Source organism: Gobio gobio (assembly GCF_949357685.1).
Source record: "Gobio gobio genome assembly, chromosome: 23".
NCBI lineage: Eukaryota > Metazoa > Chordata > Actinopteri > Cypriniformes > Gobionidae > Gobio > Gobio gobio.
The window spans coordinates 30913124-30984802 of record NC_137119.1 but is presented as its reverse complement, the minus strand read 5'-3'; the positions used below and the strand labels follow the sequence as shown (position 1 = coordinate 30984802).

Below are 71679 nucleotides of genomic sequence, written 5' to 3'. Positions count from 1 at the left end.
AAGTTATACAGGTTTGGAACAACATACTGTAGGTGATTAAATAATGACAGAATTTTCATTAAACTCTAACCACTTTTTGTTCTGTATATTATATATATAATATAATATAAATAAGAATTTGACAGTTATGGAGAATCTGAGTATGAGAATATTGTGAAATGGAAAAACTTGACCCATCCCATCGACTAGCAAAACCCCCCAACAAACCTCTTAGGTGAAGCAACAGTAGGATGTCAGCTCTTCCTTCCTATTTTGCTTTATTTAAATGGACAATGGGTCAACGTTACAAGATAAAATATATTTGAATCACTAAATTAAAAAAAACACACACTATTGATACACTGGAATATTTAAAATAACAAGCTTTTTTCAGCATACATCGAATTTATATCAATTAAATGACTGACCGCGAGGTTAGAAATTAAATATCATCAAACGGTTCATCAAATGGAGATCCCCAACTACATTTACATATATTAATTTAGCAGATGACATGTACACCTACCACAACAAATGAGTTCACTCCCAAATTAACCTACAAGGAAAGTCAGATATGGTGATGAAACCATCAATGATGAAATCATCTACAAAAATAAACGGACAGGATGTAGCCCATGCAGTTTAAGTTCCGTTTTATTGACTATTTAAGGCAAACTAGTTAGAGTCTTGAATATATTCTCTCAGACACAAGAAGTGAGAGCTGAAGATCGACTGTGACGATGGAGACACAAAGGATCCTCATGAGGAGTTTGGCTGTTGTGTTTTTTGCATCTGTGATCTGGACTATAACAGGTAAAGTGCTTTGAAATGTTTGTATATTATACTATCTGATGAAATGATGCAGAATATTGAGGTTTACTTTGTTCTTCACTCTCAGCAGATGCTGAACAAAAGGTGGGAACATGCTGTACTGCCGTCTCCACAGCAGAGCTGACTGAACCAATCATCAGTGTCAGGAGACAATACAAAAATCCTCCATGTGTGATGGCCATCATGTAAGAATCACAGTTTCTCTCTAAGGAAAATATGCACAATTGCAGATTGTTTATTTCAGTGTTTTCAAATGTTCACTCTCTTTGACAGCATTGAGACTGAACGAGGAGCGTTCTGCTGTGATCCTAGCAATCGACAGGTGCAGATGAAAGTTATGCAGTTTCTGTAAGTTAAACCCAAAAAGTAAAGCGCAACAAAATTTGTAACATAAAAGCTTACAAAGAGTTCACATTGTTACATATTTATAGCAATCTTGTATTGACATTATTTATTTATTTATTTATTTACAGTAGATCTCTAAGAAACCTGACTTCCACGCCACCAACAACATCATCTATTAGTGATGTCACTCATGTGGGAGGATCTACCCAATCAACTGACAGCTCATGAATCATGAACGTCTAAAATAACTCATAGTGAGAACACATCTTAAAGTAGTTATGTGTTTTTTAAAGATTTCACTATTGTATTTCTAAAATATTTAAAGTGACAGTTAGTAAATTAGGTGTGTTTACTTTGAATATTTAAAATATATGTTGTCAAATTAAATACATATGATGTAGTTTGACGGTGACAGTTGTTAATTTATTACATTTATTTAGAAACTGAATTATAGTGAAACTGTTTTAGAACAAATCTGTTTAAATAAAATATTAGCTTATATATTATATTTCACATTGAAATATATTTCACTCAGTGTACTGGTAATGGTCTTGTGTCATTAACTCATGTGTCATGAAGGATGATGCAATTTCAGACTGATTTGTGTAAGAATTTTTGTCAGTCGATTATGCAAAATGAACAAGTGCAATCTGAAACTACAAATAAACTATGATCAGCAACTCCTGGTTTTGCATGTGGTTGATGTTTCTGAAAGTGTGCAAGAGGTCCTCTGTCAGGAATGAAGACACTTTTTTCTTTTTAGCATATTTTTTAGCATATTGTCTTTCCTTCGCAGTCGCACTTCCTTGTGCTTCTTATGTAAATTTCATCCATAATCAAATGTTAATTTTCATGAATAAGTTGATACGTCCTGTGACCTTGAGTATTGACAATGTTAATTTAAGTCATTCAGGTTAAACTTCACAGCCTGATTAAGTAAGTAAATAAATGCGAATGGGTTAATAATGGAACAACTTTGATTTTTGAATTGTTTTTACTATTCTTTTATATTTTATTTTATAACTGCATTTTCATGGGTTTAAATAAAAAGATTTTTGTTATAAGAGACAAAAAAAGCTACTTTACTGTGCACCAAAACCCATTATTTCCTGGTAAAAAAAAAGAAAGTCAAAAGTCAACAAATTTGTGACACCTAAATCTAACATCATTGACAAGCCAAATGTGGCTCTGAGTAACAAAAACCCAAAACAGTTCACCCCTCACACACATTACCATATCCGTTAAAAACTTAGGCAGGGTATCGGTTGGAATATGATATGTGACCCTGGACCACAAAACCAGTCATAGTCGCACGGGTATATTTGTGGAAAAACCAACAATACATTGCATGGATCAAAATTATCCATTTTTCTTTTATGCCAAAAATCATTAGGATATTAAGTAAAGATTATGTTCCATGAAGATATTTTGTAAATTTCCTACCGTAAATATATTTTAAAAATGCATTATTATTAGAAATATGCATTGCTAAGGACATAATTTGGACAACTTTAAAGGCGATTTTCTCAATATTTAGATTTTCAAATAGTTGTATCTCGGCCAAATGTTGTCCTATCACAACAAACCATACATCAATGGAAAGCTTATTTATTCAGATTTCATATTTTGTATACATATCAATTAAAAAAAATGTACCCTTATGACTGGTTTTGTGGTCCAGGGTCACATTAGAACTAGAAGCATTGACACAACACACTCATGGGCATCAATCACGTCACGGAATACTTGCCAGCTAAGCAATAAATAATCATTACCTTATGAACGATCCATTTTAAAATACACATATTTTATATATCACAACATCGATGTCTGTCCAAAAAACTACAGATACATAGTCATTATAATCTACATAATATTGAAAGCATAATAGTTGGACGTTCAGGCGCTTTTATGTCCCAGGGGTTGATTTTTATTCACTCTAACAGACATTAGAACTCATATAAAACACAATACATAATGTGAGAAGTGGTGGAAATGGGCTTGTGGTTGAAATGTTTCTGAGAAAAAATTTTCCACAGAATCAAAAGCTGCTCATAGTTGAAGAAACACCCAGTTATAGATGATGTATTTCTTGATAAAATATCAATATATATCAATATATAGCTAAATGACACACTAATCAGAAACTCAACACAGCAGCTTCGAGTTGTATGGTTTCAGTTGCAGAAAATTAAACTTCTAAACCTTAAAGGTACCTTCTAAGGGGGGATATTGGTTTCTCATAAATTATGCTGACGGGTAAAACTGACTGTATTGTGGGTGAGAGGTGTGAATGTTTGTGAGGGTAAATGATCACAATGCAAAAATGTGGTGGTAAGTTTGTGACGCATTACTTCCATCTGACTGCTACCGTACAAGTCTTAAAAGACCTCCTCATAATAACGCACCCAGACAATCAACTGCAACTAACTGACCAAAACCTTTGATCTGGACACCAAGAGCTATGACCTGGACTGCAAGATTCATCACCGTCACTGTTCTGATCCTCATTGGATGCTGCACTGGTGCACTGGGCAACTGTGAGTAACTAAACATGCAGCACACAGTCAATGATACTGTTTCTTCATTTGCTGCCGATTATGAGAAACCTTAGGAAGAACCCTAAATTTGCAGGATATAATACTGCTATGATCATGAATTCAACTTGTCACATGGGGTCTGCAGGCCACTCTTACTGGTTAGAGATGCAAAGGAAGTCAATATCCTGTCTCGCAAAAATACTATATAAAAGGACTTGAGTCTAGATAGCACCTTCAAAACAGAATCTAGCCTGCAGACATTTTCCTCAACTTTTCTGAATATTTTATGCAAACATGCACCTCTGCTGGAAATTAGCTCTGATGATGATGGTTCTTGTGTGTGTTACTGGGCAGCAAGGCAACTGTAAGTTTGGGGATTTTTTTTATCATTGGATTTGTATTTTTATAATAGCCTTTTGAACTGATTATTATGGATCTGACTATTTTTATTAACTTTTTATTTTACATTTATACTCACATTATTGCATTTTTGATCGCATTTATGATCAATTTAACTCACACCAACCTGCTTTCGTAATCCAAAGGTATAGTCCACCCAAAAATTACGATTCTGTCATCATTTACTCATCCTCATGTGGTTGACTTGCTTTCTTCTGTGGAAGATAAAAGAAGACATTTTGAAGAAAGTTAGACGCTAAACAGCTTCTGTTCCCATTGACTTCCATTGTGTGGAAAAAAATACAATGGAAGTCAATGTGAAACAAAAATGTTTGGTTATTAACATTTTTCAAAATATCGTATTAAATGCATACAGGTTTGGAACAACATCAGGGTGAGTTTTGGGTGGACTGTCTCTTTAATTATAGTGAATCTATTACTGTAGATTGTGTTTAGCTGTAGCGGGGTTTTGTTTTCTTTGATGGAGCCCTTATCAAGATCAAGATCGTCTTGTTTTCACACATACTGTACAGAATGCATTGTGCACATATGATAGAGATTTCAGTCTCTGTCTCTCTTTCAGATCGTCGGCCCACTAGAGTTGGAGTGACCTGCTGTAAGGAGGTGTCGAAGGGAAGAATCCCTCTTGATGTTAAACTGATTGGATACAGGCATCAGAATGCTCTGAGTCCGTGTGTGGATGCTGTGATGTAAGCTCTCTCACACAGTGCAGTTTCACAGAGGTTTATATGCCTGAAATTGAGTTCATTTCAGTGATACTGTATATCTGTCCTGCAGATTCTACACAGAGAAGGACAAGTACTGTGCTGATCCAACAGCACGTTGGATTCCAATCAGAAAGAAAGGTACGACCCTATATTAATATGACATCTTAATATGATGCTTATGCATTGATAAGAAAAACTCATCTCATCTCATGTTTTCTCCAGGTCTGAAGGAGATAGAGAACTGAGTCAATGGAGGCCTGAAGATGCCGCAAATCTATCTATTCTATCTATATATCAATCCATCTTTCTATAAAAAGAGAATATATATTATGTAAGTTTATTTAAGCAATAAAGCACCATTAAATACCCTTTTAGCTTATGTTAATGTTTCATTTAACAATGTTTCACTTAATTGCTTTGCTTTATCTTCTTTAAAATTAAAATGCACTTTTGAAAAAAAAATGAAACTGTGTTTACTTTCACACAAACATCCAGCCTTTGCTCTGTAACAGTTTGGAGTGTAATTATTGAAAAGCTGAATCATTAAAGAAATAGTTCACCCAAGTTATGTCATTATTTACTCATCCTTGTGTCATTACAAATCAGTATTACTTTCTCTCTTCTGTGGGATACTATAATGATACTTTTGCTTTTGAGTACTTTAAAATGATTGAAATATTTAGTCCCCAATGACTGTAATTGAATGGAAAAAGGAGATCAGCATACAGATATTTTGACAGTTTTAAGAGAATTTTCGTTTTAGGGTGAAATATTTATCTTCCTACTATTGTTACAGTAAGAGAATGTGTGCCATCTAGTGGAGAACAGCAACTAATGCACAGAGTAGGTCATGCAATTTCCAGAACTGGTTATGGTCTAGGGAGGTTGACCTCCCACCCCTCACTGTGAAGTTAATTAGGTTTGTCTGGAAAACAAAGAGTTTGATTTTGTTATTAGTTTCTTATTATGTCTTGGAAAGTTTTTCATCAATAAGTGCAGATGGTTTAAATCTAAACCCAACTTTGGATTTAACCCAACCAGTGGATGAATGAAGTTAAACTCTTGTACATATCTTTAAAATGTGTTAAAAACCAGAAAGCCCTCAAATTGATTTCTATTTTTGATGCATATAAATTAATCTAAAAAGCCCATTTTGATTTAAATGTGTAGGTTTTATGTTTTTTTTTTAATTGTTTGTTTATTTTATTGTGATTTTTCCTTTTTGTTACTGGCTATGCTCAACCGAAGGCTGAACAAATGTTGTTATTCAGAGATTTTATTTTGTACCTTGTTTGTTTGTTTGTATGTGGAAGCATAATTAAAAAAAAAAAAAAAAAACGACAAAAGCAGAAATAAACATTAAAGTAACAAATTTGCATAGTGTAGGCCTAGGTATACACACATCCCCAATCTGGACGTTCAAAAATTGGGAAGTTATATTATATTAATGTAATATGGGCTGCAAATAGGCCTAAAAGCGTTATTAATGACAGCTCCTGGGGCGTAAATCACGGGGGGGACGAGGGGGAACAGGACCCCCCCAATCTGAGGGCTGCCCCCCCCCCACCCCCCAACCCCCCCCAAAAAAACCATGCTGAGTATTGTCAATAATATAATGATATATACTTTAAATAAATGTGTAAGTAGTAAAACAATACAAAAGCAAACGGGACAAAAAATGTGTTTAAGTTTAGAAACATTTTGAGTCCCCCCTCCCCCCTTGCCCCACAGTGGTTTGATCCACCGCGCACCTAACCTAATCTCTTTAGACAGCAGTTGTGAAACTCCAGTAAGCTGTCAATGCTATTTTATTCACTTTAAACATCAGATGAATTGACTCTTTTCTCTTTAATACAGATTAGGCAAAACACTGTTAATACCACTTGCCCACCGCGGCACCGCCCCGGGCCACCGTCGTTTTCATTTTTATAGTAATAAAATAATTTTGTTTAGTTAGAGAACAGACACAACAATTAAAAACTGAACGTGTCTGCTCAATACAGCACGAGCCGAACGAGAGTCAGATTTCATTCATCACTAGAGCAAACAGCTGACAGACAAGATGATCGCGGAAGATTTGGTTTCAAAGCGAAATGTAAAAGTGCCTATTTAAGAGAGTGTGTCATTGTACTGTTTTCTTGCTGTGTTTTTCATTAAGAATAATAGACTAATGAACCCATAATTCAAGCAATCCACCCTCGAATTGGCGCTAATTCTAAACCTAAAGTAGGCTATATGCGCACGTACGGCGCTCTGTCAGATCTGTGTTGGGTTTTGCTCAATATGATAAGTGGCAGATCAGAGGGCTTGCTGCAGTTGAATATGTAAAGATCTGAATATCATAGTATAAAATACTATGTGGAGGATGCAAGATAATTTTATATAATATGACTGTGTGGTGAACCTACTCATATTTAAACAACTATTGCTTTGTGTTGTTGGTCAGATAAAATGACAGAGAAAAGAAAAACGGACATTAGATAATTTTTCAGTGCACCAAAACGCCAAATAAGCACAAATTGTTTTATATATATATATATATATATTTTTTTTTTGTGGTACACATATCGTTACAAGTACGATTTTGGCTGTATTATTTGTGTCCCCTTCAAAAATTGCTCTTGAGAAATTTCATGTTTATCGTCCCCCTTACTGTTAGATGAAATGTACGCCCCTGGACAGCTCCTCAAACATTTTTTACTGTCCTTTAAATTGCCTACTTTAGCAGTCATGTGACATCTTTAATAGGCCTATTGTCAGTGTCATTAAAAAACGTAATAACATTATAAGCTACTTTTAGTGTTTTCGTGTACTGTCAGTACTTTGGTAGCTACTCTTTGTGGTGAGAACATTTATTTACCTCGTTCACAAGACGCTGCACGACCAGGGGCCCATTTCAATAAGGAGGTTCAACCAACTCTGAGTCTAAACTTGAACTCTAAGTTTACTTACCCTGAGATGGTTTCTGAACAGCTGAATTTAGTTGGTTCAATCAACTCAGTAGACTGACTCTGAGCACATGCACCCCAACTATGAAAAGCCACGATCAATAGAGCTCCGAGATTATGATTCACCATGGCAACAGCACCCAACAAAAATACGTTTGCATACTTCCGGGTCCATACATAAGTTTAATTCTTGATTAGTTTAATTAAGTTTAATTTTCATGGTATCCAAAAGGCTAAAAAAGAATGTGGCAGCAGCTAAAAATGAAAAATAAAAACATAATTCAATCAGGTAAAGCTTTAAGCATAAAAGGTTCAGGGGTGTAGGTTTAATGACTTTACAAACATTTTTTAATAAAAATATTTAGACATATTTGACTTATTAAATAAATATAATTCCGTGTCCAATGTGAAGCAGCTTTTCCCATATAGACCCTTTTCACAGACTGTGATGACGCTTTTTAATGATCATCAATATCGTAACGTTTTTCTGCAAAGTTTTTTGTATTTTCATTTTTTTTAATGTTTGTACATTTATAACACTAATACTTTGTATTATATTACTTTTGCATCAAATACAAAAACAAGTGACTCATGCTGTGAGGGTGTTTCTAGTACAGCGTCTATGGGAGTGATGATAAAAATGAACATCTTTCTCTCTTTTCACTACCATTATCAATCTCACTCTATTTTTTCCCTCTTTTTGAAAGCTATTTGAGCAAATGGGGACACAAAAAAATATATTTAATGTATACTCTCATTCACCGCTATAAAAGTTAACCCAAATATGACGACTTCCGCTCTGAGAAACCCGGATATGTGAAAAGGGTCTATGCTCTTTTCACAGAATAAAACGTTCTCTGATCCCACCTGTTACATTTATTAGTTAGGGTAATGACATTAAACAGTTTACTTCTACTCAGGCCAGCAAACACCAGCACCGCTGACAGATGAAGAGGAGATGGCGGAAGAATATTAAATCCAACAGGAAAAAGAATAAAGTATTTGTAGGTGTTCGATAGTCGTACTGGAAGGGTTGGACTGTATTAGGTGATGGCTTAAATCTAGCTTCCTCAGTGGGGTGTTGGTAAGAACACACAGGATTCGATCAGTTCCAAGCAAACAAGGTTTAATTGTTGGCAGTCTTTATATGTACATAACACAGCAGTACACAGGTTTGTATGAATAGATGCACGGGTGTGTGTGTGTGTGTGGTCTACAAAGAGAAAGGAATAAAGATATATATATTAACAATATGTCCTGAGTATTATTACTCAAACATTTTCTCAGTACATTGTTTCCAACATAAATCTCTCAAGTAATTAAATTATCAAGTTATCAGAACAAATAAAGGAATCAATATCCGAGCAATGAAATTCTAAACCAATACTGCCACTTAGTGGTCAGAAACGGTAAAACGCTCAAAACCGAAACTAAATATGACGTGATTTAACTGAAAGCACGTAATTAGAAACATCGCGTTCATTAAATGGAAATAGCAACTGCCTCAGCTGTTAAAGTTATAATCACTATAATCACTGTTTGTATCACACAAGCATACAAACCAAACACTGGAGGCAATATATATAATACGAATTGCAAGTTATTATTAGACACAATAAAGCACGTTCACGTGCAATCGACAGCACGCGATAAACGGCTTTAACACTGGTAAATACTCATTACTCAATATCAGGATGACTTTGTATCAAGACTTTACAAACTCCTTAATCAGCATCTAGCATTAACTTGGTAAACAGTCAACTTACATTTACTTATTGACGCACACTCTGCACACACAGTCCCGCCGTACATTCTGCTCTCTTATGATGACTGACTGAAAAGCAGAGCATGCGCACTGAACTCGGCCTTTCTAACACAGCCGCCCCCAAATTTGGTTGCAAATTTGCTCCATTGAAAGGCCGACATCATATGGTCTACCATCAGTCACTAGTGTGGGTGTCATCCCCCTCATCTCGGATCTCTGGCATGACAATCAGGCGAGCGATGGGCCTTCTGTAGACTTTGTCCTTTATCTGTACCTCGGCCGTTCGTACTCGATTATCAGCGCCAGGGAAGACATTTACTACTCTCCCGATCTGCCAGAATGAACGGGGTAACTGGGGGTCAACAAGCATTACAACTGTCCCAGTTTTGATGTCTGCTGATGGATTCTGCCACTTTCCTCTGAGCTGCATTTCAGGCAAGTAGTACTTTATAAAGGAAGTCCAGAATCTGTCGGACAATACTTGTGAATGCCTCCATCGTCGTCTTCCCAGGAGCTCAGACACTGGATATACGACTTGGGGCAGGGAACCATCTGGCCGCCCCATCAGAAGGCAGTTTGGGGTGATTGGATCAACATCAGCTATGTCCGCTGAAACATACCCAAGTGGTTTGGAGTTCAGAATGGCCTCTATTTCGATGAGGACAGTACGAAGCACTTCCTCAGTGACCGTTTCGGAGCCCAGGGTGGAATAAAGAGCAGACTTAACTGAACGAATCTCTCGTTCCCACACTCCTGCAGCTGGAGGATTGAAATGGAAGCTAATCTGTTGCTTCGCTAGCTGCCGTTGTAGATCAGCACTGAGCTGACTGAAGGCTTCTTTAAGCTCTGTTTCACCCCCTCTGAAGTTGGTGCCTTGGTCAGAGTATAACTCTGCAGGTTTCCCACGGCGACCAATAAATCGTCGTAGTGCCATGAGGAAGGCATCACTGTCTATGGACGTCAGTACCTCTAGATGCACGGCCCGGGTGGTCAGGCACTTAAATAAAAGTCCCCATCGTTTCTCCGTCCGACGTCCCACTTTAACCAAAAGGGGCCCAAAGCAGTCCATCCCGGTCGAATGGAAAGCAGGCTTGAACAGCCGAAGTCGTGGTGGTGGGAGATCAACCATTTTCTGAGAAGCTGGCTTCGACCTCCATTTGCAGCATTCGAGACATGTCCTTTGGTGCTTTCTCACTGCCTCTCTCCCTCTCAGTATCCACACATTTCGGCGAAGCTCCGCAAACACCCGCTCTGGTCCTGGATGGCAAAGGCGAGCATCATAATCCTTTATGAGTAACCAAGTGTTAGGGTGACCGGGATCCAGTACAATAGGGTGTACTGTGCTTGGGTCTAGTCCTTCCACCCGCCTCAATCGTCCACCAACACGTATTAGATCACTAGTTCTGTCAAACTCAGGGGAGAGACAAAGTAAGCGGCTGCTGGAACGAACAGGCTTTCCGCTCTTCAACAGATGGTAGTCTTCAGGAAAACTGTCTAACTGGACCTGTCTCAGTACAATCAGCTCTGCCTTGTGGTAAGCACTTGCTGGAGGGGAACCACTCGTTTCTGCCGCCCCATGCAGCTCCAGTGCTACTGTTTCGACCAAGTTTCTCCAGGTACTAAACTTACTACCATCTGCTGGCGGTGGTGTTGAGTTAATTATACCGCAGAACGCACTTCGCTTTAATTCTGTTGTGTCATCAGGCCCTAGGCTGTGCATAATTGGTAGTGTTGGCCAGGTGTTCTGTGGTTGGAGGAGGAATTTCGGTCCTTGAGTCCACCGATTGGGTTCAACGAGGTCCTTCAGGCTCTTCCCACGGGTAAGATCATCCGCAGGGTTCCTGGCAGAGTCAACGTAATGCCAAGCTTTAAGGTCAGTTAATTCTTGAATCTCTGCCACTCTAGTACCCACGAACACCTTGAAGCGACAAGATTCAGAATGTAACCAGTGGAGGACAGTTGTTGAATCTGTCCAGAAAGTGATCTTCTGGATCTTTAAAGTGAGCTCCTTTTCCGCCAACTTGGCCAACTGTGCTCCTGTAAGAGCTGCACACAGCTCAAGTCTAGGAATTGAACACTGCTTACGTGGGGCGACACGTGATCTGGCCAAGAGGAAGGAAAGGTGCATCTTCCCACAATGGTCTTCTGAGCGAAGGTAAGCGACTGCCCCGTAAGCTTTCTCAGAAGCATCGGTGAAGATATGGATTTCTTGAATGACCTCTGGGTTGTCCATGCTGGATGGAGTGTAGCACCTAGGGAGTACTACAAGAGGTAAGTACTGAAGCTCAGCTTCCCAGACCTTCCATGCCTGCTGAAGATCCTCTGGGAGGTTTGGATCATCCCAATTCCTGTTCCTAGCCCAGAGCTGTTGAACAATCACCTTGGCTCGAGTGGTGAAAGGAAGAATGACACCAAGAGGGTCGTACTGGCTTGCTAACACACGATATATGTTCCGCATCGTCAGAGCACTGTAGGTGACAGGTCTGTGCTTGAATCCTAGATGGTCTGGTTCACAATGCCAATTCAGACCCAAGGTGGACTCACGGGGTTCTCCTTTATCATGTGAGAGCCACAACTCAAGCTTAGCAGATCTGGCTTCGGGTGGCAAGTGACTGACGACTTCCTGCACATTACTGGCCCATTGACGGATGTCAAACCCTCCAGATGCAAGCAGTTTACGAAGTTTATCCAATAGCTGTCGTGCCTCTTGAGCTGATGGAAAGCTCTGCAGACAGTTATCCACATAGAAGCATCGGTCAACGGAATGTCTCACATCTTCATCGGCTGTGCTGTGCAATGAGACGTGTCTCTGGAGGGCGAAGGAGGCACAGCAGGGGCTGCATGTGGTCCCAAATGGCAGCACCTGCCATTCATAGATGTCTGGGGGATCGTCTCGTCTCATCCCACGCCAGAGAAAGCGCAGGAGGGGCTTGTCCTCAGGTAGGAGTAGGACTTGGTGGAACATTCCACGTATATCACCGCTGATAGCCACACAGTGCTCCCTGAATCGAAGTAGAACACCCAGCAAAGAAGGGCTTAAGGCTGGACCAGGCATCAAGGATTCGTTAAGGTTCAGCCCCATATATTGGAAAGAGCAATTGAACACCAAACGATCCTTGCTATTGTGGCTGACTAAATGGTGAGGTATATACCAGGTCTCCCCCGTTATAGTACTGGCACCAGCTGAGAGTTTGGTAACTGCGCCATTCAGTACAAGCTTCTCAATCTCTGCATTGTACACAGCTGCTTTCTCTGGATTTTTGGTTAGTCGTCGTTCCATACCTCGGAGACTTGGGACCACCGCCTCTTTGGGAGCACAAAAGAGCGGGGAACCCTTTCTGCGCAACAAGGGTGTCGCGTAGCGTAAAATTCCATTCACCTTCACACGAGTCGTCTTGGTCTCTAAGAGGTTAATGGCATCCTGATCCTCCCTGGACCTTGTCACCTCTTTCTCACAGCGAAAAGGCAGAACATCAAGTTGCCAAAGCCTTTCAACATCTCTTTTGAGCTCCAACTCAGCAGGGGTAAGAGACAGGAAAAGGCACTGTTGTGGCTGCAATTGCGTCTCCAGCATCTTGGCTGGTCCCTGCAGCGTCCATCCAAGCCTTGTCTTTATGGCCGCCGGACCACCAGGTGGACCAATTCGGACAGGTGCGATCGGTGTGATCAGGTGGGTATTGTCAGCTCCTATGAGAAGTAAAGGACTCACTTTTTCAAAGGCCTGAAGGGGAAGGTCTTTAAGGTGCTTGTATTTCTCCAGCAAACTCATGGGATACGAGTAATCGGCCAGACCAAGGCGCTTTGCAGTGAATGCAGCATTAATCTTGAAGGTCTTTTGTGATTCAGTCGCAGGAGATATGTGAAAGGTGACTGAAGTACCACTGATGGTCTGCACATCTTGGCGTATGGTCCTCAAGGCTATGTTTTCAGCCTGGCCTTGTATGCCAAGCTCATGAGCGGCAGCTGGAAGTAGAATAGTTCGCTCCGACCCATCATCCATGACAGCATAGGTGTCGAGAGTCCTGCCTCCATAGCGTAGCAAGACCCTAATGACCTTGAGGAGAACACGTCTGCAGTCAGTGGGTCTATCCAAGTACAGTGTTTCAGTGGTTGAACTAACCAGGCAGGAACCTTCTCTGGTACTCTTTGTGTTAACCTCGTGTAGGATTTGTAGGTGCTTTCCTTTGCAGATGCTACAAGGCTTCCTGAGTGTGCACTGGGCTGCTTGGTGTGCACGTCCACAGCGCCAGCAACGTCGATTGCTTTGGATCCAGTCTATCATCTGCTGCTTATCAAAGGACTTAAAGGTGGTACACTGACTGAGATAATGATCATCTTTATCACAGTATGGACAAAAGGCTCTAGGTAGGGTTTTCTCCACTGAACCTGGCTTAACTTGAGCCGGTGCTGAGGGTACCTTCGTGACAATGTCATCTGCTCCATGAAGGATGGTAGCTGAACGAGAAGTAGGTTTAGTTTCTCGTCGACGTTCTGGTCTCTGGTTCTTGTAACTGATCTGTGCCTCACTGCTTTGACACCAGGCCTCATACTGTAGCCACTCTGAAAATTCACGAAGGTTATACACAGACCCAGGATGGTGATACATCTGTCTTCGAAATCCTGATCTCATTTCAGCAGGTAACTTACTCAACAGTCTTTCTACATGTGACCCACATCGAAGTTCGGCTTCGCCTTCATCTCCTAGAGTCTCCAACATACCAACGAGAGCCCTTATCTGCAGAGCAAATTCGTCAAACGCCTCAATATCTCCTCGTCGTATATCTGAGGAATCCATCACTCTGGCAATCTTCTTGAGTGCCAACTTGTGTGGCTGACCAAACCTTTCGTTCAGAGCAGCCATGGTATCAGAGTATGGGAATGGTGAATTGAGGTAGGAATCTGCCACCAGACGAGCTTCATCTAGCTTCAGATGATCTAGCAGGATTTGGTACCGGAACAGTTCCGTAGCATCTGGTGGTAAGAGGTTCTCAAGGGCTATCTTTAACCGAGTAAACTCGCTGGGGTCTTTAGTGCAGAAGTTGGGTATGGTTGGCACTGGACCTCGGTAGGTGGTTTCTCGCCCTGCAGGATTCACATTAGAGAAATGAGGAGCTCTATGGCCTGACTTTGGCACAGTGGGTTGCTGAAACTGATGATACACTTGATTAGGATAAGCCAAATTCTCTCCAGGGAGCTCAGGCAATGTTCTTGAATGCCAGTGAGGGATCGGAGTCTCTGCATAGAGGCCCGGTACTGGCTGAGCTGTTCTCTGATAAGGAGAGCGATTGGATTTATCAAGATGCCAGGGAGAGAACTTATGGTGAACACGTTCACCCATCATTGCTGGCTCAATGTGTGATTTAGTAGGAGCAGCGGCCAAGATCTGATCTTTCATAATCTGAAGTTCACCCATCATTGTTCCCAAAATGTCTAATATGTTAGTGTCGCTTCGGCGCTCAACTGTTCTCTCCTGCACTGGGTTGGGCAGATGGTAATAGCCAGTCCCCTGATTCAAACTGAGTGTAGAGCCACCTGCAGTAGTAGGAAAAGGTTGGTGTGGCCTTAGAGAGGGAGCTGTTGTGTAAACTGATTGGCGTCGCTGACCATAGGTAGGAGCGGGCAAAGATGGAGACAACATCGATTCGGGATGGTAGGGTGCAGTTCCACAATGCGGGAATAGCCCATCCTTTGCTGGGAAAGATGTCTGTGGCAATGGCGTAGACTGGTATTCTTCCCATGGACGATGATATGGAGAAGACTGAGGATGGTGACCTGACTGCACTGGGGCGTAGATGGCGCTAGGTTGTTGCAGTTTAATGTTCTCCATATCTTGGGAAGAAGGATCCCTCTCAGCAACCACGGACCATTCATCCACTGTGTCCCATGGACCCTGACTTATGGGACTCGAAACTCTGGTAGAAGGTGAAGGGATGTTCTCTGCAGTATCTCCAAACCATTGTGTATGCTGTGTTATGTGAGGTGATACTGGCTGGCTGACTGCTCGATGACGCACAGTTGTAAGGTCAAAGTCTCTAAGGTAGGCAGGAGGATGAATTTGACGTCTAGGTCTTACAATCTGTGCAGATGCTTCTTCAGGTTGCATATTGATTCTGATCAATTATTTGTCCACGAGAAATGCCAGATCCGGCTCGAAGGACCTTTGTTCGATAGTCGTACTGGAAGGGTTGGACTGTATTAGGTGATGGCTTAAATCTAGCTTCCTCAGTGGGGTGTTGGTAAGAACACACAGGATTCGATCAGTTCCAAGCAAACAAGGTTTAATTGTTGGCAGTCTTTATATGTACATAACACAGCAGTACACAGGTTTGTATGAATAGATGCACGGGTGTGTGTGTGTGTGTGGTCTACAAAGAGAAAGGAATAAAGATATATATATTAACAATATGTCCTGAGTATTATTACTCAAACATTTTCTCAGTACATTGTTTCCAACATAAATCTCTCAAGTAATTAAATTATCAAGTTATCAGAACAAATAAAGGAATCAATATCCGAGCAATGAAATTCTAAACCAATACTGCCACTTAGTGGTCAGAAACGGTAAAACGCTCAAAACCGAAACTAAATATGACGTGATTTAACTGAAAGCACGTAATTAGAAACATCGCGTTCATTAAATGGAAATAGCAACTGCCTCAGCTGTTAAAGTTATAATCACTATAATCACTGTTTGTATCACACAAGCATACAAACCAAACACTGGAGGCAATATATATAATACGAATTGCAAGTTATTATTAGACACAATAAAGCACGTTCACGTGCAATCGACAGCACGCGATAAACGGCTTTAACACTGGTAAATACTCATTACTCAATATCAGGATGACTTTGTATCAAGACTTTACAAACTCCTTAATCAGCATCTAGCATTAACTTGGTAAACAGTCAACTTACATTTACTTATTGACGCACACTCTGCACACACAGTCCCGCCGTACATTCTGCTCTCTTATGATGACTGACTGAAAAGCAGAGCATGCGCACTGAACTCGGCCTTTCTAACAGTAGGAAATAAATATGACCATAAAAATTGTAAATAAATATATTTAACAGCTGTTGTTATGGCATATATCTCGTACTACCATCTGGCAGCATCCTTCCATCCCACACAATAATCAGTTTTCAGAAAGTGTGATGATGGGAATATGAGTGTCATCAATGCATCCAAACACTGGAAATCCTAAAGGAAATTCTAATTATCAGGTTACTTCTAGGTTTATCAAGTGAACGTCAGGATCCTGTATAAAAGGACATGCCATTTGTGTCACTTTGACAGTGTCCTCATGATGAAAATATGAGCAATGAATGAATGTTCCTGCACTGCAAAAAATGCTATTCTTGTATTTTTGTCAAGTGGCAGATAATTTAATTTGTTTTAAGTAAACTTCGCTTACTTTAGATTTACATTTTATTTTTTATTTTTTTTATATTTGCACTTGAAATACGACAAAAATACTCAGTAAGAAAAGCATTTGTGCAGTTTGAATGAATGAATAAAGTATTTAAACACTGCTGGTGCGTTAAAAAGGGGAGGAGACCGAAAGAAACTGATTCTATCCTTGGCAATCAATCTGGACAGACAAGGAATTATCAGTCAAGTTTTACTGGGCTCGGTTTCATTAACATGCATCCTTATACTGACACTTCCTTAAGGAAAAACACTCTCAAGTGTATACAGTATAGGCATGAGAACATAGATTGCATGTCCCAAGAGTATGAGGACCCATGCATGGAGAAACAACATACAATATTTGGGAATATCCAAGTAAGCATGCAATATAGTGAAATAAAGTATAAATAAATGAACTAAGACATGTAATATAGCCTAAATATACATTAAATAATACAGTAGGCTATATAGATATATACAAGTAGAACTCCTTGCAGAAAATTAATAAAATCATCCAAAAATGTAGGCACTAGTGAAACATCTAATGTTTAAATTATATACCAATTCTTTAAAGTCCCCATGAAATCAAAATGTAAAAAATGTTTGCTTTTTGTATAAATATGTTAGCCTTACGATTATCTTTAAGCTAGTGCGCTCCAAATCAATGACAAAATTCCCATTTACAAGTGTTATGTTCTCTTACTATCATAACATGAAAACACCCCAAGTGTTAAACCACGTTCAATAACACAGCCGACATTCAGGAATACATTACTTCTGAATTTATTTTAAAGAACACAACAACTATTAATTAGTGGCAGTGCCACCTGCAGGCACAATAGGGGAAAAGCAGTATTACATATATAACAAGAAGATATAACCATTAAAAACTTACAGTCTCTCACTTCTACCAGTATGGATCAATGATTTTGATGACATCACTCTGCACTTCAGCTTTTCATCAGATTTTCTGTCCAATCAAATGCTCTCTAGAATCTAAAGAGACCCGTCCACTACATTATAGATGCTGAAGCTGCAGTTAAAATCAGTAACTTGTTCACACATTTACTATTTTCTACATGGTGAATGGCACATAGTGCACTATATAGGGGATAGGGAACAATTCAGTGTAAATATGATTTCCATTGGGGCGAATGAAGCCTGGTTTCATCTTCGTGTCATGCAAACTGCCACAGCGCACACACAGTCTGCTCCGGTCCAGAGACACGATAGCACAGAGCGGATCATATGTGTGAGTCGGCGCATACCAGAAAACGTATAATTAGACTCATTTGAATTCTGCACAGAATGCTATATTCTAAAATTATATATGAAGGAGATTAGGAGGAGAAACATTTAGAGCAGGGGTTCTCAACTATATATCATGGATGTCGGAACCATTGTGGGTGGGACAAGACCCACCCTCTTTTTAAGACCAATGATATTGGACCCACTCACTTTTACCATCTCTAATTCAGCACATATATCTGTTCACCTACCAATAACCGATAAACACTTCACAGCATGTTCTGCTGTGGCCCGTAGCGCAGATACAACAGCACATTTCTCCCACTAGTGGTTCATTGTGGTAAAGTGCTAAAGTAAGTGTGGTTATAAATCACCATCATGACTGAAAGCAATGAAGGATGATTTACGATACCATATGGGCTATCACAAAGAAAACAATATCCGAGCTAAGAGATAAAGACAACAGGTGATGCCAAGATTAGATTTTTAAAGTTGCAGAATATTTCCTTTATAAAGCATTGACTAAACTTGTTTTAACATTCTATGTGAAAATTCAAAAACAATCTAATGTGTATCTGAGCACAAAATATGTATCCCTTATTTAAAAAATATTACTCAGTGGTGTATAAATAACTTCAGCCATTGTCCAATCATCTGTCCAAAAAGAGAATTTGATAGGCCTACATGGAAAATGCAAGCTTTTAATAAAAAGGCTGATGTATGAGAGATTCTGACCTGAACACTATTGTGAGTCCAGTCCTGGTGCCAGTCATTGGTTCTTGAACAACCTTTAAATAAGAACACAATTATACAGAAACATATTACTGGATATAACCACTTTTTGTTCTGTGAATATCCAGTTCATTTTATTATATATTTTAATATATTAATTTAGCTTTTATATATTATATGACCTTTCACTAGTGGATTTGTTAAATTATGTCAATAAAGGATGACAGTGTCTTGCATTTCAGAAGAATTTAACAGCTATCGAGAATCTGAGTATGAGAATATTGTGAAATGGAAAAACTTGACCCACACCATCCCACCAACTAGCAAAACTCCCCAACAAACCTCTTAGGCAAGCTAACAGAACACCAGCTCTTGCTTCCTTTTTTGCTTCATTTAAATGGACAACTGGTCAATGTTACAAGATAATATCTATTTGAATCACAGAATAAAAATTTGTTTTTGATACACCAACTTGTCAGCAACCCTTATGAAAAAGAAGTTTATTCGTGTTGTATTCTCTAAACTAAAAAATAAGAAATTATACTTTCAGTCTACTTTTTATATACACTCAGAATTCAGATTCTCAGAAATATACTTCTCAGAAATATACTTAAAATTGCACAATTATACTTGACTTATACTGACAATTAAAAGTAAAAAACTTTATACTGAAAAGTATACTTGGCTTATTGTGTTTAATCTTTTGATTGAGTAGCCTATTAAATATACCTTTTTTACATAGTTTTACATAGTCTTGTGAAAATATTGATTCAAATATTGATAGAAAACAGATATGTTCCTAATTCTGCGCATCTGAATTTTTGTGTAGGCTAGTCCTGTAACAGTACACATCAGTGGTGTGTCTTTGTCTGATATTGATCGTGTATCAATATCAGACAAAGACACACGGCAAACATGAGGGCTTAAATGAGACTAATGACAAGACCAGTGACACCTGTGAACAGTGATCAAACAATGAACCAATGACAGAACAAGATCACATGAGGGCATGGGAGTCACATGACAAGACCAGTAAACAAGACAGTGAACATGTTCACTGTTATATTTCTGAGTGTCATGATAAACTGAAAACATGAAACATGAACATGAACATGAACATGAACATGAACATGAACATGAACCAACACCAAAACACCCTGTGACAGATCCCCCCCTCTATGGGCGGCCCCAGATGCCCAAACATAACCAAAACACCAAAACACCCCCGTGGTCTTGGGGGAGGGATGGTGAGCCAGGCCCGTGCAGGAGCACCGGAAGCAGACCCAGGCGCAACAAGGACCGGCATGGGAGCGTGGGCAGACCTGGACCCTGTGGCGTGGGCGGACCTGGACCCTGTGGCATGGGCGAACCTGGACCCTGAGGCGTTGGCGGACCTGGACCCTGAGGCGTGGGTGGACCTGGACCCTGAGGCGTGGGCGGACCTGGACCCTGTGGCGTTGGCGGACCTGGACCCTGAGGCGTTGGCGGACCTGGACCCTGAGGCGTTGGCGGACCTGGACCCTGAGGCGTTGGCGGACCTGGACCCTGAGGCGTTGACGGACCTGGACCCTGAGGCGTTGGCGGACCTGGACCCTGAGGCGTTGGCGGACCTGGACCCTGAGGCGTTGACGGACCTGGACCCTGAGGCGTGGGCGGACCTGGACCCTGAGGCTTGTGGGCTGGGCTCCCGGGCTTGTGGGCTGGAGCAGGCTTGTGGGCTGGAGCAGGCTCGTGGGCTGGAGCATGGACGTGGGCTGAAACCTGGACGTGGGCTGAAGCCTGGACGTGGGCTGGTGCCTGGACGTGGGCTGGAGCCTGGACGTGGGCTGGTGCCTGGACGTGGGCTGGAGCCTGGACGTGGGCTGGAGCCTCTAAATCCCTAAAGAGGAACATCATTAAACTTCACCTGGCAGCACAGTCCACAAAATTCCTCTACATAGTCCTCAATGGTCCGATTCCTCTGGCATATACGAAGCGGAGCAACTTCTGGGTTCATGGTTGAAGGTCTGCTATTCTGTAACAGAGTCCACATCAGTGGTTACACGATCAATATCAGACAAAGACACACGGCAAACATGAGGGCTTAAATACACAGAGACGAATGACAAGACAAGTGACACCTGTGAACAGTGATCAAACAATGAACCAATGACAGAACAAGACACAAGATCACATGAGGGCATGGGAGTCACATGACAAGACAGTGAACATGGCACTCAGGGTGCGTCTCAATCAGCTCCCTAGTTCAGTAGTCAGGGCACTGATCAGGGAGTCAGCCCATTGACTTATGTTGATCAGTGCCCTGACTACTAAACCAGGAGCTGATTGAGACACATGCCTAGAAACATAGCAGTGAACATGATAGACTGAAAACATGAAACATGAACATGAACCAACACCAAAACACCCTGTGACAAGTCCACTGGTAGTGTACATTGGAATTTACTTAAAATGTACTGTACTCTTTCACTGACTGAATTTTCCATCTATCCATGTTTTCACTGTTATACGGTGGGGGGGCGCTATGACACATCTTCTAGTACAGAATCTCCAGATCAAAACACAGGTGAAGAAGAAGCTGAAACAAGTGATAGAAGATTGCTCATGCAAATGTAAAATAATGCGATCATCAAACATTAAACAGCATGTAAATCAAAACTGCCCTAATGTTACCAAATGAAATGTCGAACCCATAAAGAGGAAATGACTGTGAAGCTTTGGGGGTGTTGATGGACACAATCTACTCCACCTGTGTTTTGATCATCGTTCTGAATCTGATCCGGACAAAGTCTGTGACAAAATTTTTTGATTTTCTCAATTTTTGTTTAAAATGTTGCCTTTCTTTATGAAACCTACCCACATTCAAGTGTTGATAAAAAGGATGTATGAAGTTAGTTAAAGTACTGTTAAAGGTATATTTCAAGTATAAAAATATCTACATTTGAACATAGTAGTATGCTGAAAGTGAAAAAATAATATGTAAATAGTAAATAAGTATAATGTTATGTTCACTTGAAAACTTACAAGTATACTGGAGGTAAAAAACTATTAAACTAGTAGTTTACTGAGAGTACACTTCAAATGTACTTTCATAAACTAAAAAATTTACTACTTGTATTAAAATAGTAAACTACTAGTATACTTATAAGTTCACTTGTAGTACAGATGCAGTAAAAATGAGAAACCTAGTTGTGCACTTAAAGTTTACTACTGTTACACTTATAGTATACTTAAATGTATACTTTTATATACTAAAAGTGGGCCAATTTAGTCCCAGCCCGCAGTATTGAAATAGTACAAGTTTACCACTATTACACATTGATATTAGTAAACTACATAAAATATACTTAAAAATATACTTGAACATGACTTAAGGATACTTCATAAAATGAACTTGAAGTATCATTATTTTTTGGAAGGGAAATTAAGTATAATCAAATTGTTCATCTAACGGAGATCCCCCATGTACATTTACATATATTAATTTAGCAGATGACTTTTACACCTACCATGATGAAAGGGAAACTAAACTGCTCGAAAGTCAGATATATTGAAGACCAACGATGAAATCATCTACAAAAATAAATGTGTCCGCAAATAGACAGGATGTAGCCCATGCAGTTTAAGTTCCACTGTATTGACTATTTAAGGGGAACTAGCAAGAGTCTTGAATATATTCTCTCAGACAGAAGAAGTGAGAGCTGAAGATCGACTGTGACGATGGAGACACAAAGGATCCTCATGAGGAGTTTGGCTGTTGTGTTTTTTGCATCTGTGATCTGGACTATAACAGGTAAAGTGCTTTGAAATGTTTGTATAATATTCTATCTGATGGAATGATGCAGAATATTGAGGTTTACTTTGTTCTTCAGTCTCAGCAGATGCTTATCAGAAGGTGAACACATGCTGTACTGCCGTCTCCACAGCAGAGCTGAATGATACTATCATCAGTGTCAGGAGACAATACAAAAATCCTCCATGTGTGATGGCCGTCATGTAAGAATCTCAGTTTCTCTCTAAGGAAAATATGCACAATTGCAGATTGTTTATTTCAGTGTTTTCAAATGTTCACTCTCTTTGACAGCATTGAGACTGAACGAGGAGAGTTCTGCTGTGATCCTAGCAATCCACGGGTGCAGAAGAAAGTTAAACAGTTTGTGTAAGTTAAACCCAATAATTAAAGCACAACAAAAAAATAAACAACATAGAAATCTTATAAAGTATTCACATTGTTAAATATTTATAGCAATCTTGTATTAACAATTTTATGTTTTGTTTTGTTTTACAGCAGATCTCTAATAAACAAACGCCTGACTTCCACACCAACAACATCATCTATTAGTGATGTCACTCATGTGGAAGGATCTGCCCAATCAGCTGACAGCTCATGAATCATGAATGTCTAAAAGTAACTCATAGTGAGAACACATAGTAGTAGTTCATTATTTTTATATTTTAAGAAATTTCACTGTTGTATTTTGAAAATATTTCAAGTGACGGTTAATAGATTATGCATATTTATGTTTAAAAATGATGTTGTTGAATACATATGATGTAGTGCAATTTGACAGTGACAGTTCTCAATTTATTCAAACAAAATTCTAGTGAAACTGTTTTAGAACAAATGTGTTATAAATAAATGTTTAGCTTATATATTATATTTCACATTGAAATATATTTCACTCAGTGTACTGGTAATAGACTTGTGTCATTAACTCCTGTGTCAAGAAGGATGACGCAAGTCTGAGTGAATTTCAGACTGATTTGTACGAGTGCAATCTGAAACTACAAATAAACTATGATCAGAAACTACTGGTTTTGCGTGTGGTTGATGTTTATGAATGTGTGCAAGAGGTCCTCTGTCAGGAACGAAGACACCTTTTCTCCTTGGCATCTTTATTTACTCAGGGGAACCTCCGTAGGGTCAGCAGTGTCAGCAGTTAATATTGCTCCCACTGCTCGCAAGCACGTTCAGGTCGCACCGTCGCAGGTAGCAGTTTAACATCGCTTTCAAATAACCACAATTCTTTTTACACCAGATTCGTGACAGATAATAGCAATCAAGTGGGAACAATCATTTCCATTTTAAAACCTGGTGACTCTGCTCTCACCATAAGTATAGAGGAGGTTGTGTGAGCTCTCAAGAAGACCAAAGTTAAACCTGGACCAGGGCCGGATACTGTCTGAGGCCAAGCCTTAAAACTTTGTGAGGAGCAGTTAGCAGGTGTGTTTCAGACACTGTTTCAGAACTCCCTGGCCAGCTGTGGAAACATTCCACCGTTATTCCGATACCAAAAAAAAAGAGTTTCATCAATGCCTTAAACGACCTGAGGCCCATTGCTCTCACCACTCTTTTAATGAAGGCAATGGAGAGGATTATTAAAAACTACATCACTAAAGTAACTGATTTGCAGTTGGACCCACTTCAGTTGCCTATCGCACAGGCAGAGGGGTGGATGATGCAAAAGTGTTTATCACAGATATTGTCCATAAGCATCTTGAGTCTCCTAATACCACAGCTAGATTTTTGTTCGCCGATTTTTCTTTGGCATTCATTACTCTACAGCCACATATTCTTGCTGAGAAACTTATCAGTCGTTTTCATTTGGAGGACCAGCTGATTTTTTGGATAGCTGACTTTCTGACCAATAGGTCTCAGAGAGTGCTGGTCAACAACATCTTTTCTGAACTCCTTTATACTTCAACTGTCTCTCCACAGGGCTGTGTCCTTTCCCCGCTGCTCTTCATTCTGTGTACTGATGATTGTAGGTGCACCCAATCTAATATTAGTCTAATTAAGTTTGCAAAATGACACCGTCTTACTGTCTCTGCTATCAGGCCCTCAACAGCCTCATGGCCCAGCTCTTCAGGAATTTGAGGAGTGGTGTGACAACTCTCGTTTGGAACTTAACGTAAATAAAACGAAAGAGATGGTTGTAACCTTTTCTAATAAGCAGAGGCAGATGGCTAGGCAGTCACCACTGTTATTCACGGGAAGCCTATAGAGATTGTCGAAGAATACAAGTACCTGGGAACAATTTTTGACAAAAAAAATCATTTCTAATACAGAGGAGATATTGAGGAAATGCCAAAAGCGGCAGTATATTTTAAAGGATTAGTTCACTTCAAAATGAAAATTTCCTGATATTTTACTCACCCCATCTCATCCAAGATGTTCATGTCTTTCTTTCTTCAGTCGAAAAGAAATGACGTTTTTGGATTTTTGGAAATGAGGATTTTTTGTTGAAGGTCCAAATGTTGAAGGTCCAAATCAATGCAGTTTCAAAGGGCTTCAGAGGCTCTGCACGGTCCTAAACGAGGAATAGGGTATTATCAACAATGGAAGTCAATGTGAAACGAAACTGTTTGGTTATTAACATTTTTCCAAATATTTTGTTTTTTGTTCAGCTGAAGAAAAAAAATGCACACAGGTTTGGAACAACATCAGGGTGAGCCAAGGATGACATCATTTTCATGGTGGGGTTGATTATCTCTTTACTGATGGTGAATCCTAGCCTGACGTCGTCATACTCAATTCTAGTCAGAATTTGAGTCTGATACTAGGCTTGTTTGAGATGAGTGAAATCTGCGCAGAACCGATCACCGGTGATGCATTCCGGTTAGAAAAGTGTCCGAGGGCGGTCCGCCTTGCTCTGATGTCATGCTGACGTATGTCAAAAGACTCTCGCGAGCGAAAGGCGGATGTGTCGGATTCTGCAGCCGCGCGCATTTGCTCTCCACCGACTGCGCGGAGCAAAAGCATGATGGGAAACGACTTGCTGACAACACAGCTTAATGCTTATTGGTTTAAACAACCGCGATGTATGGTTCTTTTTCAAAATGTTTGATTTTAAAACTCTGATATCATGTTTTTATGTGTGAATATTCCCAAACTCTCTAACAAAGGCGATCTCTCTGTGGGTTATGTGATTGTTGTCATATTTATAAAAATATATATATATACAAACATGTATGTAGGCCTAATTGAAGTAAAAATGATTGATAAACACGTCTTTCGAATGGAAATAAATAACAAAAACTTTGGGTGTCTTGTTCATAATATTTATTTTCATATAAAAGTAACAGAACTTAAATTACATCCAGTTTATCAGCAACAAAGCGCACGAGTGTGAATCCTGCGATATCCGCCTTTGATCTCGCTGGTGTCTGATCCACTACGAGAAGAGAGAACTGTCCGGCTTGCCTGCACTTTTTTCACTCCTCCCCTCACTGCAGCCGCCTAGTCTCGGCTGAATTTCAGGCGAGGCGAGGCGCATCTCAAACAAGCCTACTGCTCCGTTGGGCAGTGATTATGGGGCGTGTTTCAACCGAGCCAGGAAAGACCTCAATTGGATAGACCTACAACCAATCAGAGCAATGGAGCGACGCATAACGTTAGTTGTCAAATGTCAACAGAACTCAACTGCACTGTGTTGCCAAGTCCGCGGGTTAAAGCGACCCCAATTATGTGATATAGAGACCCAGGAATGCGAATTTTAGCAGGCAGCCCTGCCAAAATACCACATATTTTACCCCCCCCCCCCCCCCCCCATGCAATTTTTTCCCGGAGAACACCCCTGGAAAGCTATTGGGCTTGTTTTTGGCTAATTTTGAGTAATGTTAGCGATTGGGCGGGTTTTGTTGTAAAAACTTGGCACCCCATCTGCACGCACGCTGGAATAAGTAGCCTAATGTTAGAAGAAAAAGATGAGTGTAAACGATCTTTGCCGGTGTTGTAAAAAAAGAATTTAAGGATACGCAGAGTACTTACCAACACGATCATCCTTTCTGAGAGAAATAGTAAAGGTGAATGCATATACGAACAAGTTCTCCATTTAGGATTAGAACGAATTCAACACAAGCGCCTTTGATGGCGTGGATGATTGCGTTACTGTTTATCATCTGTCCATCATCGTCTAAAGCCCGCCCTGACAATTTCATTGGTCCGAACAGTTTCTGTTCGGGCATAATTACTTCTCTACGGATCAAGTCCAGACCGAACTGCCCGAGTTAAAATGTTGTGGGCGGGGCTAAGTTCGGCTGGCATCCAGGCTAGGTGAATCCATTACTGTAGATTGGGTTTAGCATGGTTTTGTTTTCTTTGATGGAGCCCTTATCAAGATCAAGATCGTCTTGTTTTCACACATACTGTATACAGTATGCATTGTGCAAGTGAGATTTCCGTCTCTGTCTCTTTTTCAGATTGTCGGCCCACTAGAGTTGGAGTGACCTGCTGTAAGGAGGTGTCGAAGGAAAGAATCCCTCCTGATGTTAAACTGATTGGATACAGGAATCAGAATGCTCTGAGTCCGTGTGTGGATGCTGTAATGTAAGCTCTCTCTCTACACAGTGCAGTTTCACAGAGGTTTATATGCCTGATATTGAGTTCATTTCAGTGATACTGTATATCTGTCCAGCAGATTCTACACAGAGAAGGACAAATACTGCTCTGATCCAACAGCACGTTGGATTCAATTTAGACTGAAAGGTACAACCCTATATTAATATGACATCTTAATATGATGTGTAGCTAATTATTCAAGTTCACACAGAACTTTATTATTCGTGCACACGCTGCGGCTTCTCTCTCTCCCGACAGAATGGTGTTTTCGTGTTTTCTATCTTGTGAGTCAGTGTTTTTGTACGTCCTCGTCGCGTCTATCTTTTCTAAAATGTGCATACAGCCGTGAGTTTCTGCTCAACATCGGCAGAGCCACATCTTTAGAGATAAACCTCACGCACGCTGAAGCTTGGGCTGCACTGACCGGTCAGCCTTCAACATCACCGACCCCCAGTACTGCATCTGGCCCACAGCGGAGGCACCATACGTGGCGCGGGATTAAGCAGAAGGGGGTAAGCGTGAGGGTCTCCGGGCTAGACTAGCCAGCTATCCCCACAATAAACTGGATTACATTCGATTACTGCACTGTTGTGTCTTTGTTTGTGCTGTGTACTCAATGCGTGTCACTGACGCTTTTCATATGATAGGAAAATATCTACACTTACTCATAACTCGTTCATCTCAACAGCTGTAATGGTACATTACATGTGTTACAAAGTTGGTAGAATAAGGAGGAAGACAGGCTCGGCATGACTGGGACTCGTGTTTATTCAGAACTCTCAGATACAAACAAAATAAACTTGCGCTGACAGCGCTCTCACAACTCAGTAGTTACAATATAACTTTGTTAGCAATCGCTCCGTCTCTGGTCCATTAGTGATGTCTGGTTCGCGAACGAATCGTTCTTTTGAACCGGTTCTTTTTAGTGAACCGGTCAAACCAGTTCACCAATTCGGACTGAATCGTTCTAAACGGTTCGCGTCTCGAGTCAGCGCTGATCCATAATTTACTAAAGTTACTAACTTTCTGACATGAGTGACAGTCCCTCCGACTAGAAATAAACTAATAACCTGAAGTATATGCTAGTAACTACAACAGTTCACTGAACTGAGACGTGCTGAGAGAACTGATGAGAAGTGAACTCAGGTCCATCCGTCTCTCTGGCAGCAGGCTCTGCTCGTGCCTCGTAGACCTCGTTAAACCACGCCCCCTCCGCTACAAGATCTAATACTCATTTCAAATGCAAAGATGTCAGCCAATCACAACAGTGGGCGTTTTTATTGAAGTCTCACAGCAGACACGCCCCTTGAAACAGGGCATTCAGCAAGAGGGCAAACATCAGTATAGAAAAAATGCCTTTTATTTCTAAATTATGACATTTTATGATGTAAAAATCATACTAACAATATAAGTACACCTCAGAATACATTATAAAAGAAATTTAAAAAATCCATGCCATGGGACCTTTAAAAAACATAATAACATGGTAAGCTACTTTTAGTGTTTTAGTGTTTTTCAGATCAGGCTGGGTCTACCCAGTCTACGTTCACCTACCAATAACCGATAAACACTTCACAGTGTGTTCTATGGACATGCTGTGGCCCGTAGCGCAGATACAACAGCACATTTCTCCCACTAGTGGTTCATTGTGGTAAAGTGCTACAGTAAGTGTGGTTATAAATCACCATCATGACTGACATCAATGAATGATGAATTTACGATACCATATGGGCTATCACAAAGAAAACAATATCAGAGCTGAGAGATAAAGACAACAGGTGATGCCAAGATTAGATTTTTAAAGTTGCAGAATATTTCCTTTATATAGCATTGACTAAACTTGTTTTAACATTGTATGTGACAATTCAAAAACAATCTAATGTGTAAATGAGCACAAAATATGTATTTATTATTCAAAAAATATTACTCATGGGTGTATAAATAACTTCAGCCATTGTCCAATCGTCGTTACTAAAAAGGCTGATATGAGAGATTCTGACCTGAACGCTATTGTGAGTCCAGTCCTGGTGCCAGTCATTGGTTCTTGAACAACCTTTAAATAAGAACACAATTATACAGAAACATATTACTGGATATAACCACTTTTTGTTCTGTGAATATCCAGTTCATTTTATTATATGTTTTAATATATTAATTTAGTTTTTATATATTATATGGCCTTTCACTAGTGGATTTGTTAAAATCTGTCCATAAAGGATGACAGTGTCTTGCATTTCAGAAGAATTTAACAGCTATGGAGAATCTGAGTATGAGAATATTGTGAAATGGAAAAACTTGACCCACACCATCCCACCAACTAGCAAAACTCCCCAACAAACCTCTTAGGCAAACTAACAGAACACCAGCTCTTGCTTCCTTTTTTGCTTCATTTAAATGGACAACTGGTCAATGTTACAAGATAAAATCTATTTGAATCAGAGAATAAAAAACACTTTTTGATACACTGACTTGTCAGCAACCCTTATGAAAAAGAAGTTTATTGGTGTTCTATTCTTTTAAACTAAAAAAAAAGAAATTTCAGTCTACTTTTTATATACTTCTCAGAAATATACTTCTCAGAAATATATTTAAAATTGCACTTAATTATACTTGACTTATACTGACAATTAAAAGTAAAAAACTTATAGTGAAAAGTATACTTGGCTTATAGTGTTTAATCTTTTGATTGAGTAGCCTATTAAATATACCTTTTTTACATTAAATACACAGAGACTAAATGACAAGACAAGTGACACATGTGATCAGTGAACAAACAATGAACCAATGACAGAACAAGACACAAGATCACATCAGGGCATGGGAGTCACATGACAAGACCAGGAAACAAGACAGTGAACATGACACTCAGAAACATAACAGTGAAAATGATAAACTGAAAACATGAAACATGAACATGAACCAACACCAAAACACCCTGTGACAGATCCCCCCCTCTATGGGCGGCCCCAGACGCCCAAACATAACCAAAACACCAAAAACAGTCTTGAGGGGCGGTCTTGGCAGAGGGATGGTGGGCCAGGCCCGTTCAGGAGCACCGGACGCAGACCCAGGCGCAACAAGGACGGGCCTGAGAGCGTGGGCAGACCTGGACCCTGAGGCGTGGGCGGACCTGGAACCTGAGGCGTGAGCGGACCTGGACCCTGAGTCATGGGTGGACCTGGACCCTGTGGCGTGGGCGGACCTGGACCCTGTGGCGTGGGTGGACATGGACCCTGAGGCGTGAGCAGACCTGGACCCTGAGGCATGGGTGGACCTGGACCCTGTGGCGTGGGTGGACATGGACCATGTGGCGTGGGATGCCATGGTGGATCAGGCAGATCAAGGGACCATGGCGGTAAAGGCAGTTCAGGGGGCCACAGAGGCGTGGCCTTACTTAAAATGTACTGTAGGGGAGAGCAGGGACGAAAGTACCATTTTTCAGAATATCGTAATTTTAAAAGATAATGTTTTAGACCGAGATATATTTTTGCTGTGGCCAATAACTCACAAGTGTGGTCTATCAATAGCAGGTGGTATTTTGTACAAATGTAGAACGACTACAGTATAATTTCACTTTGAACATAAGCTGCACATTGTTACTTTTGACCCCATCAGGTGGGACGAAAGTAACACACAGGTGGGTCAAAAGTAACACAACAATACAAGCTAGATTTTTTGGTGCTACTCTTGTTTTTATTAAACATACCTGACTATGACCTTGTTAATATGTAACTGCAAACATATGTTGTCCTTTATCTTTGCAAAAAAAAAATTTAATTACATTTTCATTTTATATGTGAAAGTTCATCAAATGTTTCAAATGTAATATGACAGTACAAACTTGAATTGTTTAGAATATTTTTTATTTGCAATGTCAATCTATTTGATAAGTTTTTTTTCTTCAACAGTATGAACAATATAAAAATTTAATTAAATTAAATTTGCATAATATGCATTATATATATAAGTGCTACTTTCGTCCCGACAGGAAGTCCTGACATTTAAACACGATTTACTTTTATACTGAAAAACTCTGAAAAGACAAACCTTCAGGGTGTGTAACAGCACTAAATAACCCATAGATTGATCATTACTGTGACACATGAAACAAGAAACACAACTTGTAATTAGAAAAAAAGTACCGCTTCATTAATTTACTTGCCATACTTGAAAACTGCATTTCGGACCTAACCGCGGGAAACGATGACGGAATAACGTGATATTTGGCAGATCCGTCAAGGGTTGTGTGCTGAACGTGCTGTCATAACTTGAAATGCAAATGCATTCAGGGCTCGGAGAAAATCGCGTTGTTACTTTCGTCCCGTGTTACTTTCGCCCCGGTTCTCCCCTACTCTTTCACTGACTGAATTTTCCATCTATCCATGTTTTCACTGTTATACCGTGGGGTGGGGGGGGGGGGGGCGCTATGACATCTTCTAGTACATAGTCTCCAGATCAAAACACAGGTGAAGAAGAAGCTGAAACAAGTGATAGAAGATTGCTCATGCAAATGTAAAATAATACGATCATCAAACAGCATGTAAATCAAAACTGCCCTAATGTTACCAAATGAAATGTCGAACCCATAAAGAGGAAATTACTGTGAAGCTTTGGTGGTGTTGTTGGACACAATCTACTCCACCTGTGTTTTGATCATCGTTCTGAATCTGATACGGACAGCGATTTTCTCAATTTTTGTTTAAAATGTTGCCTTTCTTTATGAAACTTACCAACATTCAAGTGTTGATAAAAAGTATGTATGAAGTTAGTTAAAGTACAGTTAAAGGTATATTTCAAGTATAAAAAATAATATCTACATTTGAACATAGTAGTATGCTGAAAGTGCAAAAATAATATATAAATAGTAAACTATAAGTATAATATTATGTTCACTTGAAAACGGACAAGTATACTTGAGGTATAAAACTATTAAACTAGTAGTTTACTGAGAGTACACTTCAAATGTACTTTCATAAACTAAAAAATTGACTACTTGTATTAACCTCTTAACTAGCGCCCCATTTTTGAGAATTCTTTGAAAACGATATACCCAAATGAAAATGTCTGCAGCTCTTAAACCCTATGGTCTATATTCATAAACCTGGTCTTATTTTAAACTAGACACTTGAAATATTGCTACCCAAGAGTCATAATAACTCAAAGTAATATGGGAACAGAGTAATATACATGTAAATATACATGTAAGTGACTCACGTTTTTTGTTTTTTGTTTTCACTTAGGGAAAAAATATTATAATTTAATGTTAAGAGCCTGAAAATAACTTAAATATAAAACTGAATGTCTAATCATGTCATGATTCAAATATGAGGATGATTCTCTCAGTAATGTAGCTTCTGTGAGCTTTTATGTCAAGAAAAGTCTAGGCGTAATTTCAAGAAGGCCATTTATTTCAGAACATTTGCTATTGTAAAGAGTAGTTTTTCATTCAAATAAATCTGCAATAAACTGCAATATACTACTAATTATAATGGATAAACAGTTACTGAAAAACTAAAGCAACTATTTACAGAGATTACAAAGTGTAAAAAACTCATTTAGCTGATGGGAAGCGTCAGTGAGAGACTGCGCGCTCCACTGCAGTTGCGCCATTGAGAACGCGCAGCCAGCGCACAAACAGTATTCACCAAAGCCTACTTACGCAAACTGCGCAAGATAATGCCTTTTGATTGGTTACTAAGTCCATCAATCAAACCTTTGTTGGAAAGGCATTGGCTGGGCACCGAGTGCCTTTATCCAACGAAAACCATGGGCGCAATGATTGACAGCTCACCAAGCCTGTAAGGCGCTTCCTCTATATGATGCATCCCAGAAGAGACTCTGATTGAAGGAGAGAGACGAGGGTTGAAGCATTGCACGTGGGAGAAACTATTCTAGCAGGGGGAGTTTGCCAGACACGGAATAGAATCGATATTTCATTGAAAATGGACATGATTGATCACGCTAACTCAAAACTCTCTTGCAAACAACGGAGGATTTTTAGTTTTTTCCCTATTTTTTCGTTGTTTTGGATTAAAAAGTGGGATGCATTTTGAAGAATGGACTCTTACACAGAGATGTATGCGGGTGTTTATTGGATTCGTCCGATCTGATGTGAATGACAGGAGATGAAAGATGAGTAACGCTGATATTATGCTAATGTTTACATGGACGGTCCTTTAGCGTTTCATTTAACCCTTTCCTCTCTGGTGTATTTATTGCAAAAACAAGTTCAGAACATGAATCTTGAGTGTTTTAGCTTTCAAATGATGCATACCGTAAATCCTCTAATATAGGCCCGGGCCTTTATTTTACTCAAGCGCATCGCGGTCCAGGCCTTTATTGGAAGGAGGCCAGAATTAGAGGCAGGCCTCAATTTCTATTTGAGCAAATCAAACTACCAGTAGAATGACTAAAAATGAGATTTTGCGTCTATTTCAACCTATAAAATACTAGGTTCATTTATTGAAAACGTACAGTTACCATAACATTATGGTATGCATACAGAACATGAACAACAAATACCGGTAATTCAGGCTAAATTCCAGTCTAGAAATATGGAAACAAAAACGTAGCAAACATAGGCTACTGGTAGTGCATTGTAAACACTTCACCATACACGGTGATAATTAGGTTATTGATTCATAACAAAAGGCAACATACACCTTACCGCTCCAAAGTTTAACCATTCCTGTCTCGTTTGGTTTGAAGTTATAAAAAAAAAAATCCTCCAATTCTGTTTAATCCTCGTCCTCCTCAGTTTCCTCCTCCTTTTCATCTCTCCCTGTAAACTCCTCATCACTCGCGCCAGCCTCTACAACAAGTTCATTATTGTACAGCTCCTCTTCGTCCTCCTCATGTTCAGCTGCACGTCTGTTCTCATCCTCGCGCCGTAAACGTTAGCCTACCGGACCCGGTGACTGAAGTCTCACGTGCGAGTCAAGAGAGGTGATCAGACATCCTAACCTGAAAAAAGTCATTTCAGGGAGGTATCTCTCCTAAAATTATGTAGATCACTTTTACTATTTACATAAGCTGCTTATACTATTTATATAAACTGCTTTTATTTATATTTCATTGCAACTTTAAACAGGTCTAAGGAGTTTGTTGTTTTCATGTAGCCTTGGCAACTAGCCGACCTGAAAAATATGCACATGAAATGAAACTTGTTTAACTCAACCATAACATGTTAGTTACAAACTGTAGAGCGTGCAAGATTGTCATTATGTTTATACTTTATACTTTCGTTTTTTGGGGCACTCTCCCTCTGCCATGGCGCTCCAGTTTCTAAATACACTGAACTGATTAATTCGGTTCGGGAGAAGAGATAAAAGCCCGCCCACACTGACAATTGATTGGTTGACTTACCGAAACAAGCCAATCAGGACGCTCTCCGTCTTACATGCGCTTCATTAGGTGCACACTAGCACACACACGTAAGGTTTCTCGCTCTCTCTCCCTCTCTGCCGTGCGCGTGTGCACAGTTTGTGTCTCGCATGCGCGCTCTTGCTCGCTCGCTCTAGATTGCGGGAGAATTTTACTAATTTGCGGGCATCAGGGAGCCGCTATAAATATGCGGGAGACTTGGGATGTCTGGGTGATTGACATGACCAGTACCCTGTGGTACTTGCATGTTACTATCACAAGCAAGCATAATGTTGAGGCCTGCCCAGAAAAACGTTGGTTCTAATAATAGCCCCGGCCGCTATTAGAGACCGGCCTTTATTTACCTTCGGTGACAGCGAGACCGGCCAATGTTGGAGACCCGGCCGCTAATGGAATACAGGCCAATATTAGAGGATTTACGGTAGTTTGTGATAGTTGATTGAATATTTTGTATAAAACAAAAGTAAATAAAAGTACACACCCCCCCACTTCCGTCAACCCCCCCGCCCACGAACCGGTGCGGGTTAAGAAGTTAAGTTCACTTGTAGTACAGATGCAGTAAAAATGAGAAACGTAGTTGTGCACTTAAAGTTTACTACTGTTACACTTATAGTACACTTAAATGTATACTTTTATATACTAAAAGTGGGCCAATTTAGTCCCAGCCCGCAGTATTGAAATAGTATACTTACAAGTTTACCACTATTACACATTGATATTAGTAAACTACATAAAATATACTTAAAAATATACTTGAACATTACTTAAGTATACTTCATAAAATGAACTTGAAGTATACTTCTTTTTCGTAAGGGAAATTAAGTATAATCAAATTGTTCTTCTAACGGAGATTCCCCATCTACATATATTAATTTAGCAGATGACTTTTACACCTACCATGATGAAAGGGAAACTAAACTACTAGGAAAGTCAGATATATTGAAGACCAACGATGAAATCATCTACAAAAATAAATGTGTCCGCAAATAGACAGGATGTAGCCCATGCAGTTGAAGTTCCGCTGTATTGACTATTTAAGGGGAACTAGCAAGAGTCTTGAATATATTCTCTCAGACAGAAGAAGTGAGAGCTGAAGATCGACTGTGACGATGGAGACACAAAGGATCCTCATGAGGAGTTTGGCTGTTGTGTTTTTTGCATCTGTGATCTGGACTATAACAGGTAAAGTGCTTTGAAATGTTTGTATATTGTTCTATCTGATGGAATGATGCAGAATATTGAGGTTTACTTTGTTCTTCACTCTCAGCTGCTGATCAGAAGGTGAACACATGCTGTACTGCCGTCTCCAGAGCAGAGCTGAATGAAACTATCATCAGTGTCAGGAGACAAGTCAAAAATCCTCCATGTGTGATGGCCATCATGTAAGAATCTCAGTTTCTCTCTAAGGAAAATATGCACAATTGCAGATTGTTTATTTCAGTGTTTTCAAATGTTCACTCTCTTTGACAGCATTGAGACTGAACGAGGAGAGTTCTGCTGTGATCCTAGCAATCCACGGGTGCAGAAGAAAGTTAAACAGTTTGTGTAAGTTAAACCCAATAATTAAAGCACACACAAAAAAATAAACAACATAGAAATCTTATAAAGTATTCACATTGTTAAATATTTATCGCAATCTTGTATTAACAATTTTTGTTTTGTTTTGTTTTACAGCAGATCTCTAATAAACAAACGCCTGACTTCCACGCCACCACCAACAATGTCATCTATTAGTGATGTCACTCATGTGGAAGGATCTGCCCAATCAGCTGACAGCTCATGAATCATGAATGTCTAAAAGTAACTCATAGTGAGAACACATAGTAGTAGTTCATTATTTTTATATTTTAAGACATTTCACTGTTGTATTTTGAAAATATTTCAAGTGACGGTTAATAGATTATGCATATTTATATTTAAAAAGGATGTTGTTGAATACATATGATGTAGTGCAATTTGACAATGACAGTTCTCAATTTATTAAAACAAAATTCTAGTGAAACTGTTTTAGAACAAATGTTTTATAAATAAATTATTAGCTTATATATTATATTTCACATTGAAATATATTTCACTCAGTGTACTGGTAATAGACTTGTGTCATTAACTCCTGTGTCAAGAAGGATGACGCAAGTCTGAGTGAATTTCAGACTGATTTGTACGAGTGCAATCTGAAACTACAAATAAACTATGATCAGAAACTACTGGTTTTGCGTGTGGTTGATGTTTATGAATGTGTGCAAGAGGTCCTCTGTCAGGAACGAAGACACCTTTTCTCCTTGGCATCTTTATTTACTCTGGGGAACCTCCATAGGGTCTTTCAGGGTCTTAAGAACATGGCAGCAGTTAATATTGCTCCTGCTGCTCGCAAGCACGTTCAGGTCGCACCGTCGCAGGTAGCAGTTTAACATCGCTTTCAAATAACCACAATTCTTTTTACACCAGATGCAATAGCAGATTATAGCATTCAAGTGGAAACAAATATTTCTACTTTAAAACCTGGTGACTCTGCTCTCACCATAAGTATAGAGGAGGTTGTGTGAGCTCTCAAGAAGACCAAAGTTAAATCTGGACCAGGGCCGGATACTGTCTGAGGCCAAGACTTAAAACATTGTGAGGAGCAGTTAGCAGGTGTGTTTCAGACACTGTTTCAGAACTCCCTGGCCAGCTGTGGAAACATTCCACCGTTATTCCGATACCAAAAAAAAAGAGTTTCATCAATGCCTTAAACGACCTGAGGCCCATTGCTCTCACCACTCTTTTAATGAAGGCAATGGAGAGGATTATTAAAAACTACATCACTAAAGTAACTGATTTGCAGTTGGACCCACTTCAGTTGCCTATCGCACAGGCAGAGGGGTGGATGATGCAAAAGTGTTTATCACAGATATTGTCCATAAGTATCTCCTAATACCACAGCTAGATTTTTGTTTGCCGATTTTTCTTTGGCATTCAATACGCTACAGCCACATATTCTTGCTGAGAAACTTATCAGTCGTTTTCATTTGGAGGACCAGCTGATTTTTTGGATAACTGACTTTCTGACCAATAGGTCTCAGAGAGTGCTGGTCAACAACATCTTTTCTGAACTCCTTTATACTTCAACTGTCTCTCCACAGGGCTGTGTCCTTTCCCCGCTGCTCTTCATTCTGTATACTGATGATTGTAGGTGCACCCAATCTAATATTAGTCTAATTAAGTTTGCAAAATGACACCGTCTTACTGTCTCTGCTATCAGGCCCTCAACAGCCTCATGGCCCAGCTCTTCAGGAATTTGTGGAGTGGTGTGACAACTCTCGTTTGGAACTTAACGTAAATAAAACGAAAGAGATGGTTGTAACCTTTTCTAATAAGCAGAGGCAGATGGCTAGGCAGTCACCACTGTTATTCACGGGAAGCCTATAGAGATTGTCGAAGAATACAAGTACCTGGGAACAATTTTTGACAAAAATTCACTTCTAATACAGATGAGATATTGAGGAAATGCCAAAAGCGGCAGTATATTTTAAAGGATTAGTTCACTTCAAAATGAAAATTTCCTGATATTTTACTCACCCCATCTCATCCAAGATGTTCATGTCTTTCTTTCTTCAGTCGAAAAGAAATGACGTTTTTTGAGGAAAATATTCCAGGATTTTTCTCCCCATCATCCATTGCAACCAAAATGTTGAAGGTCCAAATCAATGCAGATTCAAAGGGCTTCAGAGGCTCTGCACGGTCCTAAACGAGGAATAGGGTATTATCAACAATGGAAGTCAATGTGAAACGAAACTGTTTGGTTATTAACATTTTTCCAAATATTTTGTTTTTTGTTCAGCTGAAGAAAAAAAATGCATACATGTTTGGAACAACATCAGGGTGAGCAAAGGATGACATAATTTTCAAGGTGGGGTTGATTATCTCTTTACTGATGGTGATTCCATTACTGTAGATTTGGTTTAGCATGGTTTTGTTTTCTTTGATGGAGCCCTTATAAAGATCAAGATCGTCTTGTTTTCACACATACTGTATACAGTATGCATTGTGCAAGTGAGATTTCCGTCTCTGTCTCTTTTTCAGATTGTCGGCCCACTAGAGTTGGACTGACCTGCTGTAAGGAGGTGTCGAAGGGAAGAATCCCTCCTGATGTTAAACTGATTGGATGATGCTTATGCATTCATAAGAAAAACTCATCTCATGTTTTCTCCAGGTCTGAAGGAGATAGAGGAATGAGCCAATGGAGCCCTGAAGATGCCGCAAATCTATCTATCAATCCATCTTTGTATAAAAAGAGAATTATGTAAGTTTATTTAAGCAAAAAAGCACCATTAAATACCCTTTTAGCTTATGTTAATGTTTCATTTAACAATGTTTCACTTAATTGCTTTGCTTTATCTTCTTTAAAATTAAAATGCACTTTATGTGTGTGTGTGTGTGTGTTTACTTTCACACAAACATCCAGCCTTTGCTCTGTAACAGTTTGGACTGTAATCATTGAAAAGCTGAATCATTAAAGAAATAGTTCACCCAAATTATGTCATTATTTACTCATCCTTGTGTCATTACAAGTGACATCAGTTTTACTTTCTCTCTTCTGTGGGATGATACTATTGCTTTTGAGTACTTTTAAAGGGTTGAAAGATTTAGTCCCCCAATGACTGTAATTGAATGGAAAAAAGAGATCAGCATACAGATATTTTGAAAGATATAAGAACATTTCCGTTTTTGGGTGAAATATTTATCTTCCTACTATTGTTACAGTAAGAGAATGTGTGCCATCTAGTGGAGAACAGCAACTAATCACAGAGTAGGTCATGCAATTTCCAGAACTGGTTATGGTCTAGGGAGGTTGAACTCCCACCCCTCACTGTGAAGTTAATTAGGTTTGTCTGGAAAACAAAGAGTTTGACTTTCTTATTAATTTCTCATTATGTCTTGGAAAGTTTTTCATTCATAAGTGCAGATGGTTTAAATCTAAACCCAACTTTAGATTTAAACAAACCAGTGGATGAATGAGGTTAAACTCTTTTACATATCTATACAATTTGTTAAAAACCAGAAAGCCTTCAAATTGATTTCTATTTTTGATGCATATAAATTACTCTAAAAAGCCCCTTTTGATTTAAATGTGTAGGTTTTATGATTTGTTTTTTAATGATTTGTTTGTTTGTTTTATTGTGATTTTTCCTTTTTGTTACTGGCTATGCTCAACTGAAGGCTAAACAAATGTTGTTATTCAGAGATTTTATTTTGTACCTTGTTTGTTTGTTTGTATGTGGAAGCATAATTAAAAAAATAAATAATCATTAAAGTGTCAACCCGTGTTTTCTTGGCTAGCAACTAAACAAATGAATGTGGGGCAAAACATATCAAAGACAAAAGCAGATATAAACATAAAAGTAACACATTTGCATAGTGTAGGCCTAGGTATATGTGATACACCCTTATGTGGTAACTCTGATTCTATGATCCTGTTTTCCAGGGCTATCATCTAGGAGAGCTGAGAATAGTGAACCCCGGTCAAAAAATCATTTGTTACTCCAGTTTCGCTATTTGAAACATGTAACATATACACACATCCCCAATCAAGACGTTCAAAAATTGGGAAGTTATATTATATTAATGTAATATGGGCTGCAAATAGGCGTATCTAAAAGTCTTATTAATGACAGCTCCTCAAATGTTTTCTTTTTTTTCTTTAAATAGCCTACTTTAGCAGTCATGTGACATTGTACTTTAATAGGCCTATATCATAATTCTCAGTGTCATGAAAGCTCCCATGGCATTCAATTTTCATTTTATGAGGTTTTTCAACATTATTATGAGTTCCCCTAGCCTGAATATTGTCCCCAAGTGGCTAGAAATGTTGATCAGTGTAAACCGAGTTCTGGCTGTCTTTCTCTGCCTTTGAGAAAATGACAGCTCAAATGAGGTGATCTTGAATTTTGACATCATAACAGGAACGGTTACCTCCCTTTCCTCCACCAAGAGAATTTGGCACGCCCATGCGAGCGCCATATTTGTTTGTCCACGAGAGATCATGGCTTGTGAACGAGTGAATGCTGGCAGTTTCTCAGTGTTTGGATGTACAAATGAAAACAGAAGTCTTTTGTCAGTTCCTTCTGATCTGTGATCAGTGATTTCTGATGTGTAGCTACTTATTCAAGTTCACACAGAACTTTATTATTCGTTCACACGTTGCGGCTACTCTCTCTCCCGACAGAATGGTGTTTTCGTGTTTTCTATCTTGTGAGTCAGTGTTTTTGTACGTCCTCGTCGCGTCTATCTGTTCTAAAATGTGCATACAGTCGTGAGTTTCTGCTCAACATCGGCAGAGCCACATCTTTAGAGATAAACCTCACGCACGCCGAAGCTCGGGCTGCACTGACCGGTCGGCCTTCAACATCACCGACCCCCAGTACTGCATCTGGCCCACAGCGGAGGCACCATACGTGGCGCGGGATTAAGCAGAAGGGGGTAAGCATGAGGGTCTCCGGGCTAGGCTAGCCAGCTATCCCCACAATAAACTGGATTACATTCGATTACTGCACTGTTGTGTCTTTGTTTGCGCTGTGTACTCAATGCGCGTCACTGAAGCTTTTCATATGATAGGAAAATATCTACACTTACTCATAACTCAAGATTCAAGATTCAAGATTCAAGAGTTTTATTTGTCACATACACAGTTATATACACAATATACAACTGGCAGTGAAATGTAAACAGGTCCGCTCCATGGACAGTGCAAATAACAGTTACAAGAAATTAAAATAGAAATAGAATAAAATTAGAATAAAAAGTATTAACATAAGTAGAATTATAAATAAATCAAGTAAAAGATAAAAATAGGAAATAAGATAAAAATAAAAATATAAAAAATATGTGGATATGATAAGTGAGATAAACTGTAGACTTAAAAATAAGTGGTTAACATAAAATATAATATGTATATATAAAAGAAGTATAATGTGCAAGGTTTATTACAGGTTGTTACGCAGTAACAATAGGAACGTAAAGTGCAGTGCAATTGCAGTATGTGGATGTTAATGTTAAAAAACTGTATGTTTATGCGTGTGCGGGGTGAAGTGAAGTCACGTGACTGAGTTCAGGAGTCTGATGGCCTGGGGGAAGAAACTCCTCCTGAGTCTTTCAGTCTTTGCCATCAGGCTACGGAAGCGCTTACCAGATGGCAGCAGGGTGAAGTGAGAGTTTGCAGGGTGATTAATGTCTCTGATGATTTTAGTAGCTCTACCTCTGCAGCGTTTGGTGTAGATGTCCTGCAGAGACGGGAGAGCTGAGCCTGAGATGCGCTCGGATAAGCGCACCACTCTTTGCAGGGCTTTGCAGTCGTGACTGGTGCTGTTCCCGTACCACGCTGTGATGCACTGAGTCAGGACACTTTCTATCGCCCCTCGATAGAAAGTTTTCAGGATGGCTGGTGAAACCCTGAATTTCCTCAGCTGGCGCAGGTGGTACAGTCTTTGCCTGGCTTTTTTCACCTGTGTCTGGATGTGTGTAGTCCAGGTCAGATCCTCGGAGATGTTCACACCCAGGTATTTGAAGCTGCTCACTCTCTCTACCGGTGTCCCGCTGATCATGAGAGGGGAGTATGACCGATGCTGTCTCTTCCTGAAGTCCACAATCAGTTCTTTGGTCTTGTTAACATTCAGAGAGAGACAGTTGTCCTGGCACCATGATGTCAGTTGCTCCACTTCGTCCAAGTATGCCGTCTCATTGTTGTTGGAGATGAGACCCAGGACAACAGTATCATCAGCAAACTTGATGATCGAGGTGGAGCTGTGTGTGGACAAACAGTCATGGGTGTAGAGAGAGTAGAGCAGGGGACTCAGCACACAGCCCTGTGGAGCTCCAACACTCAGGGTGATGGAGGTGGAGGTGAACTGGCCTACTCTCACCGCCTGGGGTCTGCCAGTGAGGAAATCTTCAATCCAGAGGCAGAGAGAAGAATTCAGGCCTAGATCCAGGAGTTTGTGTGTTAGCTTAATGGGAACTATGGTGTTAAAGGCTGAGCTATAGTCAATAAATAGCAGCCTGACATAGTTCCCACTTTTGCTGTCGATGTGAGTGAGGCAGGAGTGAAGGACGTGAGAAATGGCATCTTCAGTCGATCTATTGGGACGATAGGCAAACTGAAGAGGGTCCAAAGTGTCAGGAATGGAGGAGCAAATGTTGTTTTTAATGAGTCTCTCAAAGACCTTCATGACTAAAGATGTGAGAGCCACTGGACGATAGTCATTTAGGCAAGAGGGTTTACTGATCTTAGGTACAGGGATGATGGAGGATCGTTTGAAGGAGGTGGGGACAACAGATGTAGCAAGGGACTCGTTGAATATGGATGTAAAGAGCCCTGCGAGCTGATCAGCACAGGACCGCAGAACACGACCTGAAATACCATCCGGCCCAGCAGCTTTCCTGACATCCACACGTTTGAGTGCCCTCCGAACCTCGTCCTCCGAGACAGAGATCACGTGACCGTTGCTGCTCTGAGGGACTCTCTCTGACGCGTCACTCGCCGGAGTCGCGCTGCCGCGATTACCATCAAAGCGAGCGTAGAAAGAGTTTAACTCGTTCACCAGCAACGGATCAGCTCTCACCTCTGCAGAGGATTTAGTTCCAAAAGCACAGATGGTCCTCAGTCCCTGCCACATCCGCCGGGAGTCGTTGAGTTGGAAATGAGATTCCACTCGGTCTTTATAGCGGAGTTTTGCGGCTTTAACGGCGCGCCGGAGGGCGTAACATGAAGCTTTGTACTCCCTCATATCCCCCGTTAGGAGACCGGCATTGTAAGCGGTGGTGCGCGAGTTTACTGCAGTGCGAATTGAACTGTCCACCCACGGTTTCTGATTAGGGAAGGACGTTATAGTTATTGTTTGTGTGGCTTGCTCTGTCAGTGTGTTAATAAAGCAGAGCGCTACTTCTGTGAACTCGCTGACGTCTTCAGAACTCGCGCGGAACATGTCCCAGTCGACGTCATCAAGAGCTGCCTGTAGCGTGATCTCTGAATGGGATGACCAGCGTTTGACTTCCCTCCTCACCGGGGGCTCTTGAACGAGCCTTTGTTTATATTCCGGTGTGAGGAAAATGGCGGCATGGTCCGATTTGCCAAAAGCTGGCTGTGAACGAGCTTTGTAGGCGTTCTTAAACGGAGAGTAGCAATGATCCAGTGTGTTTGCTCCTCGTGTGGGACAGGAGACATGCTGGTGAAAGTTTGGCAATACTTTCTCAAACTCGTGCATCTCAACAGCTGTAATGGGACATTACATGTGTTACAAAAGTTGGTAGAACAAGGAGGAAGACGGGCTCAGCGTGACTGGGACTCGTGTTTATTAAAAACTCTCAGATAAAAACAAAATAAACTAATAAGCGCTCTCACAACTCAGTAGTTACAATATAACTTTGTTAGCAATCGCTCCGTCTCTGGTCCATTAGTGATGTCTGGTTCGCGAACGAATCATTCTTTTGAACCGGTTCTTTTTAGTGAACCGGTCAAACCAGTTCACCAAATCGGACTGAATCGTTCTAAACGGTTCGCGTCTCGAGTCAGCGCTGATCCATAATTTACTAAAGTTACTAACTTTCTGACATGAGTGACAGCCCCTCCGACTAGAAATAAACTAATAACCTGAAGTATATGCTAGTAACTACAACAGTTCACTGAACTGAGACGTGCTGAGAGAACTGATGAGAAGTGAACTCAGGTCCATCCGTCTCTCTGGCAGCAGGCTCGTGCCTCGTAGACCTCGTTAAACCACGCCCCCTCCGCTACAAGATCTAATACTCATTTCAAATGCAAAGATGTCAGCCAATCACAACAGTGGGCGTTTTTATTGAAGTCTCACAGCAGACACGCCCCTTGAAACAGGGCATTCAGCCAGAGGGCAAACATCAGTATAGAAAAAATGCCTTTTATTTCTAAATTATGACATTTTATGATGTAAAAATCATACTAACAATATAAGTACACCTCAGCATACATTATAAAATAAAAAAATCCATGCCATGGGACCTTTAAAAAACGTAATAACATGGTAAGCTACTTTTAGTGTTTTAGTGTTTTTCAGATCAGGCTTGGTCTACCCAGTCTACGTTCACCAACCGATAAACACTTCACAGTGTGTTCTATGGAGATGCTGTGGCCTGTAGCGCAGATACAACAGCACATTTCTCCCACTAGTGGTTCATTGTGGTAAAGTGCTACAGTAAGTGTGGTTATAAATCACCATCATGACTGACAGCAATGAATGATGAATTTACGATACCATATGGGCTATCAAAAAGAAAACAATATCAGAGCTGAGAGATAAAGACAACAGAGGCCTATTGCACAAAACTAGGATAAGGGATTAAGCCGGGATATCTTGGTGATCCTGGCTCAATTTATCCGTGATCCGGTTGCACTAAAGCTGGATAGGGTGGCAGTTGGATGTTATGGTATAAATTACCATGGAGATTTATTCTGTGGAGCTAGCCTGCTCCAGACCAGGCTAAATTCCAGGATCTATTTAATCTCATCCCTTATGTCAGTCAGCAGTCACCACAAACGGAAACCAATAGTTATTCCACTGCCCACTACACATTGTTATCACATATAACTAGACCCACTGTCATTATTTAAACGTTTGTGATCATAATTTCAATAATTTTGGATAAATTATGATTTTTAGATGATGTTGCTATCATTAGATAATTTACGGTTTCCCATAGACTATAAGGCTATATATAAAAATGATAGAATATTAGGGCCACAGAGGAAAAAAAAGAAAAGTCACAGACTTCGAAAAATTACGTCATAAAATTGTAACCCGTTGTTTTAGAGGAAGACGGTTGTTAAAATGACAGCTGTGGGGCATTTCGTGGAATTGTTCTTCAGTATGGTTTCACAAACAAGGACATACTTAATCTTTTGGCACATCAGCGTCACATTGTCATAAGTATCAGGACTGTAAAAAGAATATACATCTTTTCCGCAGAAAGAACCAGCCTCATAAATGTATGACTTTTTCCTTCTTCCTCAGTGTGGCCCTAATACTCGGTCGTATAAAATACACATTCCATATAAATATAAAAACACAAAGTGTAACATTAGGTTCCTTTATTGAATAAGGATAAAACAAAGCAGGTAAACCATCAGCTCCTTTCGAAACTGAAGTCACACAGTCACACAATACAACAAAAGGATAAATACACATTCAAAGATAGAGATTATATATATATATAAATATATTTATATATAAAAAACACACCCCGCTTGTCTGCACACTGAAATAAATGCAGGACAAATCCATACACATCAACTGAACAGACAAATGAATGGAAGCAGTAGCCTCCCTGCAAGCTTGTATGACACACAGCACAAGTATACAGCACAAACATCATAAGAGGCCAAAAAAAAAAAAATCGGTGGACAGCATAAGAAGCAGAGTAAAACGGCTAAGATTAAACTGTACTACTGAGCGTAGTAATTATGTAAGCCTTTGATTATAATTTATCAAAGCCACAGTGTGATGGGGTTACTTTACACAATTTCACTCATATCTGTTGTCCATTTCAATTAAAAGTTTAACTGTTTCATAATCAGAGTGCAACTGTGTTTTTGGAGATGTGAATGAACTATTTGGATTGTAATTGTGATGTTTCAGCGGAGCGGTGAGTGTGTAATTGTGCACTACTTACGCATTCAGGAGGTCTGCAATACTTTTTCTCTTTGCTTTATCACTGTGGCGGTGTTGCCTTTCTTCTTAATTATGTCTTTTACCTCCTCGTATGCCTCCATGAGGATTTGTGCCTCCAACGGGGAAAAGTACGCCGCTCTAGTTGCCATGGTGAATCAGTGAATCTGTGATCGGTGGCGGGTCTATTTGAGTGAGCCGTGAGCGCGCACCTATCCAAGATTGGTTTAACCTGGCTTGATGAATCCGTGTCTGCTCATCCTGGCTTGGTCTTTGTGCAACCAATTAAGCCTGGATGCACTTGTTTTGGCTTCATTGAGCTCAGCTCAGTCATTTATCCTGGATGTCTTAATTCTACTTTTGTGCAACGGGCCTCAGGTGACGCCAAGATTAGATTTTTAAAGTTGCAGAATATTTCCTTTATATAGCATTGACTAAACTTGTTTTAACATTGTATGTGACAATTCAAAAACAATCTAATGTGTAAATGAGCATAAAAGATGTATTTATTATTCAAAAAATATTACTCAGTGGTGTATAAATAACTTCAGCCATTGTCCAATCGTCGTTAATAAAAAGGCTGATATTAGACCTGAACACTATTGTGAGTCCAGTCCTGGTGCCGGTCATTGGTTCTTGAACAACCTTTAAATAAGAACACAATTATACAGAAACATATTAATGGATATAACCAGTTTTTGTTCTGTGAATATCCAATTCATTTTATTATGTTTTAATATATTAATTAGTTTATATTTAGTTTAGTTTTTATATATTATATGGCCTTTCACTAGTGAATTTGTTCAAATCTGTCCATAAAGGATGACAGTGTCTTGCATTTCAGAAGAATTTAACAGCTATGGAGAATCTGAGTATGAGAATATTGTGAAATGGAAAAACTTGACCCACACCATCCCACCAACTAGCAAAACTCCCCAACAAACCTCTTAGGCAAACTAACAGAACACCAGCTCTTGCTTCCTTTTTTGCTTCATTTAAATGGACAACTGGTCAATGTAACAAGATAAAATCTATTTGAATCATAGAATAAAAAACACTTTTTGATACACTGACTTGTCAGCAACCCTTATGAAAAAGAAGTTTATTTGTGTTCTATTCTTTTAAACTAAAAAAATAAGAAATTATACTTTCAGTCTACTTTTTATATACTTCTCAGAAATATATTTAAAATTGCACTTAATTATACTTATACTGACAATTAAAAATAAAAAACGTATAGTGAAAAGTATACTTGGCTTATAGTGTTTAATCTTTTGATTGAGTAGCCTATTAAATATACCTTTTTTACATAGTTTACATTAAATACACAGAGACTAAATGACAAGACAAGTGACACATGTGAACAGTGATCAAACAATGAACCAATGACAGAACAAGACACAAGATCACATGAGGGCATGGGAGTCACATGACAAGACCAGGAAACAAGACAGTGAACATGACACTCAGAAACATAACAGTGAAAATGATAAACATAAAACATGAAACATGAACATGAACATGAACACCCTGTGACAGATCCCCCCCCTCTATGGGCAGCCCCAGACGCCCAAACATAACCAAAACACCAAAAACAGTCTTGAGGGGGTGGTCTTGGCAGAGGGATGGAGGGCCAGGCCCGTTCAGGGGCACCGGACGCAGACCCAGGCGCAACAAGGACGGGCCTGGGAGCGTGGGCAGACCTGGACCCTGAGGCGTGGGCGGACCTGGACCCTGAGGCGTGGGCGGACCTGGACCCTGTGGCGTGGGCAGACCTGGACCATGTGGTGTGGGATGCCATGGTGGATCAGGCAGATCAAGGGACCATAGCGGTAACGGCAGTTCAGGGGGCCACAGAGGCGTGGCCTTCGTGGCCTCAATGTACCCCCCCCCCCCCCCACATCAGTGTCCACATCAGTGGTTACACGATCAATATCAGACAAAGACACACGGCAAACATGAGGGCTTAAATACACAGAGACTAATGACAAGACAAGTGACACCTGTGACCAGTGATCAAACAATGAACCAATGACAGAACAAGACACAAGATCACATGAGGGCATGGGAGTCACATGACAAGACCAGGAAACAAGACTGTGAACATGACACTCAGGGTGCGTCTCAATCAGCTCCCTAGTTCAGTAGTTCGGGCACTGATCAGGGAGTCAGCCCATTGACTTATGTCTTGATCAGTGCCCTGACTACTAAACCAGGAGATGATTGTGAACATGATAGACTGAAAACATGAAACATGAACATGAACCAACACCAAAACACCCTGTGACAAGTCCACTGGTAGTGTACATAGGAATTAACTTAAAATGTACTGTACTCTTTCACTGACTGAATTTTCCATCTATCCATGTTTTCACTGTTATACGGTGGGGGGGGGGGGGTCAAAACACAGGTGAAGAAGAAGCTGAAACAAGTGATAGAAGATTGCTCATGCAAATGTAAAATAATGCGATCATCAAACATTAAACAGCATGTAAATCCAAACTGCCCTAATGTTACCAAATGAAATGTCGAACACATAAAGAGGAAATGACTGTGAAGCTTTGGTGGTGTTGATGGACACAATCTACTCCACCTGTGTTTTGATCATCGTTCTGAATCTGATCCGGACAAAGTCTTTGACAAAAAATGCGATTTTTGTTTAAAATGTTGCCTTTCTTTAACTTACCAACATTCAAGTGTTGATAAAAAGGATGTATGAAGTTAGTTAAAGTACAGTTAAAGGTATATTTCAAGTATAAAAAATAATATATTTGAACATAGTAGTATGCTGAAAGTGCAAAAATAATATATAAATAGTAAACTATAAGTAAAATATTATGTTCACTTGAAAACGTACAAGTATACTTGAGGTATAAAACTATTAAACTAGTAGTTTACTGAGAGTACACTTCAAATGTACTTTCATAAACTAAAAAATTGACTACTTGTATTAAGTTCACTTGTAGTACAGATGCAGTACAAATGAGAAACCTAGTTGTGCACTTAAAGTTTACTACTGTTACACTTATAGTACACTTAAATGTATACTTTTATATACTAAAAGTGGGCCAATTTAGTCCCAGCCCGCAGTATTGAAATAGTACACTTACAAGTTTACCACTATTACACATTGATATTAGTATACTTACTACATAAAATATACTTAAAAATATACTTGAATATTACTTAAGTATACTTCATAAAATCAACTTGAAGTATACTTCTTTTTCGTAAGGGAAATTAAGTATAATCAAATTGTTCTTCTAACGGAGATTCCCCATCTACATATATTAATTTAGCAGATGACTTTTACACCTACCATGATGAAAGGGAAACTAAACTACTAGGAAAGTCAGATATATTGAAGACCAACGATGAAATCATCTACAAAAATAAATGTGTCCGCAAATAGACAGGATGTAGCCCATGCAGTTGAAGTTCCGCTGTATTGACTATTTAAGGGGAACTAGCAAGAGTCTTGAATAAATTCTCTCAGACACAAGAAGTGAGAGTTGAAGATCGACTGTGACGATGGAGAAACAAAGGATCCTCATGAGGAGTTTGGCTGTTGTGTTTTTTGCATCTGTGATCTGGACTATAACAGGTAAAGTGCTTTGAAATGTTTGTATATTGTTCTATCTGATGGAACGATGCAGAATATTGAGGTTTACTTTGTTCTTCAGTCTCAGCACATCCTGAACATAAGGTGGGAAAAGGGTGCTGTATTGCCGTCTCCTCAGCAGATCTGAATGAACCAATCATCAGTGTCAGGAGACAATACGAAAATCCTCCATGTGTGATGGCCATCATGTAAGAATCTCAGTTTCTCTCTAAGGAAACTATGCAAAATTGCAGATTGTTTATTTCAGTGTTTTCAAATGTTCACTCTCTTTGACAGCATCGAGACTGAACGAGGAGAGTTCTGCTATGATCCTAGCAATCCACGGGTGCAGAAGAAAGTTATTCAGTTTGTGTAAGTTAAACCCAATAATTAAAGCACAACAAAAAAATAAACAACATAGAAATCTTATAAAGTGTTCACATTGTTAAATATTTATAGCAATCTTGTATTAACATTTTTTTGTTTTGTTTTATAGCAGAGCTCGAAGAAACAAAGCCTGACTTCCACACCAACAACATCATCTATTAGTGATGTCACTCATGTGGGAGGATCTGCCCAATCAGCTGACAGCTCATGAATCATGAATGTCTAAAAGTAACTCATAGTGAGAACACATAGTAGTAGTTCATTATTTTTATATTTTAAGAAATTTCACTGTTGTATTTTGAAAATATTTCAAGTGACGGTTAATGGATTATGCATTTTTATGTTTAAAAATGATGTTGTTGAATACATATGATGTAGTGCAATTTGACAGTGACAGTTCTCAATTTATTCAAACAAAATTCTAGTGAAACTTTTTTAGAACAAATGTGTTATAAATAAATGATTCATTTATATATTATATTTCACATTGAAATATATTTCACTCAGTGTACTGGTAATAGACTTGTGTCATTAACTCCTGTGTCAAGAAGGATGACGCAAGTCTGAGTGAATTTCAGACTGATTTGTACGAGTGCAATCTGAAACTACAAATAAACTATGATCAGAAACTACTGGTTTTGCGTGTGGTTGATGTTTATGAATGTGTGCAAGAGGTCCTCTGTCAGGAACGAAGACACCTTTTCTCCTTGGCATCTTTATTTACTCAGGGGAACCTCCGTAGGGTCAGCAGTGTCAGCAGTTAATATTGCTCCCACTGCTCGCAAGCACGTTCAGGTCGCACCGTCGCAGGTAGCAGTTTAACATCGCTTTCAAATGACCACAATTCTTTTTACACCAGATTCGAGACAGATAATAGCACTCAAGTGGAAACAATCATTTCTTACTTTAAAACCATAAGTATAGCGGAGGTTGTGCAAGCTCTCAAGACCAACGTTAAATCTGGACCAGGGCCGGATACTGTCTGAGGCCAAGCCTTAAAACATTGTGAGGAGCAGTTAGCAGGTGTGTTTCAGACACTGTTTCAGAACTCCCTGGCCAGTGGTGTTGTCCCTCAGCTGTGGAAACATTCCACCGTTATTCCGATACCAAGTTCCATCAATGCCTTAAACGACCTGAGGCCCATTGCTCTCACAACTCTTTTAATGAAGGCAATGGAGAGGATTATTAAAAACTACATCACTAAAGTAACTGATTTGCAGTTGGACCCACTTCACTTTGCCTATCGCACAGGCAGAGGGGTGGATGATGCAAAAGTGTTCATCAGACATATTGTCCATAAGTATCTTGAGTCTTCTAATACCACAGCTAGATTTTTGTTCGCCGATTTTCCTTTGGCATTCAATACGCTACAGCCACATATTCTTGCTGAGAAACTTATCAGTTGTTTTCATTTGGAGGACCAGCTGATTTTTTGGGTAACTGACTTTCTGACCAATAGGTCTCAGAGAGTGCTGGTCAACAACATCTTTTCTGAACTCCTTTATACTTCAACTGTCTCTCCACAGGGCTGTGTCCTTTCCCCGCTGCTCTTCATTCTGTGTACTGATGATTGTAGGTGCACCCAATCTAATATTAGTCTAATTAAGTTTGCCGATGACACCGTCTTACTGTCTCTGCTATCAGGCCCTCAACAGCCTCATGGCCCAGCTCTTCAGGAATTTGTGGAGTGGTGTGACAACTCTCGTTTGGAACTTAACGTAAATAAAACGAAAGAGATGGTTGTAACCTTTTCTAATAAGCAGAGGCAGATGGCTATGGCAGTCACCACTGTTATTCATGGGAAGCCTATAGAGATTGTCGAAGAATACAAGTACCGGGGAACAATTTTTGACAAAAATTCACTTCTAATATAGAGGAGCTATTGAGGAAATGCCAGCAGTGGCAGTATCTTTTAAAGGATTAGTTCACTTCAAAATTAAAATTTCCAGATATTTTACTCATTCATTTTGGGGTGGATTATCTCTTTAATGATGGTGAATCCATTACTGTAGATTGGGTTTAGCATGGTTTTGTTTCCTTTGATGGAGCCCTTATCAAGATCAAGATCGTCTTGTTTTCACACATACTGTATACAATATGCATTGTGCATGTATGTTAGAGATTTCAGTCTCTGTCTCTCTTTAAGATCGTCGGCCCACTAGAGTTGGAGTGACCTGCTGTAAGGAGGTGTCGAAGGGAAGAATCCCTCCTGATGTTAAACTGATTGGATACAGGCATCAGAATGCTCTGAGTCCGTGTGTGGATGCTGTAATGTAAGCTCTCTCTCTACACAGTGCAGTTTCACAGAGGTTTATATGCCTGAAATTGAGTTCATTTCAGTGATACTGTATATCTGTCCTGCAGATTACACAGATAAAAGTTGTTGAGTTGGATTCGACTCAGACTAATAGGTACGACCCTATATTAATATGACATCGTAAATTTGATGCTTATGCATTGATAAGAAAAACTCATCTCATGTTTTCTCCAGGTCTGAAGGAGATGAGGAATGAGCCAATGGATGCCTAGAAGATGCCGCAAATCTATCTATTTATCAATCCATCTTTCTATAAAAAGAGAATATATATTATGTATGTTTATTTAAGCAAAAAAGCACCATTAAATTATGTTAATGTTTCATTTAACAATGTTTCACTTAATTGCTTTGAAAAAAAAAAAAAAAAAAGAAACTGTTTACTTTCACACAAACATCCAGCCTTTGCTCTGTAACAGTTTGGAGTGTAATTATTGAAAAGCTGATTCATTAAAGAAATAGTTCAGCCAAATTATGTCATTATTTACTCATCCTTGTGTCATTACAAATCAGTATTACTTTCTCTCTTCTGTGGGATACTACATTTACATTTACATTTATGCATTTGGCAGACGCTTTTATCCAAAGCGACTTACATTGCATTCAAGGTACAAGTTCTTTACATTTTGTCAGTTCTTGCTTTCCCTGGGAATCGAACTTATGACCTTGGCGTTGTTAGCACCACGCTCTACTGTTTGAGCTACAGGAAAGATACTATATAGATACTATAATGATACCTTTGCTTTTGAGTACATTTAAAGGGTTGCAAGATTTAGTCCCCAATGACTGTAATGGAATGGAAAAAGGAGATCAGCATACAGATATTTTGACAGTTATAAGAGAATTTTCGTTTTTGGGTTAAATATTTTGCTTTCTACTATTGTTACAGCAAGAGAATGTGTGCCATCTAGTGGAGAACAGCAACTAATCCACAGAGTAGGCAATTTCCAGAACTGGTTATGGTCTAGGGCAGTCATTCCCAAACTGTGGTCCGTGAGGGTACTGCAGGTGGTCTGTGGAAAGGCAAAATAAAAGAAAAAAAATAATATATTATATAAATATGTATATTTTTTACCTTCATTTTACCAAGAAATTCCCATAAAAAAAATAAAAAGTAAAATGAAAATGTAGGCCTATATTGATATAACATTTGTATTAAATTGTCAAGTTATTGTGCGATTACTAAAATAGGCTAGTGGCGCTCGGCCGTAACGTTCAAGTTCAGTGCCGTTATGGATCGGTGGATAGCAACAGGTTCTCTGAAGAGAAAAGAGACAGAGGCAGAAGTTACAAAAAATGAAGAGATTGACAGTGATTCGGATCAGATGCATCTATGAGCCAGATTCATCATAAAAAAACTAAGAAAAGAAAGGTGAAGAGAAAATACTGCAAAAGCTATTTAGCATTAGGTTTCAGCTACACCGGCTACGAGGCACTGGCTAACGAGAGCATGAAACCATCAAATCTTCGCCGGCATTTGGAAACCAGGCATGGGGAATTTAAGTCCAAGCCAGTCGCGTTTTTCAAAAGCAAGCTCCAGGAATACCGCACAAGCAATTAAGTAATAGAATCGCCTTCTCAGGTAGCGCTACAGCTAAAGGAGTAGAAGTCTCGCACCGGGTGTCCCGAATCATAGTGAAAAAAGGGATGCCACATACACTCCGGTAGGAGGTGGTGCTATACCAGCAATTAAAGAGACTGTGTGTATCATGCTGGGTGAAAAAGCACGAAAGCAAATGGACTTGATTCCATTATCAGACAACACTGTGCAGCGCAGAATCGAGGAGATGGCCAGCAATGTGAACGACCAGCTAATATCGCGGATCAAAGCCAGTCGATCTTTTGCTCTTCAGCTGGACGAATCCACGGACATGGCGAACCTTGCCAACCTGCTCGCCTACGTAAGATATGAATACAATGGAGAAATAGAGGAGGAATTTCTCTTTTGTAAACCTTTGCAGACACGCACAACCGCAGAGGCACTTTTTGACATGTTGAACGGTTTCATCACAGAACATGGGATTGATTGGTCAAGATGTGTGGGAATAAGCACAGACGGGGCAGCAGCCATGGTAGGCCAACACAGTGGCCTTGTTAAACGTGTGCAAGCAGTTCCTCCGCAAGCAAAATCTATCCACTGCTGCATCCACAGAGAGGCTCTTGCAGCTAAAAGAATACCACCTGATCTCAAAACTGTTCTGGATGAAGCAGTAAAAACTGTCAATTTTATCAAGGCCCGCCCACTGAATTCCAGATTATTTTCAGTTTTATGTGATGAGATGGGCAGTGAGCACCGACCATTGCTGCTCCATACCGAGGTCTGGTGGCTGTCAAGAGGGAAGGTGCTTGCACAGCTTCACGAGTTGCGAGATGAGGTGAGACTGTTTCTTCTTGACACAAAGTTTGACCTTTCTGGTCGATTCAATGATGCAGACTGGCTTTGCAAGTTGGCATATCTGTCTGACATTTTTGAGCACTTGAATGGACTAAATAGGAGCCTACAGGGGAAGTCGGTTACTCTTTTTCATACGCAAGACAAAGTTGAAGCCGCAATTAAGAAGATGGGGATGTGGGCCAAGCTCGTGGAGGAGGCAAACTATGACTCATTTCCAAATCTTTCAGATTTTTTAGCCAGCTCAGACACACACCTTTCAAGTGCTGTGCAAGATGATATCAGACAGCACCTGCACCTGCTGAAAACTCAGATACGGATTTATTTCCCAACCCCCGACACAACAGCGAATTGGATAAGAAATCCGTTTGCCACCCTGGGTGACTACATCCTGACAAACCTCACCTCCAGAGAGCAAGACAGCCTGGCCGAACTGTCCTGTGACAGTGCTTTAAAAATTTACTTTTTTGAGAAATGCCTGCATGCTTTTTGGCTGAAAGTTGCCACAGAATACCCCGAGCTGTCCGACAAAGCCCTGAAGTGGCTTGTGCCTTTTCCAACAACTTACCTCTGTGAATCAGAATTTTCATCCCTGGTCATGTTGAAGACAAAATATCGGAACAGACTTAATATTGAATCAGATCTCAGATTGAGGCTGTCATCAATTGAACCTGACATCCAGAAATTGACGTCTGCAAAGCAACATCATCCATCACATTAGGTGAGCATTTATTTGGTTGTTTAATATAGGCCTATATTAGACAGATGATAAAAAAGTTTACTTTTTTTTATTTATTTTTTTTACCTGGAGTAGGCCTACTGTTTTCATTAAATGTGTTATCATTATCACATCACACACATAGCCTTTATAAGCAGTTTTATGAAACAAAATATTTATAAATGGAATGAATAAGACATGTTATTTTAATTTCCATTTAGTTTCTTGATCTCGTGTTTCTGAAATGTTTTTTTAAGAATGTTTTTTTCAGAAATGCCAAAGGTTTTGAAATGTTGACTATCCAAGTGTTCTTTTCCATTGCTATGGAAATAAGCCTGTTGTTCAAATTAACCTGATTATGCCCTCGGGCGCTTGAGTAAATAAATAAATTAAATATGTGGCAGCCGTTGTGTGCAGTAAACTTTCTTTTAATAAGCTTGAGTAAATAAATAAATTAAATATGTGGCAGCTGTTGTGTGCAGTAAACTTTCTTTTAACAAGCCTGTTGTACTGATGTGATGACTATCCATCCATCCATCCATCCATCCATCCATCTTCTTCCGCTTATCCGGGGCCGGGTCGCGGGGGCAGCAGTCTAAGCAGAGATGCCCAGACTTCCCTCTCCCTAGACACTTCCTCTAGCTCTTCCGGGGGGACACCGAGGCGTTCCAAGGCCAGCCGGGAGACATAGTCCCTCCAGCGTGTCCTTGGTCTTCCCCGGGGCCTCCTCCCGGTTGGACATGCCTGAAACACCTTCCCGGGAAGGCGTTCAGGAGGCATCCGGAACAGATGCCCGAGCCACCTCAGCTGTCCCCTCTCGATGTGGAGGAGCAGCGGCTCTACTCCGAGTTCCTCCCGAGTGACTGAGCTTCTCACCCTATCTCTAAGGGAGCGCCCAGCCACCCTGCGGAGAAAGCTCATTTCGGCCGCCTGTATCCGGGATCTTGTCCTTTCGGTCATGACCCAAAGCTCATGACCATAGGTGAGAGTAGGAACGTAGATTGACCGGTAAATCGAGAGCTTCGCCTTACGGCTTAGCTCTTTCTTCACCACGACAGACCGGTACATCGACCGCATTACTGCAGAAGCTGCACCGATCCGTCTGTCAATCTCCCGTTCCATCCTCCCCTCACTCGTGAACAAGACCCCTAGATACTTAAACTCCTCCACTTGGGGCAGGAACTCTCCACCAACCTGGAGTGGGCAAGCCACCCTTTTCCGACTGTGGTGACGGGTCAGACTAAGAGCAGTTCAAAAACCCCTTATGATGACAAAAAGAAGGAGGAACGTGACGTCGCCCGGTATGGCGCAGCCGGGGCCCCACCATGGAGCCAGGCCTGGGGTTGGGGCTCGTATGCGAGCGCCTGGTGGCCGGGCCTTCCCCCACGGGGTCTGGCCGGGCTCAGCCCGAAGGAGCGACGTGGGGACACCTTCCCGTGGGCCCACCACTCACGGGAGGGACCGTAAGGGGCCGGTGCAAAGCGAATCGGGCAGCAGTCGAAGGCGGGGGCCTAGACGACCCGATCCCTGGACACGGAAACTGGCTCTTGGGACATGTGATGACTAGTTATAGTTTTAGTGCTAGTAAGCCTATTTAGAGGTGCGGATTAATTCAGGTAGGACTGTGTGTAGACATATTTTATTATGAGGAGGTCCGCAAAATCTTTTGATTACAAATAGTGGTCCACACACAAAAAAAGTTTGAAAACCCCTGGTCTAGGGAGGTTGAACTCCCACCCCTCACTGTGAAGTTAATTAGGTTTGTCTGGAAAACAAAGAGTTTGACTTTGTTATTAATTTCTCATTATGTCTTGGAAAGTTTTTCATTCATAAGTGCAGTTGGTTTAAATCTAAACCCAACTTTAGATTTAAACAAACCAGTGGATGAATGAGCTTAAACTCTTGTACATATCTATAAAATTTGTTAAAAACCAGAAAAACCCTCAAATTGAGTTCTATTTTTGATGAATATAAATTAATTTAAAACACCCCTTTTGATTTAAATTTGTAGGTTTTATTAATTGTTTTTTAATGATTTGTTTGTTTGTTTTATTGTGATTTTTCCTTTTTGTTACTGGCTATGCTCAACCGAAGGCTCAGCAAATGTTGTTATTCAGAGATTTAATTTTTTACCTTGTTTGTTTGTGGAAGCATAATTAAAACAAAATTTTAAAAAATTTAAGTGTCAACCCATGTTTTCTTGGCTAGCAAATAAACAAATGAATGTGGGACAAAACATATCAAAGACAAAAGCAGAAATAAACATAAAAATAACAAATTTGCATAGTGTAGGCCTAGGTATATGTGATACACCCTTATGTGGTAACACAATTTAGTGTTTATATGATATGTGTTTGTGATAACACGCAGCGTTTATTAAAATTGCCACTTTCATTGTGTAGGACAATATTAATGTAGGGGGGAACCAAAGAAGCGGAACCAAAGGGCGGGTAGCGGTGCACTGCGGTGCCAAGGTGACAGACGCATTCCGTCTTCTCTCATACGGAGATATGGAGATGAAGATGGCAGTTCGTTCTTTCACTCTCTGATTCTATGATCCTGTTTTCCAGGGCTATCATCTAGGAGAGCTGAGAATAGTGAACCCCGGTCAAAAAATAATTTGTTACTCCAGTTTTGCTATTTGAAACTTGTAACAAACTGTGGGGGCTCGTCCGGGATCTCTCCTCATCACAACCAGGGGGAGCTGATCCAGAGATACTAGGATCACGCAACCAAGGTGACAAGACCTTGCTGCAGGCCAGAAGTCGACCCGTGGGTGTCCGGGGAGGGAGACCAAAGAGAAAAGGGATCTCAACCTCGCTTAGGAGCCGCACTGCTGAACCTGAGACCAGCGCACGCTACTTACCAGAGGGCGACACACTGATCCTGTGGTCATCGCGGATGAGGGTATGGGTCAGTTGTTGGTTTTAAATTATTTGATAAGTAGAATCATTAATGCTGTTGATCCTGTTAATCTTCCTGTGGGTACATTGAGTGATAGTAGCACACACGTTACACCTATTCACCTAGTCAATCCTAAACCCTGCATCATAATCTCATCCTCATCCTTACAACACAATTATGCACACAAAACCTCACTCTCACACTCATACCGATACAACAACACAGTCATTAGAAGAACTGAGACAAGCGTATAAAGATCTGGGTGAGAAACTGCGACGACATGCATTTACAGAGGCCCCATCACAACTTACACCCACCAGGGTGAGACAGAGTTACACTGTATGCCACAGATGATCGCCAAGAGACCAGTAATACAGAAGGACCTCTCCTACCTGCAGTGCAGAGACTTCAAAGTGCATGGTGGTCAGGTTGGGGATCAGAACTCTAATTTAAACTTCAACAATATCAGCAGAACAAAATTACCACCTACACAGTGGAAAGCTGTAATTTCTCACGTTGAAGTGGGCGATATGTGAGAAGTTTCTACGCCCCGCATTTCACAGTCTTCACAGACAATAATCCCCTCACATACATTCTAAGTACTGCCAAACTCAACACAGTGGGTCACCGGTGGGTGGGGCAACTGGCCGATTTCAACTTTGATATCAAATACCGGCCAGGCAAAACTAACATCGATGCTGACACCTTATCACGCTGTCTCCAGGACATTGACACCTTCATGGCTGGGTGTTCAGAGGAGATATCCGAGGAGGCAGTATGTGCTGTCTGAGGAAGGAAGCCGGAGAGCACAACAAGGAGATGTGGCCTGGGTGGCAGCCCTCAACTTAACATCCCACCGCCAACCTCAAGTTGAGCCTCTGCCGGAAGTCAGTCATGATGAGCTTGTAACGGAACAAAGAAAAGACCCCGCTATTGGGAAAGTAGTGGCGTTGAAGGAAAACGACACACCACTAACAGAGGATGACAAAGAGAGAATGGACACATACGCAAGGAGGCTGTTAAGAGAGTGGAGCAGATTACACATAGATAATGACCTTCTCTACAGGAAAAGTGCAGGTCGACAACAGCTGGTCCTGCCCGCCACCTACAAACAAACAGTACTCACCCAGCTGCATAACAACATGTGCCATGTTGGCGTTTAAAAAGTTCTGAGCCTAGCGAGGGTGCGATTCTACTGGCCTTTCATGAAGAGAGAGTAGGGTTGGGTACCGTTCACATTTTAACCGGTATCGGTACCGGTACCCAACGGTACCTTTTTTCGGTACTTTAGGGATTTACATCAATAACTATAAATAACCTGTAAGTCATTTATAGAAGTGTTATTGACATTATGCCAAAGCTGCCCTGGTCTCTGTCTGCCATTGTCTGTGATGTTTGTATACTGTAATGTTTACTAGATAGTAGGCTACTAGGTACTTAAATTTAATTAATAAAAACAACCATATTTTTTTTTTCTTTTTAATTTAATTTCTATGAAAAGATTTCCCACAAATTATGTGCTGTGTATTTTCTGGTAATCAAATGAAGACATAAGACGTACATTTAATTTATCTTTTAATATAATTAAACTTTTTTTGTCAAACAAAGTGCTGCACAACTGAGCTTTATACGGTTAAAATTAAAACATTAAAACAGAAACGTTTTAATTTATTACTTAAAATTTTTTTTTGATTATTATTATTACATTTGTGTTAGTATTATTAATTGAGACATATCTAATTTCTACTGTACAACAGTGATGTATTTGTCAAGATAAACCGGACTTTTATTTTGACGGGTTGCCGTTCCTTTGAGTTTCTGTGTTTATGATATGACTGTAGTTTTTCTCAAATGACACGATAAAATGCTCATAAAGTGACTCTCAGTGGCTCTGGAGACGACGTTCGTGCGTTCATGTCCTCATATGAGATGGCAGAGATGGAAACACGCGAAATTTGGTACCGATTGATTTAATGTTAATTGGTACTCGGTAGTACCGACGTAATTCGGTCGGTGCCCTTAAAAGTACAGAGTTTGGTACCCAACCCGCTGAGAGAGATAGGGGAGTATGTGACCAGGAAGTGCTCTTGCATTAAATAGAAGAAGCCAGCCACCCATGAAAGAGCACCAATGGGAAGTATTACATCAAATTCGCCCCTTGAGTTGGTGTGCATTTGCCCTTGAGAGGTGGATACGAGTATATACTGGTAGTAGTGGATCACTTTACCAGATTCGTGCAAGCCTACCCCACCAGGAACAAGGCTGGTAAGATGGCTGCTGACAGGCTTTTCAATGATTTCATTCCCAGATTTGGATACCCGGCCAAACTACACCATGACCAGGGTCGAGAGTTTGATAATGAATTCTTCAGAACTATCAGGCAATTAGCTGGTGTCGCCCACTCGAGAACCTCTCCGTATCACCCCCAGGGCAATCCTGCAGAAAGATTCAACCGCACGCTATTGCAGATGCTCTGCACCTTGGGAGAGAAAGAGAAGGAAAGTTGGAAAGACCACCTGCCCCATGTACTCCAGGCATATAATTGTACGAGGCACGAGGACACAGGTTTCTCCCCATACTATTTGTTGTATGGCCGTCATCCTCGCCTACCAGTGGACATCCTCTTCGGCCTCATAACAGATGAGGGAGCTGAAACTAATGGGCCAAAATTATATGCTGAGAAGTGGGCAGGAAACATGGTGGAGGCATACAGAATAGCAGATGCAAACAGCCGACAGTCCAGCTCTAAAGGGAAGACATACTACGATAAACGGAGCAGAGGTGTGGTTCTTCAGCCTGGGGACAGAGTCCTTGTACACAATCTCAGTGAACGAGGGGGCCCTGGAAAGCTTAGACCATACTGGGAGCAGCTTATCTACATTGTGCGAGAACAGGTTGGAGATAATCCTGTCTATAAAGTAAGCCCGGAGGCGGGAGGCCGACGCACTTTACCCAGGAACCTCCTGTTGCAGGTCAACGATCTACCTGTAGAGCCTCTTCAGAATCCGACTACCAACACAGCTGAGTCGCAAAAGAGAAGGAAGAGAGATTCAGAGATCCTGAAACCCATGCACGAGACACAGGACCCAGATATAAGTGACTCTGAGGAAGAGGAAGGCGTGCTTCGTTACTGGTTGCGAATACCGATGGAGAAACCAAGAGCTGGAAGTTACTCACCTGTGCTGCATGTTGCTCCTGACTTCCAAAACAGATCTGAACAGAATGAGACCCACCTGGGGGAAACGATTCATACAGAACCTGAACAGGACAGGGAGAGTGTTGGAGACGAGGAACAGGGGACATCCAGTGAGGACGAACATTGCATGGAGCAGTTTCAACCTGCAACCGTTCATGAGGAACTGCATGCTGTCCATCAAGAAAACAATGTCCCCACACCACAACCTGAACATCAGATCCCACTGAGACAGTCCACGAGAGAAAGACGACCATGTTATGTGTTTACTTACCCATCCCTGGGTCAACCCGCTTATCACCCGCGGCCCACTCTGCAGTTGGAATCCAGCCATTACAGTATACTTACCAGTATAGGCTATATAAATATATGCAAGTAGGCCTACTTACTACAAAAACTATATGAATATGAATAAATAAAAGATCACATTAATTGAATTAAAACCCATCAGATACAACAGTATTATAGCAGAAAATTGCAGAAAATTAATAAAATCATCCAAAAATGTAGGCACTAGTGAAACATCTAATTTACTTTAAATGATATACCAATTCTTTAAAGTCCCCATGAAATCAAAATTTAAAAAATGTTTGCTTTTTGTATAAATATGTTAGCCTTACGATTATATTATAAGCTAGTGCGCTCCAAAACAATGACAAAATTCCCATTTAGAAGTGTTATGTTCTCTTACTATCATAACATGTAGAAAACACTAACTTCAGTAAAAATCAGTAACTTGTTCACAGATTTACTATTTTCTACATGGTGAATGGCACATAGTGCACTATATAGGGGATAGGGAACAAATCAGACAGTGTAAATATGCTTTCCATTGGGGTGAATGAAGCCTGGTTTCATGTTAGCGTCATGCAAACTGCCACAGCGCGCACAGTCTGCTCCAGTCCAGAGACACGATAGCACAGAGCGGGTCATATGTGTGAGTCGGCGCATACCAGAAAACGTATAATTAGACTCATTTGAATTCTGCACAGAATGCTATATTCTAAAATTTTATATGAAGGAGATTAGGAGGAGAAACATTTAGAGCAGGGGTTCTCAACTATATATCATGGACGTCGGAACCATTGTAGGTGGGTGGGACAAGACCCACCCTCTTTTTAAGACCAATGAATTACGTATGTAATTTTGGACCCACTCACTTTTACCATCTCTAATTCAGCACATATGTCCGTTCACCTTTGCCTGGCTATCACCAGACCAAGCTCTATTTAAGATTGAACATTGGTCTGGGTAGTCTGCTATGTATTTTCTACTGCACAAGAGGCGTGATAAATGAGCATAATTTAAATTACTCTGTACACAATTGGATAGTCTTTCAACATATCAGACCACCATTAGGGCTGTCACTTTTTATTCGATATTCGAATATGCATTCGAACATGACGTGAAATATCACAACCGCGCACGCGATCTGCCTGCACTGCACTCGTCGAGATGGATCCTGAGGAGTTGAAGAAAAGATAGCCGCAAATGTGGAAGTTCATCGCTGAGGAAGCACGCAGATAACTCTGGTAACAAACCAATCACACGCAGTTCTATTGAACAGTATTTTTGTTATGTTTCCTGAGTTTGGTCTTAGTACATTAAGCCACGTTAAGCATTTTCTGCGCTTGGTTTGGTGCGCTCGTAGATATTCGAATATATATTCGAATACATTGCTTGATATTTGATATCCGTTCGAATTAGATTTTTCTCAAAAATGACAGCCCGAACCACCATTGAGGCGTGATCAATGGGCAACGACCCATCGCTTCTCTATCCGTCATCGTGTTAAACCCGCCAATAGCACGCCAGCTGGATAAGCCAGTCTGTGATTGGTTCCCGCAAAAGTATAACAGAAGCAGTAGAAATGAATGTATAGGTTTCCAGACTGAGTTGCAAGGCGAAATCAAATCGCCGGCAGATCAGGCTGGGTCTACCCAGTCTACGTTCACCTACCAATAAACAATAAAAATTTCACAGTGTGTTCTATGGAGATGCTGTGGCCCGTAGCGCAGATACAACAGCACATTTCTCCCACTAGTGGTTCATTGTGGTAAAGTGCTACAGTAAGTGTGGTTATAAATCACCATCATGACTGACATCAATGAATGATGAATTACGATACCATATAGGCTATCACAAAGAAAACAATATCAGAGCTGAGAGATAAAGACAACAGGTGATGCCAAGATTAGATTTCTAAAGTTGCAGAATATTTCCTTTATATAGCATTGACTAAACTTGTTTTAACATTGTATGTGACAATTCAAAAAACAATCTAATGTGTATATGAGCACAAAAAATATTACTCAGTGGTGTATAAATAACTTCAGCCATTGTCCAATCGTCTGTCCAAAAAGAGAATTTTATAGGCCTACATGAAAAATGCAAGCTTTTAATAAAAAGGCTGATATGAGAGATTCTGACCTGAACACTATTGTGAGTCCAGTCCTGGTGCCGGTCATTGGTTCTTGAACAACCTTTAAATAAGAACACAATTATACAGAAACATATTACTGGATATAACCACTTTTTGTTCTGTGAATATCCAGTTAATTTTATTATATATTTTAATATACTAATTTAGTTATATATATATATATATATATATATATATATATATATATATATATATATATATATATATATATATATATATATATATATATATATATATATATATATATATATATATATATATATATATATATATATATATATATATATAATATGGTCTTTCACTAGTGGATTTGTTAAAATCTGTCCATAAAGGATGGCAGTGTCTTGCATTTCAGAAGAATTTGACAGCTATGGAAAATCTGAGTATGAGAATATTGTGAAATGGAAAAACTTGACCCACACCATCCCACCAACTAGCAAAACTCCCCAACAAACCTCTTAGGCAAACTAACAGAACACCAGCTCTTGCTTCCTTTTTTGCCTCATTTAAATGGACAACTGGTCAATGTTACAAGATAATATCTATTTGAATCACAGAATAAAAAACACTTTTTGATACACTGACTTGTCAGCAACCCTTATGAAAAATAAGTTTATTCATGTTCTATTCTTTTAAACTAAAAAATAAGAAAGTATGCTTTCAGTCTACTTTTTATTTACTTCTCAGAAATATACTTAAAATTGCACTTAAGTATACTTGACTTATACTGAAAAGTATACTTGGCTTATTGTATTTAATCTTTTGATTGAGTAGCCTATTAAATATATATGTTATACATAGTTTTACATGTTTTTATGAAACATAGTTTTCTTATGAAACTATTGAAAATATTGATTTGAATATTGATAGAAAACAGATATGTTCCTAATTCTGCGTATCTGAATTTTTGTGTAGGCTAGACCACTGATGTGTACATAGGAATTTACTTAAAATGTACTTTACTCTTTCACTGACTGAATTTTCCATCTATCCATGTTTTGACTGTTATACGGTGGGGGGGGCCCTATGGCACATCTTCTAGTACAGAATCACCGGATCAAAACACAGGAGAATAAGAAGCTGAAACAAGTGATAGAAGATTGCTCACGCAAATGTAAAACAATGTGATCATTAAACAGCATGTAAATCAAAACTGCCTAATGTTACCAAATGAAATGTCGAACACATAAAGAGGAAATGACTGTGAAGCTTTGGGGGTGTTGATGGACACAATCTACCACACCTGTGTTTTGATCATCGTTCTGAATCTGATCCTGACGAAGTCTTTGACAAAATGCGATTTTCTCAACTTTTTGTTTAAAACGTTGTCTTTCTTTATGAAACTTACCCACATTCAAGTGTTGATAAAAAGGATGCATGAAGCTATAATAAAATGTTTTTAAAATTAGTTAAAGTACAGTTGTATATTTCAAGTAGAAAAAAAAGAATATCTACATTTAAACATAGTAGTATGCTGAAAGTGCAAAAATAATATATAAAAAGTAAACTATAAGTATAATGTTATGTTCACTTGAAAACTATCAAGTATACTTGAGGTATAAAACTACTAAACTAGTAGTTTACTGAGAGTAGGCCAACACTTCAAAGTGTGCTTTCATAAACTAAAAAATTGACTACGTGTATTAAATTATTAAACTACTAGCATACTTATAAGTTCACGTACAGATGCAGTACAAATGAGAAACCTAGTTGGGCACTTAAAATTTACTACTGTTACACTTATAGTACACTTAAACTTATACTTTTATATACTAAAAGTGGGCCAATTTAGTCCCAAGTAGTATTGAAATAGTACACTTACAAGTTAACCACTATTACGAATTGATTTAAGTATACTTACTATATAAAGTATACTTAAAAATATACTTGAACATTAGTATACTTCATAAAATTAACTTTAAGGATACTTCTCTTTCGGAAGGGAAATGACTGACCGCAAGGTTAGAAATTAAGTATAATCAAACTGTTCATCAAATGGAGATCCCCCATCTACATTATCTATCCACCATCTATATTAATTTAGCAGATGACATTTACACCTACCATGACGAATGGTAAACTAAACTACTAGGAAAGCCAGATATGTTGGTGAACCAGAACAACGATGAAATCATCGACAAAAATAAATAGACAGGATGTAGCCCATGCAGTTTAATTTCCACTGTATTGACTATTTAAGGGGAACTAGCAAGAGTCTTGAATATATTCTCTCAGACAGAAGAAGTGAGAGCTGAAGATCGACTGTGACGATGGAGACACAAAGGATCCTCATGAGGAGTTTGGCTGTTGTGTTTTTTGCATCTGTGATCTGGACTATAACAGGTAAAGTGCTTTGAAATGTTTGTATATTATTCTATCTGATGGAATGATGCAGAATATTAAGGTTTACTTTGTTCTTCAGTCTCAGCAGATGCTCAACAAAAGGCGGGAAAAGGGTGCTGTACTGCCGTCTCCAGAGCAGAGCTGACTGAACCAATCATCAGTGTCAGGAGACAATACGAAAATCCTCCATGTGTGATGGCCATCATGTAAGAATCTCAGTTTCTCTCTAAGGAAAATATGCACAATTGCAGATTGTTTATTTCAGTGTTTTCAAATGTTCCCTCTCTTTGACAGCATTGGGACTGAACGAGGAGAGTTCTGCTATGATCCTAGCAATCGACAGGTGCAGAAGAAAGTTATGAAGTTTGTGTAAGTTAAACCCAATAATTAAAGCACAACAAAAAAAAACAACAACATAGAAATCTTATAAAGTTTTCACATTGTTAAATATTTATAGCAATCTTGTATTAACATTTTTTTGTTTTGTTTTGTTTTACAGCAGATCTCTAATAAACAAACGCCTGACTTCCACACCAACAACATCATCTATTAGTGATGTCACTCATGTGGAAGGATCTGCCCAATCAGCTGACAGCTCATGAATCATGAATGTCTCAAAGTAACTCATAGTGAGAACACATAGTAGTAGTTCATTATTTTTATATTTTAAGAAATTTCGCTGTTGTATTTTGAAAATATTTAAAGTGACGGTAAATAGATTATGCATATTTATATTTAAAAATTATGTTGATGAATACATATGATGTAGTGCAATTTGACAGTGACAGTTCTTTATTTATTAAAACAAAATTCTAGTTAAACTGTTTTTAGAACAAATGTGTTATAAATAAATGATTAGCTTATATATTTCACATTTAAATATATTTTCAATACTGGTAATAGACTTGTGTCATTAACTCCTGTGTCAAGAAGGATGACGCACGTCTGAGTGAATTTCAGACTGATTTGTACGAGTGTAATCTGAAACTACAAATAAACTATGATCAGCAACTACTGGTTTTGCGTGTGGTTGATGTTTCTGAATGTGTGCAAGAGGTCCTCTGTCAGGAACGAAGGCACTTTTATTCTTTCATTTGCAGTTGGTTATCCTTCCTTGTGCTACTTATGTTGATTAATCCATAATCAAATTTTAATTTGCATGAATAAGTTGGGACGTCCAATGAAATTGAGTGTGAGATAATGTGATATATCACAAGATTTTAAATAATCAAGATTATTTTGGTCAATAATGTGATAAACTACATAATGTGAGATGTGGTGGAAATAGGGCTGCTCGATTTTGGCAAAAAATCATAATCAAGATTATTTTGGTCAATGAAATCATAATTATTTAACATGATTATTGGTGGGTGAAATGATCAAAGTCTTATTTCATGATACAAGTAATTTTCAATGTCAGTGAAATTACACAATTATCGATACTACGGCAAAAACTAATACTAGGTTAATAAATATAAGTAAAAAGTCCTCAAAACACTTACAGAAGTCAAGTAAACCATCAGCAATAAAACAAGAACAAAGAAACTAATTACAAACTGACACAAAAAAATTGAACAAAAATACAAATTAAATAAACAAGGCTGTAGGTTTTTCAGGAAGGTGAACTTGTATTCAGATAAGCAATAGCCTACAACATAATTTTTTTCTTTGTCTTTTCTTGTTTGATCAATATATAATGACTGCAGCAGATTTATTAGGCTACTGTCACTTTAACTCTTTCCTGCCAGCATTTAAAAAAATAAAAAAAAATTTTGCCAGCCTGCGCCATGACCCCCGGAATATTTTGGTGTATGAATAACTGAACATGCAATATATCAAAAGAAAGAATAAACCCTCTGCTTTAAAACGTTTCTATAGCTTCATGCATTATTTTTTATCAACACTTGTAATGTGGGTAAGTTTAATTAAAAGAGGAACATTTTGAGCAAAAAGCTGAGAAAATACTATACAAATACTATCCAGATCGGATTCAGAACGATGATCAAAACACAGATGGAGAAAGAAATCCTAAAAAATAAAGAATAGATAAAGAATAAAGATAAAGATAAAGATAAGAATCCTAAAAAATGACCCACACTTAATAAGAATCACAAGCTGAAGTGCTGTGAAATACATGAAGATTTTGTATTGTGTAATGATCCCTGGTTTGTTTATGGTTTGTTATTTGTGGTCTTTATTATTATTATTGTATGTTTACATGTATATGATTTAATTTTGTTCAATGTATTTGGTTGTGGTTTGAGGACTTTTATTATTATTTTTACACTTAACTGATATAATGGCGCCAGGGGCGTAGCTAAGGGGGGGAAAGTTAGGACGATTCTAAGGGCCCACACACTTTTGGGGCCCCCAGAGATCGGTTTTATTAGTAGTAACAGTACTATTAGTAATGTATTATAAATGTATAATCTACTAAAGAGTTAAGGCCTTTGCACACTGAGTCCGAAATTTTCGCATGCGTTTTTTCGTATTCGTGATCCGAAAAATTTGTCACGCACAGAGACCTTGCACACTGAGTCCGATGCGTATTAATGAATGTTTTACGAAAAAATAAACGCAAAACAACACAAAATGCCGTCTTCAAGTAGTGAGGATGATTTTTTTTGTCCTCTCTCTTAAAAAATGAAAAAAATGAAATATTGGGTCCATCCACTTCTGCGATCGCGTAGAGAGGAAGGAGAGTTCCTCTTATCAAGGAGCTGCGGGATTATCCAGACCAATTCAAAGTTTACTTTAGAATGTCAGTGACTCCGTTTGATGCTTTGCTAGCGATACTGGAGCCACATATTAAAAAGAAGACCACAAATTTCCGTGAATCAATTTATCCTGAACAGAGACTGACAGCCTATGTCTAAAGGGATCCGTGCGTGCACACACACACACACACACACACACACACACACACACACACACACACACACACACACACACACACACAAGGTTTACAGGGACTTGGTGTGCTATAATTATAGCTGTGATATAATAATATTTGTAGTATTTTTGATACAATAATATTTGTATATGTAGGTATCTGAGCACTGGCAATTCATTCACCACCATTGCCAGCAGTTTCAGGTTGGGCATCAGCACTGTAGATGGGAAAAACGGATGCGAAAAACGCAGAAAATCGAACCTGTTCCGATTTTTTTTTTGACGGACGAAAGTTTCGGATGCAGTGTGCAAGCGTAATTGACATAACGTGAGGTCGAATTTATTTTTTGACGTGCGAAAATTTCGCATGCGAATTTCGGACTCAGTGTGCAAAGGCCTTTACAAATATAAAAAAATTATGGCGCATTTCCGGCAAAATCCAGCAAAACGCTCCACTCATGAACTGCTCACACTCACCGGTAAAACTACGTTCACTCATATCCCACTCTGACATGACGTACTATAATTGTTGCAGCCATAAAGGTATTTATTTTTATATTTATGTTTAAATATTATAATGTGGGTTTTTTATGTCTATGTTGTCGATCTGTCTATCTTTGTCGATTATGAAAAGTGAACAGCATGAGATAGGACACATCATAAGATGAATGGAGTTGATCAGACATGATTCATTGACTACTTCATTAAGTTTTGTTTTGGATAAATTGTATCTTAATTTTAATCAATGTTTCATCAGCCAATTGGGGCATTCTGGGTTGAGCGAGCGGAGCTTAATTGGTCAGTATTATTAAATTGCAGACAAAGATTTTGGATAGCTAGGTTGGTGTGGTAGAGGGCCCAACATCATTTTCTTTCATAGGGCCCAAAATTGCTAGCGGCGCCCCTGAATGGCGCACACACCTTATGGTGATAGATACAAACTGTGTAAGGCACGGTAACCAAGGCATGGTCTTACGGATTCTACAAACTTTAAGCTTAGATCCTGGTGTAAAGGGGAACAAGGTAACTATCAAGTCACACTTTTTTCTGTATGTGGTTTGCAGGGGCGCCGCTAGCAATTTTGGGCCCTATGAAAGAAAATGATTTTGGGCCCTCTACCGCACCAACCTAGCTATCCAAAATCTTTGTCTGCTATGTAATAATACTGACCAATTAAGCTCCGCTCGCTCAACCCAGAATGCCCCGATTGGCTGATGAAACATTGATTAAAATTAAGATAAAATTTATACAAAATGTAATTAACTTTAAAGAAAGGCTTTCTACTAAACAAAACTTGATGAAGCGGTCAAAATCATGTCTGACCCACTCCGTGTCTCCTGGCATTGCGCATCTTACGATGTGTCCTTTCTCACTCATGCTGTTCACTTTTCATAATCAACATAGATTGACAGATTGACAACATAGATAGATATAAAAAAATAACATTATAATATTTAAACATAAAAATAAAAATAAAACGAAATACCTTTTCTTAATGGCTGCAACAATATAGTAGCCTACAGTACCGAAAAATTTCATGTCGGAGTGGGATTTGAGCGTTTTGCTGGATTTTGCCGGAAATGCAGAAATAAGCCATAATTTTGTTAAATTTGTAACTGTTTGGTAGATTATACATTTATAATTTCTATTACATTACTACTAGTACTGTTACTACTAATAAAACCAATCTCTGGGGGCCCCAAAAGTGCGTGGGCCCTTAGAATCGTCCCAACTTCCCCCCCCCCTTAGCAGCGCCCCTGGTGGTTTGTTATGAGATTGTTTATTTTGTGGGTTTGTTTGGCCTATTTCTCGTCTTGTTTGAATCTTTCAATGTTTATTTTTTTCTCTCTAGCTCTTATGGTGATTCATGTGCATGTTGTGGCTACCGAATGAGAACAATAAACAAATTAAAGGTGAACTATGTAGGATTTTTGCAGTAAAATATCCAGAAACCACTAGGCCAGTGTTATATATTTTGTTCAGTTGAGTACTTAGAATATCCCAAATGTTTCCAACTATTTGTAAATCGTGAGAAATTGCTATTTTAACCAAGGAACCGGGACGTGTGAGCTATGCGTGTGAGGGAGTCGCCTGTCGATTGCGTCATATCTGCGTCACCCTCGGTTTCCGGTTTTATTCAGTGAAACACTTTACTCTCACTGCAGTGTGA

The 71679-nt window shown here is 39.6% G+C and overlaps 5 protein-coding genes across 9 annotated transcripts; all 5 read left to right on the top strand.

The window, feature by feature from the left end:
* The first annotated feature begins 672 nt into the window (after positions 1 to 672).
* On the top strand, positions 673 to 1839 carry LOC307119320 (uncharacterized protein). 2 transcript variants are annotated; one of them, XM_079805532.1, is made up of 4 exons: positions 673 to 792; positions 881 to 995; positions 1084 to 1158; positions 1284 to 1839. In XM_079805532.1, exons 1-4 carry the CDS (start codon positions 720 to 722, stop codon positions 1381 to 1383), a joined length of 363 nt encoding a protein of 120 aa, XP_079661658.1. In that variant the 5' UTR covers positions 673 to 719; the 3' UTR covers positions 1384 to 1839. The 2 variants fall into 2 exon arrangements, with proteins under 2 accessions (XP_079661658.1, XP_079661657.1); XM_079805531.1 differs by having other exon boundaries at positions 675 to 792; positions 878 to 995; positions 1284 to 1833.
* Positions 1840 to 3512: 1673 nt separating this feature from the next.
* On the top strand, positions 3513 to 5386 carry ccl34b.4 (chemokine (C-C motif) ligand 34b, duplicate 4). 2 transcript variants are annotated; one of them, XM_079806525.1, is made up of 4 exons: positions 3513 to 3695; positions 4678 to 4804; positions 4893 to 4960; positions 5045 to 5386. In XM_079806525.1, exons 1-4 carry the CDS (start codon positions 3620 to 3622, stop codon positions 5065 to 5067), a joined length of 294 nt encoding a protein of 97 aa, XP_079662651.1. In that variant the 5' UTR covers positions 3513 to 3619; the 3' UTR covers positions 5068 to 5386. The 2 variants fall into 2 exon arrangements, with proteins under 2 accessions (XP_079662651.1, XP_079662652.1); XM_079806526.1 differs by lacking the exon at positions 3513 to 3695 and adding an exon at positions 3899 to 4059.
* Positions 5387 to 22602: 17216 nt separating this feature from the next.
* LOC307120043 (uncharacterized protein) lies at positions 22603 to 23740 on the top strand. The gene is made up of 4 exons (XM_079806870.1): positions 22603 to 22722; positions 22802 to 22925; positions 23014 to 23088; positions 23218 to 23740. Exons 1-4 carry the CDS (start codon positions 22650 to 22652, stop codon positions 23318 to 23320), a joined length of 375 nt encoding a protein of 124 aa, XP_079662996.1. The 5' UTR covers positions 22603 to 22649; the 3' UTR covers positions 23321 to 23740.
* An 11985-nt stretch (positions 23741 to 35725) lies between these two features.
* Positions 35726 to 50941, top strand: LOC307119687 (uncharacterized protein). Of its 3 annotated transcripts, none has more exons than XM_079806112.1 (4): positions 35726 to 35835; positions 35921 to 36035; positions 36124 to 36198; positions 36328 to 36856. In XM_079806112.1, the coding sequence occupies exons 1-4, from the start codon at positions 35763 to 35765 to the stop codon at positions 36434 to 36436; spliced, it is 372 nt and encodes a 123-aa protein (XP_079662238.1). In that variant the 5' UTR covers positions 35726 to 35762; the 3' UTR covers positions 36437 to 36856. The 3 variants fall into 3 exon arrangements, with proteins under 3 accessions (XP_079662238.1, XP_079662240.1, XP_079662239.1); XM_079806114.1 differs by lacking the exon at positions 36328 to 36856 and adding an exon at positions 50420 to 50543 and having other exon boundaries at positions 35730 to 35835; XM_079806113.1 differs by lacking the exons at positions 35726 to 35835; positions 35921 to 36035; positions 36124 to 36198; positions 36328 to 36856 and adding exons at positions 49817 to 49926; positions 50006 to 50132; positions 50221 to 50295; positions 50420 to 50941.
* Positions 50942 to 66497: 15556 nt separating this feature from the next.
* On the top strand, positions 66498 to 67630 carry LOC307119359 (uncharacterized protein). Its single transcript, XM_079805585.1, has 4 exons — positions 66498 to 66617; positions 66697 to 66823; positions 66912 to 66986; positions 67117 to 67630. The coding sequence occupies exons 1-4, from the start codon at positions 66545 to 66547 to the stop codon at positions 67217 to 67219; spliced, it is 378 nt and encodes a 125-aa protein (XP_079661711.1). The 5' UTR covers positions 66498 to 66544; the 3' UTR covers positions 67220 to 67630.
* Positions 67631 to 71679: the final 4049 nt, after the last annotated feature.

Coding starts and splice junctions, on each gene's coding strand:
- ccl34b.4 (XM_079806525.1), top strand. CDS start 3,620: ATGACCTGGACTGCAAGATTCATCACCGTCACTGTTCTGATCCTCATT. Junction 3,696..4,677: donor CACTGGTGCACTGGGCAACT/GTGAGTAACTAA, acceptor TCTCTCTTTCAG/ATCGTCGGCCCACTAGAGTT. Junction 4,961..5,044: donor GATTCCAATCAGAAAGAAAG/GTACGACCCTAT, acceptor TGTTTTCTCCAG/GTCTGAAGGAGATAGAGAAC.
- LOC307119359 (XM_079805585.1), top strand. CDS start 66,545: ATGGAGACACAAAGGATCCTCATGAGGAGTTTGGCTGTTGTGTTTTTT. Junction 66,618..66,696: donor TGTGATCTGGACTATAACAG/GTAAAGTGCTTT, acceptor TTTGTTCTTCAG/TCTCAGCAGATGCTCAACAA. Junction 66,824..66,911: donor CCATGTGTGATGGCCATCAT/GTAAGAATCTCA, acceptor TCTCTTTGACAG/CATTGGGACTGAACGAGGAG.
- LOC307119687 (XM_079806112.1), top strand. CDS start 35,763: ATGGAGACACAAAGGATCCTCATGAGGAGTTTGGCTGTTGTGTTTTTT. Junction 35,836..35,920: donor TGTGATCTGGACTATAACAG/GTAAAGTGCTTT, acceptor CTTCACTCTCAG/CTGCTGATCAGAAGGTGAAC. Junction 36,199..36,327: donor AAGAAAGTTAAACAGTTTGT/GTAAGTTAAACC, acceptor TTTGTTTTACAG/CAGATCTCTAATAAACAAAC.
- LOC307119320 (XM_079805531.1), top strand. CDS start 720: ATGGAGACACAAAGGATCCTCATGAGGAGTTTGGCTGTTGTGTTTTTT. Junction 793..877: donor TGTGATCTGGACTATAACAG/GTAAAGTGCTTT, acceptor CTTCACTCTCAG/CAGATGCTGAACAAAAGGTG. Junction 1,159..1,283: donor ATGAAAGTTATGCAGTTTCT/GTAAGTTAAACC, acceptor ATTTATTTACAG/TAGATCTCTAAGAAACCTGA.
- LOC307120043 (XM_079806870.1), top strand. CDS start 22,650: ATGGAGACACAAAGGATCCTCATGAGGAGTTTGGCTGTTGTGTTTTTT. Junction 22,723..22,801: donor TGTGATCTGGACTATAACAG/GTAAAGTGCTTT, acceptor TTTGTTCTTCAG/TCTCAGCAGATGCTTATCAG. Junction 23,089..23,217: donor AAGAAAGTTAAACAGTTTGT/GTAAGTTAAACC, acceptor TTTGTTTTACAG/CAGATCTCTAATAAACAAAC.